Below are 72,089 nucleotides of genomic sequence, written 5' to 3'. Positions count from 1 at the left end.
CAGGATAAGATGGCTCTTCTTGAGTCATGCTGGGTTCTTTAATCCAACTCTATAATTAGACTCTAAAATAGCAAATGTGACAGATAGAAAAAAGAATTAGACAAAATCCTTTGTCTTTATAGAATAATACAAATGTTGCGATCCATCTTCATCTGGTTGCAATAACACCATGTTGTGCTGGATTGTGTATGATGTAGGGAGCAAATACACACTGTGTTTGCTTCTTTCGGTGAAGAAAAGTTTTGCACAAAGCCTCAGCAGGCGCTGCCAAATGCTGTCAGCTGGCCTGTTCCCAATAAGGGCTAGATACGCTCATACACACACAGCAGGAAACCTGCACTTCCCTCATATAACATATCACCTGGATACTTGGCTGTTGCCAGCAAAATCCCCAAACTCACACAAGGGATTAAGGTCTTGAAAGCAACCCCCTCTGGTCTAAAGTCGTCAACGTGGCCATAATTACTGTCTAGAACAATGGACAGTCAAGTCTGTGCATATGTAGCGGTGCTCACATGTTAACATAAATAAGTGAACGTGTTTGTTTATGAGTACATGTAAATATGTGCTGTGAACCAGACCAGAACTGACTTCAGCAATTCCCTCATGCAGGCATTAGTAGTCTTCACGAGAAAAGGTCAAACAATAAAAATAGAAGCAGACAAATAAAAGTGAGTCCCATGAACACAAAGCCAAAGCAAACTTTATCAGCACCACAAAGTAATGACAGAAGAGCTGTCAGGGGAGTTACGGGCAAAGTACAAAAAACTGCATTTTGATCCCAGTGGGGTGTACAGAGTTTGGTGAGCTGATGACATTTTTTAACATTCATCATTCTGTCTTCGATAATTATGATACAATTTTGAAAGAGGATACTACACAGTGTTGGAAAACATGATCCTTTCAGTAAAATTACTGTAAAAACTTATAATAAAAAAACAGTTACGCTAAGAGTTTGTTAGTTTGAAGGTAATGAATTGATGGCTGCTGTCTTGACGGAACATTGGCACAGAAAACAAACATGTTCAATGTGGCCCTACTGCTTTCAATGAGGGAAAACTTAAAAGATCTCTTCCGGAATTTAATTCAAGAGGTAGATTGGACCTCAGCTCAATCTCACTGGAGTTTGAAAACACAAACACCCTTGTTTCTTTTGATTTGTGTGTTCTGACCTTTGCCTGTATATATATGTGAGAACTGCATTGAGCGACAACTCACCCGTGGCGTTCCAAACAGGAAGAAGCCGCTGGCTCCAAGAAGCCAAAATCCCATAAACATAATAGGGAAATAAACAGCTATTACCCAGTCATTGTATATGTCATAATTACCATTCAATTTATTTTCATAATATGTTTTTCTTTATTGCAAGTTATTCAAGTTATAAACTGACCAATCAGATGCCTCAATAAAAGTGGTCTAATGTTGAATGTTGGAAACAATTGATTGACAGATTCTCCCAAGCCTGGTTTCGAGTGTTAGGAGTGTGGCCTTCCAACAACCTCACTCCTGATTGGTGAGACTGGTTTTAACCCTCGTGCTATCCTAGCCACTTTAACATTAGTTGGGTCATCTAGACCCACAAGACAGTGCACTGAACCTTTTTTCTTCAATGATTTGTGATCTTCACTGGTGTCCATTGATTACATGAAATCCTCTTCACCTTTATCCACCTTTGTCATGGTAGGGAGAACACGTCAATGTAAGGGTGGGGTCATCTATGATAGCACAAGGGTTAATAGAAACGTTGACTCAGATGGACTTGGACCAATCACTGCTCTCTGACGTAATCTGATTTCAACATGGCGGCATTTGCATTGCAAAAAAAATCACGACTGAATAGACCTATTTCACTGGAGGTGACATAAGCTTTTTTTCATGGGTACCATCAAGCTTATTTGGTCCAGTTCTCACATACGGTCAGTGTTCCAGACACAAAATGTATGAAAATTATAGTTTTGAGCACATGTAAAGCTGTCAAAAAAAGAATGCATAGAAACTTCACTGACAAAAAAAAATCTGTTCTAGACTATTACCCTTTATTAACAGAAATATGCACAAAATAAGGTGTTGTAAAAAGGGGTGGGATTAGATTTTTCTTCTACCCACTCCTTTTCAAGCACATTGTTTTGTTTTATCTGTCTATTTTTAACTTTTGTGTTTATTTTTGATTTTGTGTTTAAGTTAAAAAAAAATTTAAAACAAAAAATCACATGACTGCTCATGTCAAAAACATCATTTTTTTCCACAGATTTGCTCACTGTCACTAATTTATAAACAAATCCACTGATTCAGCAAGTTTGTCACTGAACCATATATAGACAAATACAACAAAAAGCCATGTATGCTCACTCCTAAAAGCTCTATGGGCTTTAATCATCTGAACTGCGAGAGGAGCGCCACAGACAGACACAACATCAGGGTAAACATATTAACTCCCAACAGAAAGTTTGCAGCTGCAGGCTTAAAGCTGTACCAACGTGTTTTGAGATGACATTTTTGACCCTCATCAACACCATTGCAAGCCAAAAAAAGTTTTTTTTCATCACTTCACCACAACTTCTATATTTTTTTTAGTAAAAGCAAGGACTTGCAGAACTAATTATCAATATGTTTCACAAATCTGCTGAAATAGTAAAAGTAAAGAGTTAAGAAAATATGACATGGGCAGTGTATACATGTTGGACTTCTCTGATTTAATACAGTAGATAACAAAGTGACACAAAAATCTTTAATGTACATCATCTATTAGGCAAGAGAAAATTTCACCCTTTGGCACTTTTTTAATGCTCAGACGTGTGTGTGTGTGTGTAGGTGTGTGTGTGTTTTCAGCAAGAGGTTGGATGCTTTTGCCAGCTGTAAAGTACAGCCTGTCATTAGCCCTATTTTCATGTGACTTAGCTGCACCGCAAGCAACACACACACACACCTACTCACACAGTCAAACAAGTGCATACAAAATTGCTTGTGCACACACACGCACACCACATGACCAGATGAAGAGGAACCATTGTTCCGCATCACAAGTCCTCTTAACACAGACACACAATTCTATTGCTACAGTGCCATTTGTGAAACCACCAAAGTCACCCTTGTTTGAATATTCTGTGGGCTACATGCTTCCTCATGCTTCCACAGAGTGAAAACACACAACCCCTCTGTGCTCATGGCTGCAAGCTATGGCTTCTGTGAATGTGTGTGTAGTATAACAGAAGTCAGAGCTGTTTGACACAAAAGCATACCGAGACCTGATGCACAAAAACAACCCCCTCTGCCTTCTATCTGGCTTGTGTGCTCCCGTTTGCGCAGTGTGATAAGACCTCATAGAGCTGTCAGACTGTGGCAGGCAGTGACAGTGGCAGGCCATTAGCCTGCTGAGCCAAACCGGGATAGGTCAAGCAAGTGACCTCCAGGTTCTGGGGGCCTAATGGGGACTTGGGTTTAAGAGGTCAGGAGGTCAGTGGGTGGGGGTCTGAGTAGCACCAAACCACTATCTTTTTTTCTGGACAGTCTAAGAAAAACAACTTCAACTTTTTAAAGCTAATAATGTGACATTTGTTTTGGGGATTTGGCTCAACATTTATAAGTTGAAGTATTGTATTTTCCTTCAACTGAAGAGTAATTATTTTTTGGAAATGAAGGAAAAAACAAAACCTAAGATTGAAACCTTTTAGGAATATATCTGCCTTTTTATTAAAGGGAATACTAGTTAGATTTTCAGCTGTTTTCCAGAGCTGTGTCTATGTATCCGCAAGTGTCTTTGATGAACGCCCCCCTCAGTGCAAAGAGTATCAAAATGACATTAAATTGAAATCAGAACAATCAAACATTACCAGTTGCACATATTTTTTTTAGAAAGAAATAGGTGAGATTTAAAGGGATTTCCCAAAGATTACCAACATTTGTAGCCCACCAGGAAAAAACATTTTCAATTATTAAGAGAAAAACATACAATTTTAATTAACAACAAAACCCATCATCAACTTGCATTTGCATAGTCCCTTTTTACTAGAGTGAGTTGAACTCCACCAAACCTAAAGACTGATTACGTTTTGCCAAATAGCTATGAAAGGTGAGCTGCCTTGCAAACTTCTATGGAATGGACCTACATCACTTTTTCATCACATACAGTTTATTGCAGCTGCTATTGTAAAAGTGTGGCATACTGACATTGACAAATATCCATTCAGTTGTCTGAATGGTGCCTCTCACCCTGTTGTTTTTATGGTCTTTGTTAAAATCATCTGCTATGATATGTTCAAAAATACTTTTTAAACTGTTTCTGTTTTGTGTCTGCCTTTAATAAATTTCTCTTCCACCGTCTCAGCAATCAAGTGAGCAAACCTTTGCAACTCAAAGGAATTTTAGCCAATTTTTTAAATAGATTCAGGGTAATGCATTCACTTTTAGCTAAAAAAAAAAGAAACAGTATTTTCTGTTCCTCAAAGGATGAAAAATATATATATAACCGTGAGAAGTTCAGTGTTACACTTAAACAACAGTAAAAATGCATTTTCTGTTATAAATGGTGAAATTTTTGTTCAATTTTCTCAAATATTTGGTACAAAAACTCATATAAATGGGTCAGTGAAGAAACTTTCATCCATCCAATCGTCCCTCCGTCCGTCCATCCATCTATCACTCCTGCAGAATTGCTTTTGGGGTAATGAGGTTGTTGGAGCCAACCAAGCTACTGGGCAAAGGTGGGGTACTCCCTGAACAGGTCACAGGGCTGTTGCAGGGCCACACAACCACACCAACCACACACACATTCACATGCACACCTAGGGTTAGTTAAGAATCTTTGATTAACCTGAAGCATGTTTCTGGACTATAGGAGGAAGCTGGAATTATTAAGAAACAAAAGAAAAATTAAACTTTTTTATTGTTTCAGTTCAATAAAGGTTCTGACTGTTCTGATGGGCCCTTTTATTCTGAGATGATATGTAATTTAATTTTTGATGTTCAAGACTTAAATTTACTACAGTTACGTAAAAGGGATTTTTTTTTTTTTTTTTTACCAAGTATGAGGAATTCTTTCTCACACAATAAATCAACTGTTTTCTCAGAGTTACACAACACTCTTGAACGTAGATGAATCACAGTCAACGTCCAATCCTACACACGGCTTCAGGGCTGAAACTGCTCCGTGCAAAGAAGACTTACACTTTTCCCCACAAGCTTTCAAAACCAATTTGGTCACTTGAACCGCTCTGCTGCTGCTTAGTGAAACTCCAGCAGCTGTTGTCTTTGTGTTACGGGGTGAATGCAAACACACACAGCTGTGTGAGTTGTCTGTAAAACCACACACACTCGAGGGAAATGCACCTGTGACAGAGTGAGATTATCACCCGCGTGCGCAAGTGTCTCTGCCTGACCTGAGAACCACATTTATTCAGCAGACACCTATAGAAAACAAAACATATCTAAACATTTGGGAAGTCATGTTATGGAGACTTTGTGAAGGGAAACCTACGGAAAAACAAGAAGAATCTTGCCTTTATGCATCACATACTATTGTCACATATTAAAAAAGAAACCGTTTTGGGATACTTTTGCTTTTCCTCTTGAAATCACAGCCATGTTTGAGGCAATGGGGCTAAAATCCTTCATCAAAACAAGCGTCCGTGTCCTTTTTTGCATTCTAAATGCTGACATCCTGTGCTATAGGGATAAGAAATCCCTTAAAATCCCCTCTCAGGTCATTTTTTGATCTAATGTGAAAGTGTGCCCAGTGGTCTTTAATTTATGATTATGCCATTTTTAACCAAAATCGAAAAACCTGTCGTTTTCTAGGACACAGTTTCTGCAAAGCCGTAGGAGTTCATCAGAAAATTCACCTCTGAGTTGTTGGTGGGACTGTCAGTGCAGAGTAAGCCTGCCCCCATTTGTTTGCACTCTCTACTCCAGCCCCTCATAACCACAATAACAATATCGGTGTAACAAAAATGGTGAGCAATATTGTAGCTATCAAGCCGTACTGATTTGAGCCAGACGCCAGCTCAGATGAGGAAAACAAAGATATTCATGGATCTCTTTGCATGCAAGTGGATGCGTCAGAATGGAGCAGAGCAGAAAGCTTGTGGCTTGCCGTAGCAACTTGTACGTCATACCAACAAGCTTTTTCCAACTGCATTTTTGTGTCTGCTCCTGATTTACAACGATTTGAATAAAGAAATACCCAGAACTTAAATTTCAGTCTAAATTTTCTTTATATATGTCCTTCATCATGAAAAAAATGCCACAACATGTTAAAAACACTAAAATACGATTTTTATCAGAGTGGGTCTTTAAGAATTTGGCCAAAAAATGTCATTGTTTTACATGTTTTAAGTTAGCAAACCTTTGGACTGTAAAGTTATAATCAAGAGCAGCCTACCTGATGTGTTAGAGAGCTGCTTTTCAGTGTTTTCAGGCAATAATGACATACTTAAACTCTGTCAAATATTGTCACCACTCATCAGTGATCTCCCCTGACCTGCTAATTGCACTGTTTGTTGTGATTTGTACACACCAGCTTTGTCCCTGCACTTTGTGACTTTTAGCACCCTCAAATAAGAAGTCATTCTTAAGTACAATTAGTCTGACATATTCAGGTTTATTCCCGTGGAGCCACAAAAGAGACTATCAAGGCCCCTTAGAGGGATGTCTCATGCTCACCAGGGTCAACCAAACTGTTGCAAACAAGCTCATGAGATCCAGCTGCACAAGACAAGTTCAGGTCCCTCAGCAAAAACATTGTCAACATTTGCGGTTTCATTGCACTGATGTCAGAAAAGGTCTCCTTCTTTTCCAAACAATTAGAGCATGCTTTAGTCATGGTTGTTTTTCTTTTTTTTCGCCCAGTCACATCAGAAAAAAAACACACAAAAACAAACAAGGAATAAAGTTGAAACTGTGAGAGTTGGAATAATCACCAGGTGCCCCTTTGCAGCATCACAGCTGAGGCAAAGACCAGTCACTGACAAGTGGGCAGAGAAAAGCTGTGGTGCTGCTGCATGGCTCACTAAAGGGCAATATTCCTCACCACAACAGCCTGTTGAACATTAATCTAAGTGTGTGAAAAGACTACCACCACCCCCCATCCCCTTCCTGCCCCAGCCGGGTCTGCAGTTGACATCTATTACCTCCCTGTTCAAGCCTTACTATTTTATAAATAATCAGGATGAACTGAGAGCTGATTAACAAAGCTAAGAGCAACTGAGGGGCAACGCAAAACAGCTGTTTGTACCTGCATTAACAATGGCTGATGAATCTAAAGAGGCCAATTTCTGGCTGTTAAATTCCAAATAAAATCTTCGGCCAAATGTGTTTTTTTTTGGGGGGGGGGGGAGAAAGGCAGATGTTAGGTGTGCAATTCTGTCACATCAGCCAGGAAAGAATAGATTGACTTTTAATGAACATAAACACTACCAGGTTTAGTCAATAATACTATTTAGCAATAAACTTTCAGGACGGAGTGTTTTTTTTACTGGGGAGACAGTCCAAAGGAAGTAAAAAGAGAAAAAAAAGTCTAATAAAAGTGTTTTTTTGTATTAACAAATCTGAATGGTTAAAACAACAGCTGATGCAAATAGATTACAATATATCTTAAAATGGTTAAAAAATAATCCAGAAACCAACTCATGGTTAGACTTGGAACAGGTGTTATGTGGAAAGATCAACCTGTCACAGCTACCATTTATTAGCCATACAGTTAAAAAACAGGATTGTTTCAAAAGCATTAATATAAATGCCACCTTAACAGCCTGGTGGGAATTTCTCAAAATATCAAAATCATCAATTCAACCGTGCAAAATGACACCCATCTGGAACAACCCGGACATCCTTATTAACAAAAAAATGATTCACTTCCCAGCTTGGCAAGCAGGGGGCATAAAACAACTAGAGCACGTAATTATTGATAGAAGATTCATAACCCCCCAGGAACTTCAAGACAAACATGGAATAAATAACTTCTTGGAATATCAGCAACTTAAATCAAGTATTACTAAAAAGTATAAAATTAAAGACGACGATTTAAAGCTACCAGATATAGTTACCACTCTGATTAATTTTTCAATGAATAGAACTCTCTCCAAAATATACAAACTTTTATGTAATTTAGATAACAATATTGCCCTTCCAACAAAAAAATGGGATGCAGATTTGAGCATCAGCACAGATGAAAGCTTCTGGTCAGAACTTTGTCTAAACACCTTTAAACTGACAAAAAGTCCAAATCTGCAGCTAATCCATCTCAAAACTCTTCACAGAATTTACTACACTGGACAGAGGATGTTCAAGATGGGTCTCAGTAACTCAGACATTTGCGAGCACTGTGATAATAATCTACCCGACAGCTACATGCACGCACTGTGGTTCTGCACTCCTGTCAGGGCTCTCTGGCAGCAGGTATGTGCCGATTTATCAGTCTGGCTTAAGGTTTCAATCACTGCCTCACCGTCACTTTGTGTGCTTGGTGACATGAGTGCCATCGATATAGAAGAAGGATTAGCATCTATCATTTTCATAACTCTTTGTATTGCCAAAAAAACTATTTTAATAAATTGGAAAAACAAGAAAAATATAAACATAAGTCAACACAGAAATCTGCTGTTTGATCATATCAGCTTGGAAAAAATGTCAGCCCAAAGCTCAAGTAACTTTGAAAGAATTCAGTCTCTCTGGTCTCCTGTGGTTGACTCCATGACTTAGGGGGTGGAGGGCTTGGTCGTCGCTGCTCCTTGCCCTTCTGCCGTGGTTTGGGGTGGGGGTCGGGGCTTCCGGTGCCTGGCGGGGGCGGTGGGGGGCTCCGTTGGTCGGGGGGTCGGGTCCGGTGCCTGGGTGGGGCGGGCTGGGGCGCTGCGTGGTCCTCTGGGCTTGGGTGTGGGGGTGCGTGGTGGGGGGGTGGGGTGGTGGTCTGGCTTGGCTTGGGGGGGTGGTCCCTTTGCCTGTGCTGGGGGGGGTTGGCGGGGGGCCCTGCTCGGGTGGGGGGGGCCCAGCGGCGCCGGATGGGCTGCCCATCTGCACCTGGGGCTGGGATCGGCCCTTCCCTGGCTCTGGGACGGGACGGGACAACCCTCTCGGGGCCCCCGGTCGCTCTGGGTGTCACCCGCTTCGGCTGCGGGGTCTGGGGTGGGGTGGGGTGGGGGGCTTGTCGGCCCTGTCCTGTGGGGGGGCGTTCTGGGGGGGAGGGGGGGCCCATTATTAGTACGGGTCGGGGGGGCTAGCGGGTCGGGGTCTCCGCTGAGGCAATCAGTGGTTGCCTCGGCCGGTTGGCCTCCTCGGTCCCGTCGAGGCCTGACCAGAGCTCTTCTAGGGCCGGCGTCTGGGGGTGGGGGCCTGGGCTTGCTCCGGGGGGGGGCGACGCTTTCTGGCTCCTCTCTCTCTGTGTGGGGTGGGTGGTGCCGGGCCTGGGGTGTCGGCGCCTCCGGGGGTGGGCCCCTGGGCTGGGTGGCCCTGGCCCCTTTGCTGGGGGTGGGCTGGGGGACGGCTGTTTGACCACCGGGGGACAGTCTACCAGCTGTCCCCAATTTACCCCCTTCCTTATATAACCTCATATTAGGGTGAGGGGGTGGGGGGTTTAGCCTGCGATGCGCCTTGGGGGGGGGCTACTTGGGAGTGGCCCCCCTCCTATGGTTGCCGTATGGAGTGGGCCCCCCCTCTTTCGGTTTTATTTGCACCTTAGACACGTAGGGTCCTTGGTAGGGGGGGTGCTTGGACATCACTGCCAGCAAGCATCAGATGTCCTCCTGGCACCCTACCCGCCAATTTTAACCGCACCTTAGACATTTAGGGCCCCTTGGTGTGGAGGGTGAGGGGACATCACTGTGAGTAATCAGGAGATGTCCCCTTAGTGCCCTACTCGCCAATTTTAACTGCACCCCCCTTAGTACACACACCCCTCCCCCTTCAATATATACATTCAAACATAAACACACACACATGCACACAAACACCCTCTCAAACACCCATACACGCACACACATTTTACAAGGAAGGTGGGACCTGGGTCCATCTGTCCCCTACCCCGTCCCTGGTGGGGGGTGTGGGCCCCTTGGCGATGGCGGCCGTGTCCCTTGGGTGCCGGCTCCCTGGGCCCGGCGGTGCTCTCTCCGCACGGTGGGGGGGTTCATATTACACCTGAGCCGGGGGTGTTCGTGTCCCTGGGGGGTGGGTCCTGGTCCTTGCCCCTGGGCGCTGGGCCCCGCCAAACTTCCAACATGGCCGAGCCTGGTCGGGCCATATTTATAACATCCCTTATGGGCCGCCCTTTTTTCCCCGGGGTTCCCCCCTCCTGGGCGGGGGCGGCGGGCCCCTGCCTTGCTCCTACCTGGACCAACCGTGGGCCGGGTGGGTGGCTGCCTGGAGTGCGGAGCGGGTCTCCCTTGGGGGGTCCTGGCTCGTACCTGGGGTCGGGGCGGGGGGATGCCCGGAACTCCTGGGTGGTGGTGGGGTGCTCGTCTGGGGCTGTGGGCGTCCCTCTCCGGTGGGGCCCTGCGTTGGGCTCTTCCGGCGCGGCGGGGGGCTGCTTTCCTGGCTGGGCTGGGGCGGCGCTCTCTTTCCCTCTGCGCCTCCCTGCTCTCTGGCTCTGGGGGCCTCGCGGCGGTCCTGCTGGCCCTGGCCTGGGTGGCGGTCTTGGTCGCCCGGGGGGCGGTTGTTCCCTGCCTGTTCCCGTGTGGCGCTGGGGGAATTCCGGCTGCCGCTGCTGCTGCGGCGGGGGTATGGGTGTGGGGGTGGCTGGGCGCTCCTCCTCCTTCTTTTCACATTCCACCATCCATTTTAGAAGAACATAAACACTCACCTGAGCACAGGTGTTAGCTCACCTTTGCACTAATAGTTTGCATGATTGAATGAATGAAAGATTTCACACTAGTTGGTTTAAAGGCATAAGTATGCGTTCGTGAACACTATCTGTTTTGTGTGCATGTTGACATGTGGACATTTCTGCGGCTAGCAGGTGTGTTGATAATATTTGAGTGGGTGTGAACAGGCCCCGCCCTTTTTGTACTACATGTGAACCGTACCGTAACGATAAACAACCAGTAAACCTGCCTGCTCTATGCTGCTTCATGGTCTTACCCCCCTTCCCCTCCTATTATCACCCTCCTACCCCCCCCTCTCTCTAACGTCCCTCTCTCTTGTTCCCCTCTTTCCTTTTCCGTCCGGTCCAACACCAAAGATTTTCAAACATGATTGAAATTAATAAAGTTTGGCCTCAATTACAAAAGGGGTTTATTCAGACATACCTTTGGTTTGTCTGAAGATGAATAACCCCTCTTGTTAGAATAAAATATGTCCAACACAAGAGGCCCTCAGCTCTCATCTGTTTGCCTAGCTGTTGGACAGGACAAGTTAAAAAAAAAAAAAAATAAAAAAAAAAAAAAAATAAAACAACAGCTGATCCGTTTTCTCTGTGTTGATTTTAGAAGCTGATTAATCATTTTTAGGCCAGATTCTTTTTACCCTTAAATTGATAATTTTCCCCTTTTTGTTGCACCACGTCTTTCATAAAAATATAAAGATCCACTCCAATGAAAATTGTATTCTTCGTGTTTTTAACATGTTCTTGTTGCATTTTTTTCTGAAGATTGGAGGGATACAGTGTTTATAAAGTAAATTAAGCTTAAATTTGCATTTCTGAACATTTCTTTATTCTAATCGCTGTAAATGAGATACAAACGAAAAACAACATTTTAAAAAGAGCTTATTAGTGAAATAGAATCTACAATGGGCGAGCCACAAGCTCCCTGCTGCACTCCATTCTGATGCATCCGCTTGCGGACAAATAGATCAATGTACATGTTGGTTTTCCTCATCTGAGCTGGCATCTGGCTCAAAAGTGTACGGCTGGATGGCTCCAATATTGCTCGCCATTTTTTGTTAGAAGAACCTGTCTGCAGACAAGATGGTGCCTGACATCACCAGCCAGGAGCGGATATTGTACAACTTACCCGTAGCCCTAACCCTAACCCAAAAGTGTTCAGAATTGTTATAAAAAACTTCGATTATAGCTTCATACGTGAAAAACTGTTACTTTTTGGGTCGCCAGTTCAAATAAAGTATTTTTTAAAAGATATGGGGGTACTTTAGGTTTTGGTTGAGGAATTCTGGTTCTGGAAGTTGATGTCTGCAGCCAGGTTCTCTTGATTTTTGTTGCACAAGTAATGTTAGGTTACGGATGTGAAGGGCTCTAAGGCAGAGGGACAGAGTGTGGAGAGTGCAGAAACTATGTCCTAGAAAATTACACAGGTTTTTTAAGGTTTGGCTAAAAACTGCATAATCATAATAAAAAGACCACTGGGAACACTTTTACTATAGATCAAAACATGATCAGAGTGGGACTATAAGCAGATGTATTTCACCAACTTTGTTTATGATGAATAGGTTTCTCAGAACTGAATTAGAAGCCACAAAAAGCCACATCAAAGTACTTTTTTTTTTTTTTTTAAGTTTTTCTTACCAAATTCAGGGAAAAAGACAATTGTGGTTAAAACGTGTCAAACAGAAGCCACTTGACAGACATTATTCCGAGTTTTATAATGTAAACAAGAGAAGACAGAAATCTTAGGCCGATGCTGATTAATCAACTCGGGAATAAAAAAAAAGGTATATGACCCTTAAAACACAAATATGAAGTAAAATATTTTTAAAAAGCTCAAAATTAAAAGAACGAAAAGCCAACAAATAAACCTCAAAAAGCAGTGGAGGTGAGTGCATGACACTAATTGCCATCGCTCGTTGTGGGATGATAACATGGAAGTATGGTTCACACACTCCCTGCCTCTTATGTTTCTATCTATTATAAGTTGTTTAGTTCAGAGCAGAGTACAGTATAGTTTTATTTTTGATTTATGAAAATGTTGGTGGCTTTCTTGGAGTCTGGAGGAACCACAGACAACAGTGAAGAGAAGAGATGAAAGGCTAAAATTGCATTGGAGATCTTTCTTTTAGAACATCAAACAAAGGGTTTCTCCTTGCAGTCAGCAGGGCTCCGGGGGGACGGAGTTGTAATTTCCTGGCAGTGAAGGGCAGGACATGTGGGCACTGCTTGGCCAACATCAAAGAAGCCAGACCCCGAGCACACTGACACACGTACTCTTTCTGTCTCTGTCTGTAACATCTCCCTGCTTTTATCTATTTCATTTTGTTCCCATTTCTCATGCACAAAGTCTTCCCATGCTTCTCTTGTTGACGCGTCCAAATAAGTCAAATGATTTAGGACCTCTTCTGAAAAGAGAACAGAAAGAGTACTTGCTTCTTACCAAGTTTTGCTAAAATAAGAAAACTGAATGTGGACTGAGAAAAAGTGCAGATATTGATTCAGTTTTTAGGACTAAAACTTAGAAGTCCAAGAGGTAGAGTCATGGGTAATTCACATCTTTCTGCTAAACTATACCCTTCAGATGTTAAAATGAACTTTAATTTCAGCAACTGTAACATTATTATATATTAGGTGCTCCTGATGTAAGACAAAGAATAGAGCGGTAATTAAACCCAACAACAAACAAGGCTAATTTCATTCATGGCATTTTACATGTCTCACAATTATTTAACCCTTCAGTGTTGACATTCTTTCGACTACCATAAAGTAGTATTAGTAAAGTGTTGTGTGACAGAGCACAAGTCTGTTGCTGTGTAGGTGTTGAATAAAGTGGGTTTTCTTTTTGACAACATCAGTGGTTGCACACACTATGAAGCTAAAGTTCTGACATCTATTGCAATTTACCGGATTCACCTGGTTGTTCTCTGTGTTTTTTTATTTACTTCCTGGTTCGTCAGGAGCACTTCCTGAATCAACTGATTGATTTGGTCTTTTTTAAAGCAAACTATTTTCTTTTTGTTTTGTAGATAGATAGATAGATAGATGACTTCATTAATCCCACAATGGGGAAATTTCATTTATCTGTGGCAGCAACACGACATTCAGAAATACTTGTACTTTTCTAATACTAATCTTTGTACTCTTGTTTGTAAATTGTTGATAATTGGGGATATTTTTTTTGTTTGTGGTACAGTTCTTACAGCTAAAATAGATTTTAACTTGTCTGTTTCTTAGGATACGTTGTCTGGTTTTGAATATTATTGATAATTGGGTTAGTTTGGTGAAGGGGTGAAGCCCACCACCTAGAAAAGAAGATCTCTTTTCAAGATGGAGGATGTTTGCTGTATGACTTCCACTATGGTGCAATGTAGACTGCTTACCTGCTGTTCCCAATTGATTCATTTTCTGTTGTGGTGCCAGCAGAAAAGAGATAAAAGAAGAGAAACTTGACTTTTTTGGTGAACAGGGGTTTATTTTTCTGTCAAGCTGATTCTGTTGTGTAGAAAAGCAGCCGTTCTGCAAAACACTTTGTCACTAAAGCGTTCTATAGTTTATTCGTGTTGATTGCATAAAGGTCAAAGAGTGAAGTGAAAGTAGGTGGATGAGGATTTGGTATTTAGGTGTCACTGGCGACATCTCCGGTGTTAGAGGGTTAAGCAATAACAAATAAAGTGCATTTGTTATTGCTTCAAATTTCAATGTGCTAACAGATTGGTAAATTACAATTAATAAACACCAGTATTAGCAAACTTTAGTGTTTTGACATTAAGCATTTAATACATTCCCTTGTACATCCAGTCAACATAACATTAAATTTGGCTGTTCTAACTTCTGAATCATTCTTTAAAAGAAAACGACTGTTAGGCTTTCCTATGTAGCCTATTGTGCTCTGTTAAACCCTTCCCCATATGTAACCCTTTATTTAAAAAAAATCAAACAGTATCCTTGTTGTTTTGTTGTTTTTAGAAATTTCCCTAACTTGCATAGGTAATAAAAGTATAGTAAAAAGTTGTGATGCAATGAAAATCTACTGTACGTTATTGTAGAAGTGTTGTAGATACAAAAAAGTCTTACATTTCTTAGTCAAAGTCCACCCTGTGTGAGAAAAACAGACATAATATGATACTTGGTTGAAATGGTAATTATTTTAGATGGAAAGTAAATACACTGCCCCCCCACCCCCCAAATATTTTAGCATAAAAGAATAGATAATGTATGATACTTGCAAAAAAATCAATACAAATCATTCTCATCTCTGACTAATGGTTAATAATGAATGGCAGGAACGTCAATTGTGGCTTTCCAACTTCTTCATGGCCCATAATGCTTTACAAATCTCACTTTCATTTAGTCATTCACACTGATGGCAGCTTTGCCATCACTCACACTAGCCAGGCCACCAGAAACAATGTGAGGTTCAGTGACTTGCCTGAGGGTGCTTTGACTCATGGACAGGGACCAAACATACCTGCCCTATACGCCATGGCTGTAGTGTAGAATACATAAAATGTAGTTGAATGCCTCTTCTTGTGTCTTTGAATCTAAGCCAATTGGCATAAAGATATTTAAACAAATTAAATACACAATAGAATATTATTCACTTTGTAACTAGTTGTAGAATAATCAAAACAAACTGGTTTAAGCCATAAAAACAGTGATTTTCTTAAAAACTTTTTTACTGTTATTTAGATGTTTCTATATTCCAATTGGTAGCAAATGAATACCTTATCCTCCCAAGTCCATTTATTGTTTTATGGTATTTCAAAACCACATAGTTTGCAGTACAAAGACCTGTATAGCAAGTTATAAGGTTTTAAATCTTCCCTCCGCCTCGATATGTAACCTCCAACCTAATCACAGTTCAGACTTTAATGGGTTTCAAGTAATTTGCAGTGTGAAATCATCACTGTAAAACATGCAGCTGCTGGCTCTCACTTCACTGTGGAAGAAAGAAAAAAAACAAGCAGAAGCTGTTTCACCTCAAGTCATTTTAAAATAACTGATTAGAACACCAAACGCTTTTGTAACTGGAGGAGCAATTTTAGTGGAGCGAGACTGTACAGCATATATTTTGGTGCACTGACGTTTATATTTACAGTAATAATGTACAAAGCCTGCACAAATCAAAAACAGCTGGAGGTGGAGTTGAACTTCTGAAACTCTTTTTTATTTTTTTGTTTGACAGATGCTGAAAAAACTTAATGCTTGGTTGTTCTTGTCACTAATAACTTACAAGCAAGCCGTGTAAAAGGAAAAGAAAAAGACTAACTCCTTTTTACAGAAAAGAAGATCGACACCTAGATACTTAAAGTCCCACTCCGATCATCGTTTGAGAAATTTTTTATTTTTAGATTTTTTATTTTTGCTTGTTGGTGGTCTTTTAATAATTATTATGCTGTTTTTAGCCAAAGTCAGGGCAACCCCGCCCCACTTCTCTTTCCCCATTTCAGAGCGTTTTTTTTCTAAGTCACAAATAAGCTCTTTTTCAAACTGACTTTTTTATCTGCTCTTAATTAACAATGATTTGATTTTGAGTTATTTAGAAAGGCAAATAAAAGTTTATACGTTTATATATGTCCTCCATCAGTAGAAAAATGCCACAAGAACATAATAAAAAACACCAAAACATGTTTTTTCTTCAGAAGGGAATTTAATGGAAATGGCTTTAATTAAAATGGGAATGTTTTAAAGGTATGATGGTAGTGAAGTACAGGCAACTGTTGTCCTCTTAGAATATGCAACAGTAGAGCTCCAGACATTTACTGCTTGCAGCCTATTATAGGATAATTACAGCTCAGAGGTTTTTTTTTCTTATGGGGGGTGTTTCTCAAGGCCACAAAAAGTGCTAATCTGGAACAGTCCGTTCAAAGATAAGTGGAGGGGTAGGGACGGCAATAGTGGTGTTGGGGGGTTGTCTTTTTGTGTTTTTCTGTATCTGTTGCTGCATGTATTTGTGTTTACATGCAGAAGCAAAAAATAAGCCATCGCATGCGCACACACACTTGGCCTCGGGCACATGAAATGGGGCAAAGCTATAATTTAGAGGAGCAGGCTTGAAGGGAGGCTGTTTCTTGGTTAAACTTGCCTCAGGTAACAGTGTAGTCCACAGATCTGAGAGTCAAGCTGCTCTGACTGAGGGGATGGCCAATTTGCTCTGAGCGCCGGTTTGAGCTGTTTAAGCAGCTGGGCTTGTCGGCGAAGTAATGTGTCAACCGGATTGACAGGCCTTGATCCACCTTGTCAGCTCAGTCTAAAGCTATCAACTCCGATTTTGCCTTTTATGTTTCTCCCCTCTTCGACTCTGTGCGAGTCCCCTCAAAGGTCTATTTCACTGCTGCGCAAGGCCGAGCCAGGTGGCAGCACCGCAGTGATCTGGATATGAGGTTTTCTGTTTTCAGCTGCGAGGAAAATTTTCCATTGGCACACACAACATGTCTCCACACTGCTGAACACCCATCAGAGTCACGAGTGTCAGCAGCCCCGCTAATGCTGCCCAGATGAGCCGAAGAGAGAAGGATGATGAGAAAAGGAGGAGGGAGGCAGTGAATAGGGGGTTGCATGTCTGAGAAAGACAGAAGGGCAGAAATATGATCACCACAAAGGAAATTGCACCACTACAGGTGTGAGAGGAGGGGATATATAAACTTGTAACCCTAACTCCTCTTTGTCATCCTCCTCTCCTCCCTTAGGGCTGCGGTCAGGCAGGTGACCTGCAGACTCGCAGCTCGGAGGGCTGTTTGTTTAAAGAGGCTGCTCTTCAGTCACTGTGGTCAGGCCAGGTCACTGTGGCCAACAGAAATCTTTGAATTGCCCACCTGCAATGAAATGCAAAAATGGTGACTTGGCAAGAGCCGTGCATGTGTGTGTATGTGGGAGGGAGGGGGAGCTTAGGTGAAGGGATGGAAAATTGGGGTCAAAAGCTCTCTTTGAAGATGTTTTTGCATCCAAGCCAAGGATAACATAAAAGCAAAAAAGACAAATTAGACAGAATAAACCCAAACTTTCTGTGTGTGAAGTGTGTTTGTAGCCAGCTCAGTCACTTTTTGCTTTTATGTTTCGCCATAGTTATTTTAACCTTTTCATGAAAAACATGTGATTCTGTTAATGAAAAATGAATTCAATTATGTTCACACAAACAAGCAGGCCTTACTAATTTAGGGAATTATTAACCAGTAATCATTACAAATATTTGCTTCTAAGACAGAAAAAAAGACAAGTTTAATTATGAGGATTTCATTGGAACAGTATCAAGCACAAACACACAATGTAAGTGTCATATTGGTGCCTGACACCAAGTATCGTGCAGTTTTGACAAAATCCTGCAAACCGACGCATTTGGGTTCAGATAAACCCTCTGGCTTCTGCACATAGGTGTTTGGTTGTCTCTGAAATGCTTTTGATTTATGTTTTTAAAAACCCAATGTCAAATTCACTGTGCAATTAAGTTAAAGCCTTAAATATTTCAAGCAAAAGGCAATCAACTTTCATTCCTAAATTTAACGGAAACCAGAAAGTTCAAAATTTCCAATTGCTCCAAAGACCAATGGAGGTAGGTTTCGGAAGGGAGCAATTGTCTATTGTTTAAAAGTTCAACTTCACACCTAAAATAAACCTGTGTTTGTTATGCGTTCTAGCTTCTTACATTATAATTTAAGATTATTCCAAGGGCGGTAATTTCTTAAAAAAAGAAACAGCCGTTTTGATTAAGAGCTGAAGTTTGACTCAAGTTTGCTCATTTTCAGGGTTGCAATATTGATTGGTAGGTGGATTGGGAAATAAGTGAACCCAACAGAGTTTTTGATTTAACCCAATCCTGCCTCTTTTTGAAAGTTTGTTGAGTTGGGCGGAGTAAACTCCTGTCACCATGCTCCTCCCCTTCAAGGTTTATTCTTGCCTCCCCTTGCAGAATCTAAAGGTTGATGATAGAGAATATCCATCATTTGTATTAAATATCCATGTCTGCAGCAAAACCAACATGACACTGAAATAAAGCAAGGTGAATGGCTGCAGTCTGGTAACTCTTCACTGTAGACTCAACAGTGAACCTTTTTAAAATTCAGCTTTTTCTAAAATGAGACATGCATTATTCTGTGACAATAATGCCATATTGGTACTGAAACAGTGACATCTCTGTGAATTTATCAAGTCTGCCGTACTCTCACATACAGACACCACTCACAAGAGCACGTACACACACTCCATCTTCATGTTTCCAGCGGCTGGTGACTGGATGGTGTGCTTTGTTCTCAGCGCTCTGTCAGTGAGTGGAGGTCTCAGAAGGCACATACTGCAGTTAAAAGCTCAACCAGCTCTCTGAAGTGGCTGGCTTTTATGTCATACTAGAACGAAGAGAGGGGGGCAAACCAAAGTCCGAAAGACACACCAATTTAAAGCAGCGAATGTCAGTCACACAAGTCTCTTTAAGAGTTCTGTTTGTAAGCTCATTACAAGTGGGTACCTTTGAAAATAAAACCTTTCATGGTGTTTTCTTCTTTTATTAGATCCACTCAAATGATTGCTGGCAGCAATAAGGTTGTAGCTGATGCAGCATGTCAGAGTTTCAGCTTATTAAAATGTGGTTCCGTGCCGTGAGCTGTTTCTCACTACTGAGGTCAGGGAACAAGTCAAGACACGACTCTAACTTTGAGACTGCTAACTGTACTTACAGATTTAATCGTTTTGGCTTGTGCATGCATGTGTGTGTGTGTTTTCACCCATTTGTTTCTGCAATGTCACATTGCGGTTACCACTTCTTCCATTTAATTGCCACCTGGTAACAACTCCCTCTATAGGATGCTCATTATGGTAATTGTGTTCACATGGATTTTGGAGACAATAAAGTACCACAAAAACAGAATTATGACCATAGAAAGCAGGAGGTTGAGTCATGCATTATACAGGTAAGTATAATCATCAACTACTGATCGCAGTTGCTAGTTTGGTTCTTGCCTTGTCCAATCATGTGTGTCACATGGAGTGCCCAAAGGCACTGAACTCCACAATGCTCCAAGTGGCTTAATTAGAACCTTACACGTTAGTTCAATTGCCAGTGGTGTGTGAATGGGTGAATGTAACTGCAATAATTATAGCACTGGGCCTTAAAAAAATTAGGATAATACTACTTAAAAAAACTCCATTTACCATCTTACCAAAATCTTCTGGAAAACTTGATATAGAATTCTAAGGTTGTATTCAGAATGTTTGTACTGGACCCAGTCCTCTTACTTTGATTCAGACAGAGCTCTGACTGTTGCGTTTGGTCTGTATTCAGACTGCTGTCAAGCAGCCTTTCCTGATTCAAACCAAATGATAGTAAACAAAACCAAGTGAATAAACTACTCTTCACTCATTGGTCAGGAATTACTAGGGTGGGGCAAAGGAGCTACAGACGGAAATTACGGAAGTCCTTCACTTTGCGGATGTTTTGCTGACCGATTTTAAACATCTGTATCAACGTCAGGGTCAAAACTTTTTATTAGCTTCTTTTGTCCGGTGAAGGCATCATGCAGCAAGGTGGTTACTGGCAAGAAGACGTCTAAAAAGGTACACTGATAAGTGTTTTTGACAAAAAGATTGTGGGGAAAACAGTGAGAACCAATGTGTCATGTCTCGTCAGTCTTATGTTTTGTCCTGGTTGTGCACTTTTGGTCAATGTCTGTCACTTTGGTTTGTCTCGTGTTGCACTTCCTGTTTTATTTTGAAACACTATCTCTCCTCTCGTTTCAGGCCTTGTTACTTCCTGCCCTGGTGTGTTTCCCTACAGGTGTGATTGTAATCAATAGCCTGAGTCTCCGCTTGTCCAGTGCCAGTGTGTTTGGTCTTCTCCCTAGCCACAGCAAAAGTCTTTACCTGAGAATAAAAGCTCTAAACTCTGCATCTGAGCCCTGAGTTTTGTTCTGACAAATGTGTATCAATTTAAAGTTGTTTTAATGAGCCTTCGTTCATCCAACCACATTTAAATGAGTTGCTGTGTCTCGTTGTTGTGGTGTGATGGTATTGTTTTAACAGAATGTACCACACCAATGGTTAATTTTTTAACTCATTGAAAGGGATTGCATTGAAGATTGGAATGAGACAGGCACTTTGTGCAATATGGGGTGCCATTTGTAAAGCTACACAGTCAGATATTAATAGCAATACTTTTCTTTGTTTAGCATTTTTTTAAGAGAAAAAAAATTAAATATATATATAGATCTGACCTAAATGTTTATTTTCCAAATTAAATATTTGAACTTCATGACTAAATATTTATTTTTTGTTTTTTAATTTACAGTCCAAATTAGATATTCAGATTAGAGCTAAGTATTAAACTATTTTAACAAATATTTGTTTAGGAGTTGGATGTTAAGCTTTTTACCAAAATATTTTGACTAAGTGACTAATATGTAAATGACCTTACCGGTAAGCGGAAACAAACCACTAAAATAAAAGCTGGATTTGGCTCTATTTCTTAACTGATTCTCGCCATAGTTGTCGCCCATGCATGTACTTGTTCTATCCTGATTCAAGACATGTCCAGCCTGCTCCCCGAAAATATTCGTCTTTTTTTGTAAATAGGGTTCCTCTCACCCTACTGCTTTTGAGACCTGTAGGTACAGCCACATCTGCTAGAACATCGAGATGTGGTAGCTGGTATTCAGAATCCTATTGTTTCTGATTAGAAAAAAAATCTTTTCAGGAAATGTAAAACTACTTCCATTTTGTATTTCACAGTAAAATTCAATTGAACTTCCTGCTGGAACATCAGAAATTTAAAATGAAAACACCGCAGAAACTTGCAGAGGAAATGACTGCTAACTTTTTCAAACTTTCTTTTCTTTGAATGCTCTCCAAGCATGATCTATTCCATTTTACTTTACATCCAGCATAGTAAACATGTGAGAAAGAGAGACAGGAACTGGAGTGTTTACAAGCAGCTCATTAGAATCCAAAATGGCCTCCTCTGAGATTAGTTTGTATGACAGACTTCTTTTCTGTGACTGTTCAGACAGCTTTTGGTCCTGGATAGATGCCAGGGGAAGAAATAAAGACTAAACAGTAAGGCTTATGTATTGTACATGAGCCATAGCCTGCAGGCTAGAAAAACAAGTCTGGGTCCAAAAGGCCAAATGTCAGTCTTCTTGAATAACTATGGCCATGAATGAGGCATTAGTCCTATATTATCAGTATACTGTTGAACTGGACACAGGACAATCTGAGGACATTTTGTAGCTCCTTTTTGCTGGAAGAAGTTATATTAACATAAAAAAACACATATTTAATAGCAAACAAAGCATAGCTTGCTGGAAAGTTAATTAAGCAAGTTACAGTACATATAATGGTGATACGGTTGTTTTTAATGGCTACTGCTTAGTTCTTTTAAAGCCTTTGACCATCTTTACCAACTTTGGGATTAAGCTGTAGTCATGGTTAACTGGTTAGCTGAAACCAGAATCAGCTAAGAGGTTTGTACAGTTAAGATGAGCAAATGTTCACTTAAAGGTTCTTAACGTGAAACCTTTCAATAATAATTGATAGTAGCAAGCTGCAGGGTTGCACAGTGGTTAGCCTCTCAGCAAGAGGGCTCTGGTTCAACCTTTCTGTGTGGAGTTTGCATGTTCACCTCATGCATGCGTTTTCTTGGGGCACTCCTGCTTCCTCCCACATTCCGAAAACATGATTATTAGGTTAATTGGTGGGTGTGGATGTGAGTGTGCGGCCCTGCAACAGGCTAGCAACTTCTTCAGGGTGTACCAAGCCTTCACCCAACAGCTGGGTTGGCTCCAGCAGCCCCATGACCCCTTGAAAGGAATTCAGCAGGTTGTAACAATGGATGGATGGATTGACAGTAGCCCACATTCGGGGCACTACCCATCATGTTGTTGTAGGCCAATTTAAATAAGAAGGGCAAATGAGCTGACAATGGGTGGAACATACCCAGTGAAATTGAGCAAAATTTATTTGAACATACCTTATTATGATCAATCTAAACTCAAAATTTTGGGGGGTCTGCAAAATCTGAGTCAGAACCTGAAAGCAAAATGTGACATGAAACCATAAAAACTAAAAACTAAACAAACTGAGAACACAATCCTCACTCTATAAAGAACTGAGGATGAAATGTGGCACTTAAAGAAACCACACAAATAAGTCTCTCAATCAAAGTATTAAAGGTCCAGTATAAAAGTCTTAGAAGTGCTGCTATGTGCTGTTATGTAATAGCCTTTAATTTATTCCAAAGTGGTGAAAATCAGAAACTCCTTCTACTGAAGTATAAATTGCTGAATGCAAACATTTTAAAGTATAAAGTCAACCAGTGATGCAAAACTTTCTGATTCCATTTGTAGCATTTTTTGTGCTCAGTCTGTCCAAAGGGTGGAAAATGCTAAGGCAATGAGGTTGAGTTCCCTGCAAAAACAATGAAATTGGCAAAATGTGGTTTACGGTTGCGTTTTCACCGGTCATTAGATGCACATTCAAGAACACGCGCATTAGGCCAATGTCTTTTCACTGGACTGTTGCCACCTGATTTTAGCCCATGTTCGCCAGTTGGAAGAGGCTTGGTGTGAAATGTCGAAGTCGTTCAAATCTCGCAAATCTTGCTTCAAACCTCTTCTATTAATTCTATTAATAATTAAAAGGATGGCATGCAGACTACTAAATGATCTAAAAAATGTGCATAGTGATGCGTAGTTTTGAACGTGGAGGCCTAAAAGGCGCATATGCACACAATAACATAGATTTTTCGTTGAAAGTGGTTGCATGAATGCTCATTGCCGAGGGTGGTGTAAACGAATCTTTACATAAAGATTTTAAGCAGCCAATTCTATTTTAAAATGCTGATGTTGCTTCCCCTGCTTAAATACCCATACTCAAAATAATTTTTTCTTATCAAAACCTAATGTGAATCTCATGATGAGATGATCAGCAGTGCAGTGTCGCTTAACAGATAATGGCGCCAGTGTTAGATAAAGAGTGCTTATGTGTTTTGCAGACATCTGTGTAATACTAGCACTGCACTTCAGTAGCAGGTCCTTAAATCATCCTGTGTGACTGATTAAATTTGAAAGAGCAAAAATGTGAGTGGAGTGAATTTGACTGATGTGTTTCATTTTGCATTGGAAGGCCTTGAACAGCACTAAAGTTGTTAGTGCTATCTGAGACCTCTTAGTCTATTTTGTTTCCTGGGTAATGAAAGAAGAAGGCTTTCTGTGAGAAAAATGATTCTGGGTTTAATTGAATTTGCAAGAGTTAGCCTTAACTTGAACCAAACAAATAATAAATAGTCTGTGATAGCAAAGCCCTTGAGGATTCACTACTGTTGTCTTAAAAATACCCGGATTAGTCCATTTTTGTGATGCTTTTTAAGTAGCACAGCACAGATTAGAGTTTATAGATAGTGTTCCCTTAAAAACCTTAAGGCTTGCCAAGAGATATTGGATGATTCGGGATGGGAGCCACAAATGGTTAACCCAGCTGTACACACAAAACCTCCACACAAAACACACTCAACCAGGGGCAGCATACAGAGGCAGTAAAGTTAGGTCAGGTGCAGACGACACGCAGCTCTATGACTTCAGTCCACATGAGATTTGTATGGAATGTTTACCCTGACCAAACCAAGCTGACCTTCTCTGGGCATGGTCTCTCGCTTGTTTCCGTGTCTTTCAAACTTCTTATTTCTGAATGTTATGTATCAGTATTTGTCCCGGCACCAGGGAGAGTCGACTTAATGCTTTCCATCTGCTGACTGACCACAAGCACAAATCACAAGCATGCAAAGACACACAAACGCTAAGGCGCATTAAAGCAGCAGTAAACTTTGCATGATGGCAAAGTGAAGATTCAGTCACATCATTGTGTAGCAAAGTGATCTGTTCCAGCTCAAGTAACTGGTGGGAAAGGGAATTTCTTAAGGTTGACAGCAAGAAAATATATATATGAATAAATAATTCTTGGCACAGTCCAGTTTTAAAGTTTTAAATGTAACAAAATGGGTAGATGAGTGTGACTCATGGGAATTAAGACAAGGAGTGGTACTTAGAGTGTTTCTCACTCCAGAGAGTGAGTTACAATAAGTTACAATAAAGAGGGCACAGAAAAGATATTGTGACCCTATAAACATCCAGCAATACACTGACACCAACCTTGGTTTTTTGGTGAAAATGTTTCTGCCAGTGCAGGATGTCTGAGTTGTGCAGGATCAGAAGTCTAAAACCCTGGAATAATGAGTCAGAAATCCAAGTAAATAAACCCAGCTTCTATTTACAACCGGTGCACGGTCCCTTTAAGAAATGAAGTGGATGAGTCCCCCCCACCCTCACCCCACCCCTTGGGGCGTCCAGACTGGGTCTTTGTTTAAAAACTGCACGCTCCAATCTGCAGCAAGATGCTGACATCAGCAGAAGCTGAGCTGGGGGTCAGGTGGGGTCGAGGCTGCCACTCAGCTGCTGCAAAATCAAAACACCCTGCAAGCTCCAGATGAGCAGGAAGACGGAGAGGAGAGCAGAAAAGAACACAAACTGCTCTGAAGCAGTTTGCTGTACTCGGTTTACAGTTTTTTCAGTCATATTTATTCCATCCTAAAACAAAAGAGACATATTTAAAAATGACTGGAACCTTTCTTGACAGTTTAAGTTGCTTTGCTTCGCTTTTCCTCCGTACTTTGTGTTATTGGGTCGTTTAACATTTTGCCGTCAGATAGTATTAGCATTGTACGCTTTTCTCCCAGAACCTGGGTCAGTCCGTCCGCAGGATGTGTCCCTGCTGCGGTGACAAATCCTGTCAGCAGTCACAGTCCCAGTGGGAACGCTGTGACCTGACACATGCAATAAACAGAAACAGACTGCAGGTGTTGAGCTCTGTATCAAGCTATGAGCAGGATCCACAAAAGCATTAAAGACCATTGCACACCGAGCCTCCTTTCTGCATCTGAATGTCTGCAGTTTGCTGAATTCTCTCTGGCTCATCCCTTGTGCTTAACTCAGATTCTCTTTTTTACGATCGCTTTTATCTGGTTGGTGTATATGTATGGAAAAATACTCCAGATCTTGCTTGAAATATACTGAAAACATGACACACGAGACTAAGACACTATTCTGACAAGCCTGCAGGTCAATTCAAGGTTGGAGGATCAGCTGTGCAATAGGTTGTGGTGTGACATAAGTCAGAAATAACCACAAACTTTTCCCCCTCCCCTTTTTAGGAGCCCTTCAGATCCAGAGGAGAGATAAGACCCAAGTGGTGCAGCAGGATGCAACTTAACTGGGTCGTACTTGCATCTGCAAATGACATGCACGCGCTGGCACGTACTCAGGAACACTGTTAAGCTCCTGTGGCCACTGAGGTTTTGCACAGCACCACCCGTTTCTACCAAGCCTTCAGACCGGTGAACTTTTAATAACCTTTGTTTTTTGCTGCAAAAAAGCTGTCTGAATTTCTGCAGAACCCCTCCTTTACAATCCAAAGACAAACATTAATATTTTGTAGTATTAAAGCCTTTAATGACAAAGTGGAAACCACATCGATATTTCACAACCACTACAACTCACAGGGGAGAAGGTTAATAAAAGCTGACTTGAGGCTGAGTGTTAATTGTAGCTACATGTTTATTTAACATTTTAAATCCACCGTAAAAAAGTCTGACCTAATTACTTTCTGAATATTGGCAATGGTGGTGAGTTCACGACAATAAATCATGATAAAAATGCACATAGTGAGAACCAAAAAGCTGCTCCAAGACTGAGCAAGCTTAAAAATGATTACTTTTTATAAAACAAATAATTTGGACTTTACTGGTTTCATTTTCTTGGTTTATATTTAGTTCTTTTTGAACAGTAGTTGTGCTAAATGATGCATAAGTGTTTCTGTGGGTGGCCGTTATGTGGTCACAGGTGGGCATTACCCTCTTCCTTTACTGCAACTTTCAGTGTAACTGAGCCAATCAGAGATGAGGACAAGGAGGAGACTTTTCACGACAAACCTAAATTGCAGCTTGAAGCTTGCATGTGAGGTTTTTTGGGAAACAGAATGCTTGTTAGTGTGTAAAAAAATGAAGTGAAAGAGGTGGAAAATCTGTGGAAAAGGGATAAATCGATGGCGAGGGAAAAACAAGCACAAGCAAAGTCGGATGTATGTATGTAAACACACAGGATCACACACATACACACACCCACGCTGTGATTCATGCAAACCAAATCAGTCTCCAGCAGGGATCTGTCCTCACCAGAGAGCCTCAAGGGAAACGAGACTGAATATCTCACCAAGCCCTTTTCTAATCCAGTTAAGTGGACTATAAACCCACACAAACACATAGCTACACTCCTGACAAATAAATATGTTTGGAGGGGGAGTAAGATAAAATAAAAAAAACAGGATATTACAAAATTTGTTTACTTTCTTGTTTTGTTTTGTCCTCTCTCCGTTGTGTTTCCACTTCAGAATTTCCTAAACAAAATTTGGAATTTGGCAAAACTAGGAACAGGTTTCAGTTCAGGAAATTCAAATTGATCTATTTATGATTAGCATGTTGCACTTACCTTTTTTCTATTTACACTGAGATTAGGATGCTGGAAAGTGGGTGCTTGGTGTTCTACTCAAGTTTTTTCAAATGCATTTCTGCACGTTGCAGAACAAAAGGTCACAAGGTTGATTTTGTGGTTGTGTCCTTTCCCCTGCCTCTCAAATCAGGCATTGATGAGGCAACAGAGACAACCCAAATGAGATAAACATTTCTACTCCCAACTCACTGTCCTTCATTGCTCCGCCTCCCTCCTGGTTGATCAAGGAGTTGTTATCATTGGCCGACAGCCTGCCTTCAACTCCCAGTAGAAGCCAAATGATTGTTTTTGCTGCCTGGGGTTTAAACCATGCCTCTCCAGATCCCATTACTGGAACTTCAGACCTTTCCACTGGGCTCCTGCGGAGAGTTAGACACAGAAAAAGAAAGTAAATCATATCTCAAGTCATTGTATTTGTTTAACTTTCCCGATAATAGACTGTGTTTTTGAATGCTCACTTAACAGAACAGTTATTTAGATAATATTTAATGTTTCTGTGAATTTATGCACCAAATGCAATAGTGTAAACATTTAACATATAGAGTCAATGCTGTATCTCAGCTTTACAGTCTTTTGAAAGTTCCACACTCAAATTTAAGTTATGATTGTAAGCTTCTGATTTAGATTTTCTTAAGTAAAAATGTTCAGCAAACAATGACATAACAAACATATGCAAAGGTCAATCCTTGTCACGCATCTGAGTAAAGAGGAAATGAACATCAGCAGACATGAGTGGTGAAAAAATGACAGAAACCTGTAGTACGTCTGACAATTCAAAAATACAAAAAAAACAGGTATCACTTTGTCTTTTTCATACGCTCTGTCCTGTGACCTTACTGAAAAATGTCACAAAATTCCAGAAAGGTGAGATGATACATAAGGAAAATAATATCTCAGTGTTTGTGGAATACTAATACAAGATCTAATGTGCAGAATTATGAGAGATCACATGGCCAAGTGGAAATGCAACTTTTGAAACGAATGGTTAGGAAAAATTGTATGTTGGATGCTTGAGCTGGTTTGGACTCAGAGTCAGTGCCTCTCACAGTGAAAGGCTCTAAAGTGATTGTCAGAGAAACTGCAAGAGACTGCACTGTAAATATAGAGATGCTTTCAATGCAACTGTAAGCGTCACTCACGAGAGTTTATCTTAATATAGAATAATTGAAATTGAAGCTTTTTATTATTAATAGTTTTTTGGAGAAAGGTCCAACAAACACTTCAAATTCCCACTCTGATCATCTTTTGATCTAATTTAAAAGCATTCCCAGTGGTCTTTTCATCATGATTATGTTGTTTTTAGCCAAAATAAAAACACTTTTGACTTTTTCTAGGACACAGTTTCTGCAGAGCGGCAGCAGTCCATTAGAAATTCACCTTTGACCTGTGGTCGGGACTGTTGGTGTGAAATAAACTCGCCCCCATTTCCCATAATCCACCTGTTTATGCCAGGGCTGGCCAACCCTGGTTTTCAGGGGCCTTATCCTCATCCCTGACTGCTTGATGTTGACAACCTAAATCACACGTGTTCAGTCAATCAGGATGTGGAATTCCTTAAGTCAGCTAATCAGCAGCAAACTGGTCGGGGAGGACTGGAAGAGAGGTAGGGCTGTGGCTCATGAGGACCAGGGTTGGCCAGCCTCTCCCACAAGCTTGTATACAGCCCCTCACAACCCCAAGCTCACATTACCGGTGCAACAAAATGGCAAGCAATATTTGAGCTGTCCAGACGTACAGTTTTGAGCCTGATGCCTGATGAAGAAAGCAAAGATGTTCATGGATCTAGTCGTCTACAAGCGAATGCATCAAAATGGAGTGGAGCAGGGATTTTGTGACCTACTGCTTTTATGTCACAGCTACAAGTTTTTATTAACCTAATTTTCTTGTCTGCTCCTGATTCACAACAATTTGAGTAAAAAATACTCAAAAATACCATTTTAATCTTAATTTTCTGTATATATGTCCTCCATCATGAGAACAATGACATCAGAACATGTTAAAAACACCCAAAAAGACTGGGTCTTTAATAATAAGGTAGGTGGTGTACATACTGTTAAATCTGATGTACTTATAGATAGCGCTTTACCACCTTCCTTGAAGGCCCAAAGTGCTTAACAGTCCCCGCCCCATTCGCCCATGCACAAGCACATTCACACACTGATTGGCTGCCTAACACCGTTGCCAACCCTTTAACCACCAGGAGCAATGTGGGCTTCAGTGTCTTGCTAAAGGACATATCAACAGATTGGTGGTCAGGGTGGGAACCAAACCAACAAATTTATCCGATCAGAGGTCGACCACTCAACCTCTGCACCACGACCGCAGAGTTGTAAACATTCACTCTGTGTACTATTACTGCGAGAGAAAAAAACTATATTTGTTTTGAAATGGAGTTGCATCCTCAACAGTGTTATGTAAATCCCTCTCAAGATTTGAAATATGTTAATAAAATAAATATACATAACATGCAATTGTATGTGCTCTAAGTATATGATAAGAAAACTATTTCTCAACCCACTAGCAGTGTTTAAATAATGTCTTGTGGTGTCCATTCTTCTATGATTAGTTATTAGCATGTCCAAGCTTTCAGTAATTCCTTCTGACTCTTTAAACAGAGAGAACTAATCACTGTTTATAACAACATTTCATAAATATTCCCAGAAGGCCAGTAAAACAATACCTTTTATGAGAAAGCTCATACTGTCAACATTGTTCAATTTCTGGGAGATCCACGCATGCTTTGTCTCATGCACAAATAGTAACTCGTGCACGTTCGCAGCAAAACACTTGCGGAATATTTTTACTCCCTGAAATTGTTGGTTTCACCCCTAAAGTCGTTTCACATGTGGGAGAAGAAAAAAAAAAAAGATCCACACACTCGATGCATGGCAGGGACTGCAGGGCTAATTCAGTAATTTTAATCTGTAATTTCATCTGTGAAATTAAGCTAAATAAAGCAAATTGTAACTCAGCACACACAAACACACCTGCCTCACTCACATGTGTGTGTGTGTGTGTATCTTTAGCAGCTGGCCAGGGCAGCTGTTTGCCATTACTCCTATTAGTGTACACTCTTTCACTCCCCCTCTGACGTGGTGCTATTCTTTCTCAGCTGCCACAGCTTCAGTTGCTGTTTAGCTGGGCGGACCCAACTTTAGCAGGTTATTTTTTTCAATCTAAATTATGAAAAAAAAAATAATTACATCTTTTTTTGTTGTCTTTCAGAGATTTTGTTAACATCTGGTTAATAAATTATTCCTCTTTTGCCACTTTTGCTACACATGTGCTTGTTTGTATGCAGACTTCACTAGTGTTTTGTGAGTTGTGGGGTGGGCGGAGCCTGTGGTTTGGCAGACAACATGATTTACCAGAATACAAAAGCACACAGAGGCGCAGAGAGAGCGCAGGCAAAATGCAGTCGAACGAGCGCGTCGACCCAGTCAAGTTATTCCAGTCATAACAGCATCAGAACTCAGCAGTGAAGGTAAAAACTAAATGCTATGTGAAGGTGTGACCCAAATGTCGCTTGTGAGATCAAATCAAGGTCATTCTGTTCCAAAAGGCAGAAATACAGACTTTTATTACATTTAATTAGGATGACATTAATGACTTCCCCTGGGACTTGGACATAAACATCCAGTTTGGGTTTTACAGAGTGCAATTATCTCAGTGGTGTGATTACCTCAGACTGGAGCCTCTGCTGCCTTCCTCTGGCTTTAATAGCTGGCCGGGAAGACATCAGCTTGTTTAGTTTAACTGCACAGATCAGGGTCGGATGCAGCAAACAAGAACAATGAAAGGGGAAACAAAGAGGCATTTTACAGTAATCCTACAAAGCAGATGTTTATTGGAGTAGAATAAAAAAAGGCTGCAGGCAAGAGGTCACCTCTCATGGTTTAGCCATCAATCGCTACACTAACCTGTCAATCAGAGATGTCATTTGGAGTAAATCAATTGGCTTTTTTGTTTTGGTGCGGTCAGTTGAACAAGACTCCAGCATGGACAACCAGTTTACTTCGGCAGTTCAAATCCAAATGGGCGTCATCACTTGATCCATTTCTGGCTAAAGTTAGTCAGCGATCACTTCAAAGTGAAATCAAGCCCTGAGGCAGAATCCTTCCCTCTTTTTTAGATTACAATTGATTGTAGATTCATCCCCCTGCAGGCACAACTCTGTCTACCATAAAGGTTTTAAAGTGTTATCTGACAAAGCTGAAATTGCAGGTGCACGTTCAAGACTGGTGGAGTTTGATTGAACTAAAAAAATTAATACAGTTTCATATCATCATGTAAACAGAAGTTGTTATCTTGTCTGAGAGCCCAAATTAGGTGACATACCAGCTGCAGCTTCTAATCGAAATGATCAAAAAACGGCACATGAGACTGCAGGACTAATTTGCATTTTTGGATGTGATGGTTTTGCTGATGTTTCCTGCTTGAAAAAAAAATCATGCACATGAGAAGAGGATAAATTAGAACTGATCATAATATGTACTTTTGGATAAGATTAGGACTTCAGCATGAAATTAAACTCTAGATGACACGTTCTTACATGCCCTAGGGCAAAGAGAGATTGAAGCCAATTTGTTGGGCCAGCTAGATACAGGTGTTTGTCGAGCTGCTGCCGATAAAGGGCCTGATGGCAGCGTGTCGAATTCAGAGTTAATGACTGAAAGTTAAATTGGGAAAAGGGGAAGAATGTAAGCCGTGCAGATTAAAAAGGACACATTGCAGAGGATTTTCAAAGATATTTTTCAGAGGGAGTACCCAAAGGTCAAGTCATTAACCCTTCATTGATAACATACATAGAGATTCAGCCTTTGGGCACCAACTGTTTCCCAAATAGCTCAGGACTTCAACTGTTAAGCTTAATGCTGATCTAAAAAGCTGTCACAGATTGGAAAATTCTACTAAAAGATTATTAAATGCACAAACAGTACAAAAACCATGCTCTGTTTTAATTTATTTATTTACTCGTCTGAGAAATGTGATCAACAGTTTGGCATTCCATCAAGGGATCTTTATAAATACCTTTAAATATGACACTTTCCAAAGTAAGATAGAGAGAGACTCTACTAGAATAGAATTGTATGTCATTGAATTTGCTGAAAAATAGCTTTCAACAAAAAAATACCGGTAAATGTCTTCCACCTTTACAAGCTATTTCTGGGCAACATTCTCCACAAAACTCGTGACACTGAAGAAAAATGTAGGGTTGAGATTAAATCTTATATTTGGAGATCATTTATGTAATGATAGTCATAACTGAAGTAGTCAGCAACATAAAAAAAGACAACTTTTTTGGTCATATAGCTAAACGCTTGTCTGGCATTACTGTATGTTGGTGACATTGAGGAAAAATAGAGGACCATACTTAGTTTTTATGGGAATGGCTGGTGATTGGAACATGCTGAGAAAAGGCCAAAAAGGAAATGAGGAAAACTGTAAAAAATAAAGAGGTTTCCTTTTACTTGTTTGATATTATACCATAGGAAGAGTTTGCAGCGAGTCAAAGATGAATGCCGTTATATTAATTGTTGGTGGCTACAAAGAATATATATAGCGACACCTAAATAACACATACTCTTTGACACACTGCAAGTATTTTATTTGGAGGGCAGAAAAATTTGGAAGAGTGGAAAAAGAAAACAGCAGAGTAGAAGGCCATTACAAATGAAATAATCAAAAACACATACCTGTATTTAACATTTAAAAACTAGTTCTTTTAGTTGAGGTAGTTGAGGATTTTTTATCATTGGCAACATTACTTTATGGCTTCAATACCAAACATTGTGTTGGGATTATTTACTTGAAATATTGATAAAAACTTTAGCAAAAAATGTGTACACAAGATTTGGAGAGCAGAAGCGTGACCTAGCTCGGCTGTTAGCCATTGTAAGATCGTCAGCCCTCATGGTCATGATGGAAAGCATGAGGTTGTCAGGGTGTGAGGGGCACGTGAAAGACGTTTTTGAGAGCACAAACACAGAGAGGCCAATCAGATAAAAAAGCAGACAAGGCCACTTGTTCTGTAGTTTCAGAGGCCCAGCTGCTGAACTTTTACATTGTTCAAAGTGCTGCAGCATAGCACTGAATTACTGGTAAAAGCTGCCATAGTAACTTGTGCTGCCAACACTAATAAGTGAGTAACTGAAGCCATTCTGCTGTGGAGGAGTGAAGGAGTAAATGCGATGTGACATTTGATAAGAGAAATAGCCCTAATTAGACTCAGGGTTATTATCTTTGTTTACTTATGCTAGTTTCCAAGGTCAATTAGAAAATTTGTTGTATCTAATTATTTAATGTATGTTAAATGTGCACTTTCTAACTTGGATGATAAAAGCCAAATCTGATTATGATTTATTCGAGGAAGTTGTGCTATTCATGAAAGCTAGGGTACACTTTTCCTTTTTTCTATTTATTTTATTTTTTTACAAACTCATCTATGTTCAATGCCAAAGTAAAGTTGCACAAAGCTTGTAGTGTTACCTCTTAATCTAATATTCCTTCTGATTAATAATTGCATTTGCCTCATTCATAATTCTCCACACAGAGAGCAGTTGTAAGTGCCAACAGCTCCACCCGCCCAGTCAAACTGAGAGTGAGCAGAGGTCAAACTCGAGTAGCTGGCCTCGGGGTTGATGTGATGTGAAGCAGGGCTTGCAGGCACTGAGGGTAGAACTCGTTCCCTGCTTGTGACTTCTCCTGCTCTAATCCAGGGGATGCGTGAGAGCAGGGGGATTGCCAGCTCCCCTTCCCCCCTCCACTCTTTGTGCCCCTCCTGAGGAAAACTTGTTTTAGGTTGGAGGGAACATTGTCCAGACTCTCACACACTTGAACATATAAAGAGTCATCATGTGAGGCTGTTGTCTGCTAAGAAATATCACTTTGACAGCAGAAACATGCAGGTTCCTAGTTTTTTTGTTGTCTGGTATTAAACCACTTGCTACCACTGTAATTGTCAAAAGACAAAGATTTAAGATTTTAATGAGCAGTTTGAAAAAGACAGAGTGATACTGATTGCCTTTTCAGTCGCTGTATATTTGTGATAAGTTCAAGAGTTCAAGATCCTATCTAGGCAATTCGTCTTGTGTTGTTAACCGCTCGACGCCACACTGCCAACCAGCTTTGGTTTGGGGTGACTGACCATGATTCGTGCATCGTAAAACTTCTGCAGTAAGAAGTGGTTCAGCCTGAGTTCACGAAGACGAGGACAGAGGCAACATCAGACAATTGCAGTAAAGCAAACTCCACATTTCTTATCTGATCCACCTTATAAGAATGAAAAATAAATAAAAAAAAGGAGAAAATGTCTCTAAACCACATTATGGCTGGTGGCTGCATATACTAAACTCCTCAAAATATATGTTGTTTTTTTTATCTGCACCCCATTATTAAATATCCTAAAGCTAAGAACATTCATATTGGCCAATAATGAATACAAGTCCCAAGTGACCAAGCCCAAGTCCCATTCTGCTCCATCCTGTTTGTTTTCCCCACCATTGTAATTACCCTTCCCCCCTTGAAAAGCCCCCTCTAACTTCTTACAAACTACCCAACAGTAAATAAATCCAGCAAACTCTGTGACCCCTCCCCAACTTAGACCCATAAAAAGCATAAGGAAATACAGGGGGTGGAGAGTGACGGGTTTGTGGGTTAGTAGCTTATAGGAGTAAACATGGCTCGGCAGAATGGGAGGGGGTGAGTGGCAGAGGTGTGTGTGTGTGTGTGGGGGGGGGGGGGTTGTGCATTCAGTGCATGTTTACCCCATGTCCAGCCTTAGCCCTGCCAGCAACTGTCACAGTCTAATTACTGAAATGTGTGCAGCTAAAGGTATTGTTGGAGTCGGTATTGTCCGGGGGCCCGTCCAAGGAGTCCCCATTCATCCCTGGGTGCCCTCTATTTACCGAGTCTCACAAGAAATCAGTTTTGGACGACCAATGTGCTGAGACGGTTCATTAAAGCATGCAGTGAGACAGTGTGTTCTGATTGGACATCCATTTGTTAAAGAAAAAATTAATAACTGATGGAAGTGTATCAAATGAGTCCAGGTGAAAATTTAGTATACATTTACACATCTGTTTTCTAACTTTATCAGAGATAGCGCTGGGGTTCATATAATTCTTCTTCGGGTGAAATCCTCCCGCTCCCAACCAGATTAGAGCAATGCTCCCATCCTCAAGCCCCAACAGGGAGGCACTAGATTCAGCTTAGACTCCCCAGGCCCATCTTTATTACGACCATGACTGGATTTATTAAGCTCTAATGCTTCTAATCTGCATGATTTGCAGTGTAAACCCATTAGGGGACATGCCTAAGGTAAGATACCAGCAGCAGCAATGATAATGTTTTCGAGTGTGAGCCCAACTTCTGTGTGTGATCTTGTCAAACAACCGAGACAGATCAAAGTCTGCTCAAAACAATGGTTTTGGTTAAAGCTGGTGATGGGGGAGGGGGGGTCATTTTCTGCACGTTTATGTTATCTGCTTTGACTTGCTGTTTTCCTCAGGAAACATTCCCCAGAAAAAAAATGTTTTTCTGACTTTTGCCAGAAGATGTGTGGTTTGTAGCCATCCCTGACCTGCAATTGTCTGGCAACTGCAGACATGCTACACTCAAACAAATGGCCATAATGCTCATGAAGTTGTAATAACATAGTATGCTGGTGGCTTTCAGAGTGGTCAGGATTCAGTTGAGGGCCCCTGCCTGCACACATCGATGTGGTGAGCGCTTCATCTGCTGCCACCACAGGGCTTACCACGTCTCTCCCTGGTGAGGCAGCCGTTCGGCATTCAGGGCCCAGGCTTCACCGAGCTCCACCACACCACAACCCAGCACGCAGCCAGAGTCGCGTGAAACCTTTGCAGGCCTAAGAGCCGCTCGCTCTGTCTGTCTGTCTGTCTGTTGCTGCGTAGAAAGAGGCACACCGCAGAAACGCGCCACAGCGATGCTTTCGCTAGGTTTTAAGAGTTTCACATCAAGTTGCGCTTGCTGCAGTGTTGATACATGTGTGGCGACAAACTCAGGAACCATGCAGCTCCAAAGCAGAGTGATTCGTAATTGTAGTAGACATAAATACCACATGGTCAACTCAGCTTGACTGGATTGAGTTGCATGGAAAGGGCTTTGCACCCCAATGTGAAGCACAAAGTGAAAGAGCAAAGAAATAAGGTCAAACCTTGTGGCCATAATGGCATTTGTAGCGTGAATCACCTACTGTACAGTAAACAGCTTTGGAATAGCAGCAGGGAGCTGTTTTTTTATCAGCCCTGCGGCAATTGAAATTAGTTTCACTGTTAGCCAAAGACAAAGACAAATGCTGCATGACGACATGTTATGTTGTTAGCCTGTTTCCCAGCCCACCTTGGGTTCTGCCTGCATTGGAAATTCATTCAGTCATCTTGGAAGAGAATTATTTATGAGCAAATCTGTTCAGTGAAATGACTTATCTTGTTTTTGTTTTACTGTGCTGCCCTGATGTGGTGCTGCTGGGACTGCCTGTCAGAGAAACCAGTTTTAATTGAACCATTGCATCCAAGCAGCTCATACAAAGGTCTGCTTATTATTTTTTTGTACAGTAATATAATTATGGCATCCATGCAGATTTTATAATCTCCCACTAAAAGGACCCAGTGTCACATTTTTCCAGAGTTATTCATGGGTTTCTGCATAACTGTTGTTTTGTTTGTCTTCAATGGGATTTTCATGTCCTCCCATGGTAGAACAGAGGTGAGCGCGGGTTAATAATGAGCGGCTAGAAAAGAGACGATTGGAGCATTTGGTTCTCTGAGCTTTATTCCCAGGTGACTCTCCATTCCAGATGTCTAAAGCTTTCTCTTTGAGAAGTACGAGTTCAGGAGTTTATCCAGTCCTCTGGGCAATCACATTAGGCAATCCCACTGCAGAAATGGTGACAGTTAGCTGGCAGCAATCACAGCTGAGAGAGCTCTTTGTGAAGAGATACACTGAACATTGTCTGGACTGAGGTACGATAAAGAAAAAAAAAAGAGAATTAGGTACAATGATAGCAACACTACACAAAGACCTGGATTTCAGAAATCCAGTGTTGAATAATTCCTTCCTTTAAGTCTTTTAAAGATTTAAAACAGTTTGTCATGAAACATCAATTAAAGAAAAAGAAACTAAAGAAAGGATAACTAATTTTGCTTATTGCCATCTAAACTTGGTTCCCTCGTACAACTGTTTTGCTGCGTTCACAACAGTCTCTGCAATTCGCGTTCAAGCGACCATTTCCACTGAAAAGGCTACGTAAACGCCCGTATGTTTACATTACGAACTTCTGTGTTCAAAGCGCTCATGTTCACATGTCACCACGCAAGTTTTTAAGACTGTTTTCGAGCTCTACGTACAAAACTTGCGGCCATTGAACGCACATTGAAAGTTAAATCAATTTAACTTTGACCAATCAAGGACTTGGATTTTGGTAGTGATGTATGGAATGCGTCGTCTTAATTCACGGAAGTGCCAACAGTTTGAGAATTGTCATAAAAAAATTTTTTATTTGCGATCTGCTCCTGGCCGGAATTTTATGACACCAATTCTTTGATGTATTTTGAAATAGGGGGTGGAGCAAGATTCGTGAGATTTGCGCCGCTTCAACATTTGTCTTCCAACGGTACATGCGCTAGTATCAGGTAGCGACAGTCCAGTGTGAACACCATATGTGAACGTGCGACTCATGCCGCTGTGAACGTAGCATTAGAGGAGTTGGCTTCTTGCCTAACTCTAATATATCAGCACTGTCAGTCAGCAATAACATACAGCAAGACAGGGAGGAGCATGTACACACAGACAAAGGAGGGGGTGTGGAGTTGCAAAGTTTTGTGTGTCTGTGTGTGTTTGTGTGATAGGAGCACAGATAGTGAGGGAGAGCGGGAGAGCAGTCCAAATAATCTTAAGAAAAAGAGGGAAGATTACCAGCGGAGTGGGGGCAGGGAAGCTGAGTAAGAAGAAGGGAGCAAAAGAAAGGAGGGAGAACCTGGTGCTGTGTTGTGAAACATAAGCTTGGAGGAGAAAAAAAAGTGCTCTGAGTTTAACACTCAGCCCAATGTTTTTGCAGTTGTTACTGTTTGGATGAGATCCATCGCGTGAGTCGTCACACGCACTGAAACTAACAAACCCCCCCAACACACACACACACACACACAATTGTCCCAGAGCTCCACCCCGGGTTGTTTTTCTTCTTTAGCCTCATCCTTCAATCCACACTCCTGTTATCAAGGTGAGGTGTGCTAACAAGGCTGGCTGCCAGCCTGGCTGGCCCGCTGCCACAGACCCAGCAGGCTGACAGGGCGCCAGAAAAAAAAAGTCAACTGCCTGGTTCTTTAGCCTTGAGGCTTCAGCCAGCCCTGTATGGGTGCTGCCTCCTTGTAAAGGGACTGCATGTGGAAAGCGGGCTCAAGGAAAACTTTTGTCTCATTACTGCACACCACAGGTCTAGCCGACACAGAGGGTTCCTCATGTGACCTCAGGAAACCGCTGCGGTTTCTCATTTTTATCTTGGTACAGCTATCTTTCTCCCGCCAATTAGTTCCCAGCAATTACCCATCTAGTTTGTGTTCTGTTTATTGAGTGACATCCCCCCCATCACAATTAGGGTCTGTGTCTTTCTAAGCTACACGCTAAGCGCATGGATTTTCACACGTAGGAAGACAGCCGCCTGCTGCTGCAGGTTTCATGGGGTGGATCATTTAATTGGGTCCAAATGTTGGTGGATCAGTATGAAGATTTTAGAAAAAGGTGAAAAATGTTGAAAGGGAACAATGGCCAGCAGGAGACGAAGAAGACAAGTTCAGCAGGTTCACGAGCCAAGGATTTAAATCCCTCCCCTTGACCACAGGAGACTTTGAGTGTTTGTGAGTCAGAGATTTCTGTTCTGTGTGTGCATGTGTGTGTGTCACAGCTGTGAGGCAGAGAGTGACTGCAGCTCAACAAAGCGCTGCACTCCGCTGGGTTACTCTTGGTAAACAAAAGGGAACTCGCAGTGTTGTGAAGTGATTGCCCAACCTCTCCTGCAGAAAAAGAAAGAAAAGACCCACTCGAGTGAAGCAGATTAAAGGAGAAGTTGGAAATCATGCAGAAAATGTGGAAGTTTTATTAAAAAACTCAAATAAAAATTAGCTGTCATGAATTTATGTGAGGCATTTTTACTTGATCCTTTTTTCCCCATTTTAAACTGGCAGTGTTGAGGAATAGACTGTAAGAAGCTTAGCTTTACTTTCTTTTCTTTTCTCTGGTCAGCTGTGTTTAGTCACAGCTGAGAGAAGGGGGTAGGGGCAGATTGCCAAGTTGTTGCACCAACTGCATGCCCAGCTGAAGACTTGTTCAAACTTTATTGCCCCCTCCTATTATAGAAAAGACATGTGCAGCACTGTTGATGTAGCTACTTTCTCCCATGACAACAAACTGCCTGATCGCCAGATGTGTGCAGAAAGCCGTAAAGAATGGAAAGTGTTCAAATGTATTCAACACCAAGACAGTGGAACACTTTTATTTTTGATTAAGTGCAGGTTTCAACTCTTGAATTGCTTTTTAGCCGCACGCAAAGACATTGGGGAGATCTTGGATGAAGAAATTTAGAACAATAACTTTTTTTTTCCATCGTGGCAAATGTCTACATTACAAAACTCATGGCAAATTATCACCTTAGTGACAATGACAAGTTAGCGCCAAGATACAAGTGTTTCTTGAAATGCTTAGTCTTGTTCTTTTACATTCTCTATGCTGAAAATGAGAATAATATAAAATTTAAATGTGTTTTTCATCTTATTTCCCAAATTGAAACATAATGTCTTGTACCTCCATTTGTTATTTTAACATTCATAACTACCATACTGGCAATTTCAAGTGGTCTTTCATGATTTAGGATGTAAGGCCTGAGTGTTAACTCCCCTTACGGGTGGATTGTGGGCGGGAACCTGTATGGGGCATGCAGGTGGCCAACATGAATTAGCAAGGTTGTAGACCGCTTAGTGAGCCCCTGGAGTGAAAACGTTCATGCACATTGTATCTGGGAGAGGCCTGCTGCGAGCAACAGATCGTAGCGAACACTCAAAGATCTCGCAATGATAGGTAAAGATGATGGACTCTTCATCTTTTCACCCCAAACTCTGCACACTAAATAAGGATCCCGTTAGTGCTGTTGACGGGATAAGTGTCCTTTACTGTTAATGTTTAGTAAATGAGACAATCAGAACGTAGGATGTGCACGTCTTACAGAGTCCTACAGGCATTTATGTATCACCTGCACACCCCATGCGTGCAGCATTGGTGCTCGGTCAGTAAAGAACCAGTGCATGCATTTTACTAACAACTAAAGATCGGCACAAGGGTATCGTACAATAACATCAACTTTATGTCATATGTGTGTGTGTAACTTACATTAGTCTTACTGATACTTCACGATACACTTATCAAACACTTGACAATGGTCATTCTGTTTTTTTAATGAAGTCCCTTGAGGTGCACAAGACACACTTGCGGCCCCTTTACGATAAAGTTGGTCCTCTCTACAACCCTCCACATGTCCGAACAACCCAAAAACCTGAAGCAGCCACACAGGTCAACCATCTTTTTGGGTGCATGTGACTAAGACTTAAGATGTGGATAAAGATTTCATGTATGTTGCTGGATATGCATAAGCTTTAACACATGGAGCGTTGCAAATAAAGTTAATTATTTTTAAATTGATAAAGGATTACTTTCAGCCATGTTTCTTTTTTTGTTGCTGTAAACTGAGATAGAACTTGCAGGTTTGGTCAATAATCAACCAATAAAAGTGCACTTTTTCTCACCAGGCAAATATTTTCACTTACTGCTTTTGCACTTGTGGTTAAACTGACATTTTGCTACCTCTGCTTGTACATGTGTCATGACAATTGGATTTGAATATGATGAAATATTTACATCTGCAAAAAATTCACCCAATTTAAACCTAACAGTGGTAGCAGTAAGTTTTACAGGTCAAGCAAAATGAACCAAAGCCTGACAAAGTAAGTCTGTGATGTAGAAAATCTTCTTATGGGATCTTGTTTTTATGATGACAGGCTTCAAAACAAGGAATAATCAGAGAAAAGAAGGCATCAGAGAGCGTACTAGCCTCCAGAGTCTAAAAAGGATGACTCGTGAGCATGTGTTGAGCAGCTGCAAGCAGAGTAGAGGGAGTGCTTTAGAGAGGCCCTTTTTTGTTGGGGCTCATTTTGTGCACACGGTGCAGGAGTGCAGTACCACAGTCATACTTTTCTGTTTAAGATTATCACCAGTTATGAATTTGCATGCTTCTAAAATAAAATAATAAATTGGCATAATGAAAGAAAAACCTGCCAGTGCAAAAAGTCTTCAGAAAATTGGAAACAAGAAATGCTGCACCCATCAGTATCTACTCAGTTAGCAGTCTCATGCAGTCTCTTTTTGGTAATTGTGGAAAGCAAAAAACCTTTCTGCTTTTTATAACAAAAACATCTTCCTTCTTAGGATCCGTTTCGTGTTATGTAACATAAAACTTGCTAAAAATCCGTTTTAGCTGATCTCCTCAAAGCATGCCTACTGTAAATACAGCTCAATTAACAGGGTGAATGCACACGTCACCACTCAGTAATTGCCTTTGTGTTCTCGAGTGAGTTGCTACTTGAAGCTGTCTCAAGGCTGCGGGGGGAAATCTGTGGCTTGTGGTGCTCTGCAGGTGCAGTCAGTCGGTCCTTGTTTGTATGCAGCTACAGACGAACCACCACTTTTTTTTTAAATTAAAAGAAGCGCACTAAAGATTAGGGAAACTATTGTTAGCCTAAAACTGAGCACAAAGTACTCTGCTGAACCAAAGAGGTAGAAGCACAAGAGACTGCCGTGTTTTGATTGGCTTTGCAGACGTAAACAAGAGCCGTGCTTATGCGTGACCTCTGAGTCTGACCTTAGAGATAGACACTTCTCTAATGGGAGTCTCTTTCAGCAGGCAGCCAAACTAGGGGGACAGAGGAGCCTTTGTTATAAGCAAGGAAAGCCAGTGTTCTACCCATTTAAGTGCTGATCTTGAAGGAGAGCTTTCGGAGCCACAAATGTGTGCATATGTGTGTGTGTGTGGAGGAGGTGTTCTGCCCTTTCATATTGGAAATAACAAGTTAAAAAACAAACTTTATACAAGGGTTTTTTTCCTGTCAAAGTTATCGCAAAATTCTATCAAATCAATAAATATTTCAAGAATTTTGTAAATACTGATAACAAGCCCCCTCTTTAAACTTTAAGCCCAAAACATCTCAGACATGGAATTAGGAGGGAGAGATTCAGCAGTTGTGTATGGTAAACCAGCCGTGACCGGGAAAGAAGCTGCTGTTCTGTTACAACCACATCCTCTGCCGTACTCATTGTGAGCCGGCACTGGTGCTCTCAGGGGCCGCCAACAAGGGAGCTCTTTCGCTCGCTGTAAGCAGCCAAACAGGTGAGTCAGGTGTCAGCGAGGCACGAAACTCAACCTGGCATGCACAATACGAGACACACGTCAGCCCTGAGGGAGGAGACTGTAGGTCTGTTGCTGTTTGAAGAAAGAGAAAACAGTTAATGGCAGTGACTGACTGCTCATGCACACAAACCTTTGGTGTGATCTCAGGTCAAAACACGGATAAAGTCATAAACATTGAGGTCTAAAAACACCTCAACTTTTTTATTTTCATGTTTCAAGACTATGTAATCACCAATATGTCCTGAGAGAACTTCTCATTCACTGTAGAGTGACAAATCTGTAGGTCTAGCCAGGTTTGCTTGAGTGTTTTAGGATGTGTCATCGACTTCTTTTGGAGAATGTATGTTTTTTTTAACATGTCATGGAACACAATTGTGGCTGGGAGATCCCTTTAAGTTTCAGACCTACTACTGAAGTATGACCTGAATGTTTTTAGAAATATTACTGCTTTGATCTGATCTGTTTACTTCTAACCCATGAATTCTGCAGAAGCACCTTATTTTCAAACTACACAATCCTTTTGATTGAAGTTATGACTATCATAGCAAAGATGTAAATCCCTTTCAATTAAAATTAAAATTATTTAATGGCTAACTGAAAAAAATTGCAAATTGCCATATTTGAAGATTTTTGCATTTCTGAGTATTTCCCCTTTTAAATCGCGGTCAAATACGCACGATTTGAAAGTTAAAACTCCAAATGTGTTCCAAAACCCGTAGAAAAAGGCGATTGAGGGCGTAGCTACTCAGCTCAGACCAATGACCACGTCCATATAGAGGCGATTTTGGCGAGGTGCTTTCACACCAGGATAGTTCAGATGGGCAGGAAATGATGGAAAATGTTACCACTACATTTTGTTTGGTCTGCTGTTGCCATGTACTTCTAGAAGTGGACCACATTGGCTGAAAATGTAATACCGTTCACTGCCATGCTAGACTATAATTGCCAACAACTTTGTACAGCTTTAGATAGTTTCGATTTTAAATGTGTTTTTTTTCCCACTTTTGTTGCACATTCTTATTTGGTTTGCCTCTGCTCTTTGATTGACTAAAATGTCCTTCTACGTGAACCTGATAGTCATGTTGTTTGTTTTCCATCAAAAGGTTGGTGGAAAAACCAATGAAACAAACTCTGTTGTGACTGAAACCGGCCTGATGTGAAAGTGTTTTGCTAATGTTGCCTGTGACCTATTAAGCCAGCAGTCATGCTGCTGATTTTCTTCATTAATCCAACATAACTAAACCAGACTCCACTTGACATGTTCAATAAAGTTTTATTGAAAAAAGTACCAATAAACAACAAGAAAATCCAGAAAAAAAAGATTTGTAGAGCAAAGCTCTGTATGTACAGCATATTGCACTACATAACAAATGTTCTTTACTTCCATATCATATCAACAACCAAAATATATATATTTATATATATAAACACGCAAAAATGAGTGCACAGTAAAGTCTTGAGAACACACAGCCAATGTTTACAAAAATGCTACATTTTCGCTGGGTCTCATTTCTTGGTATAACAGAGAGTGTGTGATAATCAAGACTTCATTGAAACTGAGCAGTTAAAGGCATATTCAAGGGTTTTAAGCAAAAAATGTACAGGAAAATGTAAAAAAACAAAACAAAAAAACATTGCAGGACTTAAAAGGCTACATATTAACCAAATCATGTTTTATTTGGGTTTGCCTGACCTTGTGAATACATTAGGAATGTTCCAAGTTAAACAAATTGCTGTCTATCTCATGGTTTTAAAAATGATCCTGCAAGATCATAGAACAAGATTTTACAACTGTGAAGTGTCCATAAAAGTAGACAGTTTCTCTTCACAAAATACAATCTAAAAAAAGTAAGAAAGTCAATAAAAATTAGAAATTGACAACAAAAAAAAGTCAAATTCTATTTTTTGTAAGAAAAGCAACTTCCATTTAGGGAAAAACAGTTTTTAAATGCAACACTCTGATAATTTCCATAAAATACACATCCATTTGTGCATATTGAGAACACCACTAAGAACATTTTTGTAAAAAGGGCACTATGGTGGCTTGTTTCCCTTTTCAATAAATCAACAGGCCTGAACCTACATGCTAAATGCACAGATATACGACTGACATGCGGCCAGATGAGCCCAAAAGAACGATCCAGAGTATATACTATACATTAACGCACAACAGGAAAGAGACCTAAAAGTTTTAAAGAAACAAAGTACTTTCCAGTGCATTTGATTACAACACAACCATTTAACAAAAGGACCGACAACCATACTGACATCCTGTGACTTGTGGCAAGTGATGGCAACCTTAGCGGGCGCACTTTATACTTTTTCCCATCCCGACTCTCATTATGGGATGGGAAATGACTCATTGAGTGTAAGGGATTAGTCATGATGTGTTGACAGACTGAGCCCTGTTGAAACTACTGCTCGTCTGAAACCACATACAGTGTGGTGGGGGATAATAAAACGGCTCTAAATTTGTTGGAATGGTTTATATGGAAAATTGCAACCTTTTATTGTGAAAATATGCCTCCTAAAGTTTTCTTTCTTTATGTTTTAGGTTTTATTACTAATAGTTAGCAGTCACTGACACTTGCAGGTTTTTTCCCCCACTGTTTTTTTTCTGTGCCCAATGGAAGAGGAGTGATGCCAAAATAAGAGTATCACAGGAAGTGACACGAGGCGCAGTGATGACAAACATGCTGCACAGGGTCAAAGTTTGAGTCCAAAACAGGAAGAAGAGAATAAGCAGTGATTGCACACACACACACGTATACAGTAGAGATGGGTAAATATTTCTAAAAAGTAAAAATAAATAAAAGAAAAAAAAATAAATTACAAAGAAAATACACGTGATGAAGGAGCAGCACAAAGAGGTCAGGCGCCATTCAGGAGGTTGGGGGTGGAGGGACGAGGCACTACAGAGACTGGCTCAGCGTTCAGGATCCGCAGGAAACTATAACCACAACCGCTTTCAGTGCACCTCATACGCCTCATACTCAGAAGGCCCCCGTCACCGCCACAGCCAGCAAATCAGAATCCTCAGTCACTCACGACAGATTGCCTGAGGGGCGGAATTTGTAAATGATAATGACTTTATATCACTTTTGGTTGCTATTAGGTAGCATGACATTACTATTCCTGTAACTGTGTAACTAATTCTCAAGGTTTCCAGTAGCCAACAAAATCTGTCCCTGAGACGTCTTGAGAAAAACAAAAAAGAATGGTGCAGTCATAAACTTGACACATGTAAGAAGGGACTAGTTACAGCACAGACCCCTGACATGTGCTGCTCCTTAGATTCAAACCATGGCCGAGGTTAGGCAAGAAAAAAACAAAAAAGAACAGCATTTTTAACAGTGTTTTGAAACATATTCATAGAAAAATGACAGTCTTTTTTCTTTCACTTTTTCATTTCAGAAACTGTCTACTGACCCATTGTTGGTTGTGCTCGCATTATAGATCCTAATCTGAAAATCAGCACCAACAACATCATATGATGAAGTAAACCCGGCAAAGATGTCCTGAGTGGGATGAGGTTTTTTTCCTCAGTCATTCTTTCATTTAGTTTGGATTTTTTTTCAGAAAAGAGGAAAAGCAAAGATTGCTTTGCAGGAAGCTCCAACTCAACTTGAGCCTGAAACGGGAGAGATAAATGGAGAAAACCGACATCCACTTTAGACTCCGGACTGTGCTCAGTCAGGCCTCAACACTGATCGGTTGCCGCCTTAAACGTGCATGCAAGTACATCTGAAATGTTGCGCTAATGAAAACCTTCATGCAAGACAGAAGCTGACTTGGTAACAATCGGAACTCTTCAAAGGTGGAAGTCTAGTGCAAAAACAGTGGATCCACAGCTCCACTTCAAAGGGCATGGAGGTCTGAAAGCAATCACATACGATGACGCAGCTAAAACTAAACTATTTGTTAGACACTGAGGGGCAAAAAATTATCAAACTAGAAATAAGAATTCAAAGTAAAAAAACAGAATCTAAATAAAAACAATAGAGTTGGCAAAACCGGATCATTTTGGGGAGGATTGCTCCTTTTAACAGTGTGCTTTAATCTTTTGTTCGAATTTAGTGCAAAAGCACCCATTTGTTTTTATCATTATGCCTTTAGTGTGCTACAACTACGACACTATGAATCGTCTGTCAGTAAAATTATCTAGACAAATGCATATCTGCTTATATTTGTGAGCATTAAGACATAACGGGGTCCTAATGTTACTTTAAAGGAAAACAGTAACATAGGATTAAAATCAAAGTGACAGAAATTGAGGTTTTAATCAAGTAGTTAAGCATTTTTTTTTACCAAATATACAATTTGAATCCACTGAAATTGTTGCCGCTGAGTGGTTTTAAAGGTTTTTCTTTCTTTGTGTGTTTTTATAAAGTTTGCCGATGGTTACTGATGGGTTTGCCTGCAAAGAAAGGTTCTGACAAGGTCTTTTTTGATTTTTGCATGCAGCTTATAGTAGATGCCTAAAATTATTTTACAGTGGGACAACTCTTTCATGTGCATAAACTGCAGGTCATTTCAGTTGTTTTGTCTAAAATTAATCAGGAAAGTCAATTTATTATAAAAAAAAATCATGAAGGCGTAATAAAAGGTAAGTTAATGATCAAAAAGATGAGGGGAAAAAAAGAACACCGCTGAGGTGGGGTGCAAAATGCAATGTTCTGAGACGCTGCGTCTTTGGGAGCTAGTAAATCCATTAAACTGATCCAACTGAGAGACTTCTGGACAAAAATATTAAAAAAAAAAAGCACAAACTCTTTCATTTTCTTTTCATGAAACCTTTGCTTGTTTTAAAAAATACTCAATTTTTCCTTCTTATAGAAAACACTGAATAAGGCATCCCCAGGGTCTGCAGAGGTCATTTATCGTGGGTCTATGTTAAGAGTGCAAAATTGAACATTAAACTGTACAAAACCAGCACACCACATGTATGACAAAATATTAACATTGTCCTTTAGAGGAATCTTGGGAGGATTATGGCATCTTCTTGCAAGAAACGCACGTGACCTTGTAAAAAAAAAAAAAAAAGAAAGTTGGATGTCTCCGTCCCGCGGCGACCTTTATTGTCTCCTCTTTTTTTCTCCCTCAAACAGACCCGTGTTACATTTGACAGTGCCTACAGGAGGCCAGTTCCTAACAGAGATGAAGGCATTGGACATAAGGGGGCGGATCCCCCTTACCTTTGTCCTGCACCCCCTGCTCCAGCAATAAAGCCTCTATCGAATAGAAGGCTGACGAGAGCCGTGGCGAGGCGCCACCACACCGGCCCCTGGTTCCTTTGGTTTCGATGATACTGAAAGGACAACAGAGAGAAAAAATTAAAGACACGCTCGATTTACGTTACTTTTATTTCAACCCAAATGTATTTTTCGGTTATTATATTGCAAATAATTTTTACTGTATTTTATTTATCTCTAACTTGATTTTATTTGAACTGGCATTCATGTATTTACCTGACTGAAAGAACTGTATATGTATATATTTATGGTTCTGATGCGCTCACTATTGACGACTAGATGTATATCTTCATTTTCCTTGCTCAAACTGTACAGCTTTTTGTCCTGACTTTGCTTATTAGAGAAGCTTCAGGATCCCTCCACACACTGCTGATCTTCCCAACAGAAACTCCAAGTCATAAAAAACAGTCATCAAGCAGTTGCAGCTTTTTTTTTTTTTTTCTGGCAGAAGCCAGCAGCTGAGGAGGAGACTCCCAAAGCTTTGCGAGCCAATTGGATTGTGTGCGATTAGAGGGATAATGCTATCTCGGCCATTGAGACCTGAGATAAGATAATTGCACCAAATGGGATTAAGGAGGGGGGGGGGGGTGATGAGAGGCAGGCAGTCTGTGGAAAACCTGTATCTGCATGAGAGAGCTACAGTAGTCTAACAGCTCATCTGACGACAAAAGGCAGACTCCAACCACGTCTGATAAAGAGTGCAGCTATTTTCAACCCATCAGAGCAGTCAAGTGAAGACGAGGAGTTTTTATGACCTTCTTGAAAGCTATTTATTCTTATTTGTGAGACAAAATAACTGTAGGCAAGGTTAGATGTTCACTTGTCTCAGCGTGGTAACCTAACCTTGTTCTAGTTAGTAGCCAGGAACAGTGGTACGCTGGCGGGTTTATATTGCTGACTCTTATCAGTTTAATGGCTAACATTGCGTGGTGTTGCATAAGCACTGACAGTTTCCCGACAGCATGACTTTATCGCACTTGCCACTTGTGAAGAAAAGAATTATGGAAACGGCTTCCATGAGGTTCTCTGTGGCACGCGATGTTTGGGGCAAACTTTGGCTATATTGAAAGAAAAGTGCAAAGAAAGTGATGCAGCGCCATAAACTCCAAGACACAACAAAGACTGAACAATGTTGTTGTCAAAAGAGGAAGTCACAGGTAAACTAATATCTCCATCAGTTTGAGACGTTTGATGACGACAAGTTTCAATGTTTTTTCTAAGAGACTGCAGAACGGAAAGTGGAGTTTCTTTACCATCTATTTGAGAGGTCATTTGTCTTTACAGACAGAAACAAATTGTACCTTTGAGCTTTTACACTCAGCTCTGTCAGCTTAAGTGATACTCAGATAAATAGTCAAAGACAGAAAAGGGGAGGGAAAACAAAAGGTGGGTGCGAGCCCGTCACATATTACTCGTGGCTCATGCTGCCAGCTGTCAAAAATGAGTCCTGGCTTCCAAATTTAGCTCCGGACGGGAAAGCCAGATTCTCTGTGTCGTCACTCTGACACAAGCCTGATGGGTTTTTATCAGGGTCCACTGCAGACTGTCTGTTAAGACAGCTGCTCAGAGGCCCGGCTTTATCGTTTGAGTAAACAGCACACCCTTTATAGAAAGAGGCTCTAGATCAGTTGGATCAGCAAAAAGAGAAAGGTCAATGATAAATGCAAAATAGACAAAAACACATAGGCCACTGATGATATCATTAAGCACTAATGAAAAAGTACGTCTTTGGGTAAAAATTCTTTTTTTTTAACAAGTTATGATAAGAAAGAGTGCCACACTGACAGGAGCAGAGATAAACGGACACACAGCCACAGGCGATATTCAGCCTTGCTTTCAACACCTCCCTTCCAAAGGACCAGGAGTTGTCTCCTTTAAAAAAACATGGGGATGAAACCCAACTCTGCTCCTTGGCCTGCACAGGCTGGAGCAGTCTTCCTGCCATTGTGCCTGTCATTACAGCTGTGTCTCAAATGGCTGGCTGGCTAATGTCAGCCGTACTCTGGGGACCTCGGAGTCCCCTCCAGCCCTCTCTGACTGAGGAGTAATTTATCTGTCAGCATCCACCAGCACTCCTTCGCTACTTAATACCCCCCCCCTTCACCAGGGGGCCACAGGCCCTGATGGAGGACATTTACAGCCGTGCTGCTTCAAAATCCATCATTGAGAAGGCAGTTGGATTGCCCGGGAACAAGTGTAAGAAAAATATGCCGTATAAGTTTCCAGTTATCAGGAATAGTCTAAATCCAAAACTCGTGCGGTTTAAAGTTCAACTCCGATCATCTTTTGACCGATTGGAAAAGTGTTACTGGTGGTCTTTTAATTGTGATTATGCTGTTTTTAGCCAAAATCAAGGAAACCTGTGTCGTTTTCTATGACATAATTTCTCCAAAGCGGCAGGTCTTCATTTAAAATTCATCACTGAGTTGTGGGTGGGACTTTGGAACGGAGTAAGCCCACCCTGTTTCCCATCATCCCTTGTTTACACCCTCTCCCGCTAGCTTACAGCCCCTTTCAACCTCAAACTAACATTCTGGTGTAGAAGAAGACCATTAAAGCTTCTGGTAGGCTTGCTTGTGTAGTGGATATATACATGTGTTTAATGTCAAAGTTTGTCTATAAAATAGATGTTTGAATGCCAAAAAAACAACAACATTGAACTAGCAACAAAAATGAAGACAAATACTGGCCCTTTCCAGACGGGCGTTAAAGTCAGATGCCTGCCACCTCGGGTAAACAGATATGTACCGGTACATGGACCTAGTCGTCAACAGGTGGATGCATGAAAACAGAGCAGAGCTGGGAGCTTGTGGCCCACCAATTGTGGCTTCTACGTCACAGCTACGAGCTTTTTCCAACTACATTTTTTCATCTGCTCCTGATTCACAACAATATGAATCAAGAAATACCCAGAAATGCCATTTTAAGCTAAATTTTCTTTATACATGTCCTCCATCATGAGAAAAAGGCCACAAAACATTTTAAAAACACCAAAAAGCTAATTTTCCTCTGAGTGGGTCTTTCAGGAGTCAAAACTTCACATTGGCATGTTGGAGCCGAACAAACGAGTCTGGGGGCATTTGTGTGCAATTGTTTACACACAGTGCAATCAGCTACGTAAGAAGAGCTAAAAATAGACAGCAAAAACGACAGCGTAACTATGCAGTCACAAACTGCACATTGCTGGAGGTGAAGTTCAGTTTCCTCTAAGCAGACGCAGAGGCACTGAAGCCACAAAGGCAAAGCTTGGCCAGGGAGGCAAAATACTGCTTTCTTAATTAGTCATCCGTGTCCCGATAAGTATCTAAAGAGCATAAAACACCACAGCGCCATATTCACTCCAACTCTCCTCTTTGTTGTTTACTCTAGCAGCAAAACGGCGCACACAAACTACTTCCTCATCCCCTGACCAAGTCCAGCTTTTGCTGTGCGTCACAGCGTCCCAGCCCAACACACAGAAACCATCCTGTCTGACTGTGTGCGCCCGCCAGTGTCACAATCCATGAGTCACGCTCCGCTCGAAGGGGTATAAATAACATCTGCTTGATAAGCGGAGGAGAAAATAAGAAACTGTCTTGCACTCCGTAGCTGCGGTTAGAAAAAAAGTTACAAAGCAGAAAAAGGGTGTGAGGGAGCAAAGTACGTTCTCAGGCAACCGAAAGGTGCTTCTGACTTGATTATCTTCAGGATTCATCTCCAGACCTTGACATCCTTCGTGTGCACTCTTATCTGGCTGTCTCCTGCGACGGCCGACTGGAGGCTCCCTGGAACCCACAGCAGTTTTCCCCTGAACTCACGTGCTGAGCTTCGAGTTACAACATGTTTGCCTCCTCCTGCCACTTCTGCTTTTCCCTCTCTATCAGTATGTGTCAAATATGTGACTAAATATGTGTCTTGGGGGCCGCTTGGCCGCCTTGTCACAGAGACCGGACTTTGCAGAAACTCTTCCAGTCTTCTAAGTAATATTTAAGAGCTGAAATCATTTACATCCTGACAAAAAATAAAATTAAAGGTGCGTGCAAACTCTGCAGGCAGTCACCCTGACCATAGTGACATGTCTGACACCAGGCATCCTCAGTGCCACTTCATAACACAGTGAGGAAGCAGGGGGGGGGCAGAGAGAGGAATAAACAGGAAGAGGAGGCAGGGAAAGGGCCCGGGGTTGGTGGGTAGGTGGGTGGGGGAAGGGCTGCCCTGCATCAAGCAGTGTCTTTGGTTTGAAGGGGGGGGGGGGGGGGGGGGCAGCGTTGAGGCACTGGGATGAAGTTCTGAAAAGAATGGCCAAAACAAACAGGGTCCAAACAATATGAGAGCAAACTTTTAACCTGCTATTAATCACTGTGAGGAACAGGTATTGAAAAAAAAAAAAATATGCAAAGTGAGCGGACTCTTGTTTTGCTGGGCAACCTGACATAACACAACAAACACCAAGCCGCCCAGATGGACTTGAGTGGTAAAATTAGCGGAAAGATGTAAAAAATATATATCTCCATGTTTTTTATTTATTTATCTCATGTTAAATGTCATTTAAGTTACCTAAAGTCTGATATTATTTATTACATTTAATGCCCAAATTTAACGTGATGAGTGATTTAATGAAATTGAATCCTAATCTAGTGGAATCCAGAGTGAAGAATCTGAGTCAAAGGTGAAATCTGTCAGGGAATCAGGTTACCCAGTGCACAGCACAATGCTGACATGTCAAACGTAGAAAGTACTTGTTTGCTGACATTATCTACCAGGAAATCAGTCCTGAGTTTTTACAGTCAGCAGGCTCCTTTTGTTTTTGTTTTTTTCCCTTCTCCTCACCAGTTGTAGGCGTTCCCGGTGAAACTGGTCCCCTATCAGCTGGAGTTTCTGTGCAATGCAGGCCTCCGTGCTGCGTGCCACAGGCTGCTGCCGGGGAAGCCGCTCCATCCCGCGCCGCTCTGCTTCCCTGTCGTGCCGCCTCACCTCAAGATCCCCAGCAAGCTCAAAGCGTGCTGGGAAGTGCAATCGAAAACCTGCGTTACCTGTTGAGTGTCAAAGCTGATACTTAATATCTCGTAAACAACGTGTTCGGTGAAAAAACTAAACTAAACACAGAACTGAAACCTGACAGACCTCTCTTTATGTCAGGTACCAAGATTTTTTTTACTCCAAGTGATGACTAATGTCTCTTTGGATAAACAAGCTGCCCGGCTGACAAACAATTTCCCCAGCTGTGGTTTTATTGCACATAATAGTTTTATAGGTCACTGACACCCAAAAGGGCTTCAGCAGTTAGTTGTTATGGAACTACTCCGGCATGACTGCTCATATATGGCACCAACATAGCTTTGCTGCTACTGATAATGATTTATCTGAGGAGTTGTTGCACTGCTGTCACAGTGCTCACCTGTCCCAAAGCCGGCCTGGCGCCTTCTGAATAGCAAAGCAGCTGGTAACACGCCACAATGGCCATAAAAAACTGAGTTTGATGACGACTCCCAGGCGCCAGGGGAGAGCTCAGGGCTGCAACACTGTTGCGCTTTTATCACATCAAGTGTCACATTATGCCTCTGCGCCGGAGTTTTATAACTGGTTATCACACACCAGGCGATGTTCCCCTTTTTTTGCTTTTGAAAGACGGTGTGTCATCAGCCTCACCGTAGAAAAGTGGTCTGGGCTCCTCTGCAAGTCCACAGAGAAGCATGCCGTTGTTTGGTACCAGGGCAGGACCGGGTGTCTGCGTGCCCCGGTCTTCACACTTTATCTTCCTGGCTGTCGTGCGCCACTTGTTGGGGTCCGGCTCGAACACATCGTCTTCCTCATCGTCCATACGGGGGGGCACTGCAAGACGAGTGACCTTGAAAGCGATATGGCGAATAGAGAATGAGCGCATTTGTGGGCAACACCACAAACCAAGGGCATTCTCTCTAACAAACCTTGAATAAATCTACGTCAGATCTGGAGAGATGACCTCAGACGCATTCATTATCTGCTTCTTTTTTTCTCCTCCGAGGCACTCATTATCATTATAGACAACCTGTCTGGCCTGTATGGAGCGAGCTCCGATCAATGAAACCACGGTGGACGGGGAAATGAAACGACTGCTCTGCTTTCTCTGGAAGTAAAGAGCTCAGCGTTTATTTAAACAAATGAGTCTGTTCAGCTCAGTGAATAAACCACACAATTCACTGCGGTTAGAAGTCAATCAAGCCACAGTAACATAGAAGCTAGCTTGGTTAACTTGGTAAAAGAAAACGTAAAATTATCTTTTTTTCCCTGAATGACTGAGTTCTTATATTATTTCTCTATTTCAATGAAAAACATTAATCCAAAAACTGGGTATACAAAGTACAAAACTAAAGCAATTTCTTAAAGTCACTGATGCCCTGGAGTTCACCCTGAATCCTGGAGTTCACTCCCTGAATCTGTGTCAAGAAGTTATCAAAACATGGGTGAAACTCATGTTTGCCTCAGCAGCAAAACCCAAGTTACCACTGAGTTGTAAATACAGGGTCACACTGGTATCACGCTTCCAAATGAGGGATCACAGCTAAGAGGGAATGACAGTTTCTGAGGAAAGTCCTACCACTCTCCCTGACAGCTTTTGAACTTTTCTTTTAAACTCCACTCAGCTCCTGTCTGCTAAGACTCAAACACGTGGAAGTCTAACTTTATCTTTTTTTTTAAATATAAAAAAATAATAATAATAATAACAGCAAAATACTTTAAATGTATATTTTCTGCTATTTTGACTACAAACATTTTTATGTCATGCAGTGGCTCCCCCTGCTGGTGGGGGCGCATTTTAATACAAAAGTCAATTATAGTGGGCTTGTTTTGGAGCAACAGCTCCACGGTAGATGCATCTTCTATGCCCATAAACATCATGACACCCTCTTCATTCTAACATTAAGCTATCAGTGGCACAAACTTGATAAATATTGCTCTCGTTATCAAAATTTCAATTAAAAAAAACAACAACTAAAAGTTGCCTTATGACAAAAGGTGCAGTTGAGGGCATTTAATTCCGAATCGAAACCTAATAGGGTCACTCACACACACAAACAGAAAAAAAGTAAACCAACCTATTACGTTTGCTGCTACAAACAAAAGTTTAGGGCGGAAATGTCGTCATAAACGGTTATTTGCGTGCTTATATGCCTTTACGGAGTGTTTTCTGTTGAAAAAGGTGACTGTCACACAACAAAGTGCAGACACATGACAGAGACCGGCCGCGCTGACTTCATTGGTGCTGTGTCAGCCGGGAAAGCCGGTGTTTTTCAAATCTTACTGTACGACAGAAGAGCACAGCGAAAGCGCGCGCCGCTTCCAAGCGCCACAAAAAGCTGTGTTGCGTCTTTTTCAAGTAACAACAACAAGTTTCCCTTCAGTTCGTTAAAGCTAATAAAGCGGCTGAACGTTTGGAGGCTGTTCTTACCGAGAAGACTGGCGGCGTTTAAAACACTTGTCCTGCACTCTGGGGTTAAATGTGGCGAAAATTAAACAATAAAATAAAAGAAACTTCTAAAAAAAATAGGACTCCAAGTCTTAAAATCCTGCTAAGTCAAACGACTTTATTCCTCAACGACTACTTCCATTCTGCGAGGAGCGCTGCCACGGTCGGACTGATTTCGCCGACGTCAGCCTGAGATGACTCCGCCAAGTGGGCGGGAGCTGAATTTTAGTAAATAGAGGATGATTTACGTGCGCGCGCGCCAGCCAATGGCTGCCTTTGTTTATATGCCGCCGCTGCCGCGGTGTTTTCAGACACGTGGACGGGAAATTCCCCGGAGCACGAGACCGCTTTCACGCTACTACGCAGCTCATGTGCTAGAAGGCCTGTCTGTCCTCCGCTGCCTTGGTCTCTAACCATAGCAGTGGAGGCATAATGCTTTATTTGCTTGACAAATCTGCCATATATGGTTTAGCTTGATCTTTTTTTTAGCTTCTATTTTATTTTCAACCGAACTGACTATTTAAAACCCGGTGTTTTATTTTTTGAACTACGTTAAACAAATTTAACTCTTTTTTTAAGTCAAACATATTTACATCTTTTAAAGTTTTTTCCACTTTATTTTAGAACAACTTTTTAATTTTTATTTCAAAAACAAGTCTATTTTATAAGAAGACAAGCGTTTCTAGAAAAAAAGTCCCTCCCAACTTATGGGAGAATTGATGTCAAAATACAGATACCCATATATTAGCAATTTGGGTGTTGAGTACTCTATTAATTTATCAATTACTAATTAATACATGAGAAAATAAAAGTGTATCTATCATTTCTAGATTTTGCTTGGTTATTAGGTGAGCGACACCCCCAGCAGACAGCATATTAAGCTGCTCTATCAGTCACGTGACCAGAGGAACCATGAGTTGTGTATCTTCTGCTTTGTTCACACCATCATACAAAAGCAACCTCTTCAACTGAAAGGTCTACATAAACGTGCGTATATGCGCGTTTCGGGCTTCCATGTTCAAAACTAACATTTACACTCAACAATGCAAGATTTTAAGTCTGTTTTTGGGCTGTATCTACAAAATGCCTGGCATTTGAACACATGATGAAAGTTAAACCAGTTGAACTTTGACCAATCAGGGTCAAAGGTATGGCGTCTTTTTTAATTAACAGAGGTCCCACTTGTTTAAAAATTGAACATGGAGGAGAAATTAATCATTGCACTGCTTTAAGTGCATTATTTAAAAAAAGAACAGTTATGTATTTATTTAACCTTGCATATTAAAGTTGTTATCTGGACAGTTTTCAGTGGTATTTGTTTTTAAGATAAAAAATAATATGCTTGGGGGGAAAAAAATCACAAATAAGAAATTACCAGTAATCAATATCAGTAATTGGTATCCAGGCCTGCACAATAAATCCCAAATTTATCGTATTCGCGATATCAAGCTTGATATCGCGAAAACGATAAATTTGATCGCCATCTTTTCCGATATGTATATTGCACGATATGCATATCGGAAAAGACGGCGATAATCGCAACAAATTGTTACTTTAAATGTGCTAAAACAATCTTATGGCAGCTTGAAGTATTTAGCAAATCAAATATATCCATTTATGCGTTGGACCAATCGGATGAAACCCTTTTATGTTAGATGCTCACTTCCTATGTAGACTAGTTTCATTTGGAATGTAATTTAAGGTATGTTGACACTCATTTAAATTAAGCTGCAGTGAAATGGAAATTATGTTTTTGGGTGTTTTGCTATTTGTTCATATATTGCAAGTTATATTTTCAAAGCAATATTGATCACTAATATCACATATTGCGAGTTTTCCTCATATCGTGCAGCCCTATTAGTGTCGAATATTTTATGCAAAAAATAATTGGTATCACATTGGGTCTTAAAAGTGTGGTGTCTCCCCCTCACTAACTATCACAAATAATTTGTATGACCAGAAATAAAGTACCCGCATCAACAGTTGAAGTAGTTTGAACCTTCACAAAGTCCATGTTGGGTTCATTGCAGGCATGTTTATATGGACTCCAGGTGTTCCCCTCCTCCTGTCAGAGCGATAAATAAAGCTTAGGACAGCTGGAGCTGAGGCCGGCCCTCTGCATACCCACACAGACTTCCACCTCCAACTCCTTCTTCTGTCTCCCTGCCCCTAACGTGCAACCTCCTGTTCCACCACCCAACAGTGCAACAAGTTACGGTCCCATGCACTGCTCTCTCTCCAACCTTTGTTTAAAAAAATTGGGTTAAGCCCTCGCCCTTGAAAGCCTCTCTGAACTGGTGGGGATGCACAGTCAAAGAGATGCACTGGCCGACGTGTGTTGTAAACTTGATCACTTCTTGCATGAGTGGCTGCTGTGTGCCACAATGGTCGCAATCTGGCCAAACAAAGGCGCCCCCACCATACAATCCTCCCCCCTCAGTCTGACAAGAATACACATGTAATTACAGCACAGTTCTGCCGATGGTAGATTATTGTGTGGACAACATGACAAGAATAGAACAGTTATACTTGCTGCAGCAATTTAAATCAGTATGTCATTTAATTGACATTTTCATCATCAGTTACACAATACATTCCCAGTAGCCATGAGAATCATTTGTATCAAATTCAGCAGATGTGACAAATAGTGTGTCAACTATGTCTCTGTGTTGAGGAACTCAGTTCACATTTGTAGACCCTAGCAACTTAATACAACAACAATGGATTTAAAAAAACAAATTGGAAGAAAAATACATTCTAAGCCCAAAAAAGCAATTTAACAACATGCATCTGCTTTGTGAAGATCATAAAAAAGCTTTTGTGTGAGGGCAGACTTAGGTTTATGTTACATCAGAAAGGGTTTCTGAAGGGCAGCCCACCCGCACAAAGGAGTCCACATACCTGCAAACCCATTGATGCACATACACACTTGGTTGCACAATCTCATGCCCTACATCCTCCGTAACCTCAAAAGCCCATTCTCCCCTCATCACTCATTCTCTATTCTCAGTTCTGCGCACGCTTGTTGTTAAAAATGCTCCCCTTACGTCAAAACGCATGCAAGTCTTGCCTGACAACTAGAAAGGAATGATTTCATTTGTTCCAGCATGAAATGTCAACCATACCTTGACTGAGGCCAGCTTGGTGAGACGTGTGCCAACTCAGAGCTCACACAGGACCCCTGGCTCCATCATTCAAAGGGCCACGTCTGCTATTGATCACAATAAATCTCAAACTTTATTCAACAAAATAATTTTACTTCAGATATTTGATGGGATTCCCCCTGCAGATTTATTAGGATGACTCAATCAGAATGAGTAACTTGATAGAGACTAATAACTGTGACCTCGACGAATATACCATTAGTTACAATTTGTCACACAATTGGTCTGTAAAAGCCTGAGGTTTTCTTGGCTGTATCAATACTATCATTTAGCTTTACAAATAGAAACAACCACAAGTGAAAACAGGAGATAATAAAAACACTTATTTAACAGCCTCTCTCAGTGATTGTAAACACAATGATAACATCAATTTTTAACAGGCAAGAAGTCACAGTTTTGCACATGAGTGGTGCTGTGGTTTGGATGCCGCTTATGAAGAAGCAACACTTGATCTGACCGCTGTAACTGAGAGACCTGACAAATAGTAACCTTTGTAAGGATTCTTAGTCTGGCTACAGATTGCAGGCCAAATCTCTCACAGCTGAAAATCGTTTTGATACAGACGATTCTAAAATCAGAACTGAACCAAATGTGGAAGTGTCTGAAAATCTAGGTAGGCTCTATGATTCAACAGGGAAGCCACTTTCGTCAGCAGGAGCAGTAGTTCCCTGCACATAAGTGTTCCATCTTTTGCATCATTGTGGATGAACTTTGGCACACTTTTCTTTTTGTAACGTTGTGTCACTTCTCTGTGGTTTAACTACTTTACTCGGGCTGTGGCATAAACTGACTTCTTCACAACAAGGCTTTTATTTGTCAACCTCAATGCCCGAAACCATTGTTCTCTTACATAACTTGATTGGATACATATCTTGAGTCAAATTATTGCAGTTAAGGTTGACTCAGAGTTAATTCTACTGGGTAGTAGATGTGATTTAAAGTAACTTATCAAAGACTTAGCCAGATGCATGAGACAGCACTGTCACACTGAAGTTTTTGAAGAAGGATGAGATGACAAGCAACCAACCTCCTTTTTTTAATTTTTTGTATTTTGTTTGTGGACATAGTTTATAGTCTATTATATATTTCCCTTTTTTTTTGGGGGGGGGGGGGGGGTGTTTTTTGTTATACGCCATGATTTTATATGGTTTGTCTCACTCCTTTTTTATATTAATTGTATTTTTTTATCTTGACCTGTCTTTTCTTTTGCAATATTTTTCCAAAATAAAATATTGTCATCATATTAAAAATACTTAATTTTAATTTTGATTCAACTTTTTTTCCCCAGTTTTATAATGATTTTACTTTTGGCTGCTGTTAATTGCTGAAATCCAAAATTAAAAAACAAACAAAAAGAAAAATTGTCTGATTAAGTTTAAAAAAGCAGAAGAAAATTATTTTCCAGAGACAAATAGTATTTTTTTTTCATAAGCCAAGTCTAAAAATGATTTGTTCACATTTTTTTCTGCAATCAGCAAACACACTTGACAACTAAATAACAGAACCATGGTTGCCCTAAGGTTGCTCAGTCCATAATTACTGAATGTGCTCATTTTATTCTTTCAATTCAATTCAATTCAATTTTATTTGTAAGCCCAAATTCACAACAACGTCGTCTCAATGGGCTTCTTACCAGTAATTGTAAGGTAAACATACAATCAAAAAGGATCATAAATAATAATTCTTCTTTATTCCCTGTGGTAAGATCATAGGTTTTCACCTCATTTTAAACATTTCCTAAACCAAGATTAATTTGATCTTCAGACTATCCTCATAGAAGGGTAGAAGGGCAGAATAAGCTGCACTTTACAGGGAAAGTCCTTCAGTTCAAAGAGTCCAAGTGGTGGTTTGATGCTGAGCATGTGTTAAAATGCAAAAACCTGCCTTCAGATTTTTCATTCATTCATTCATCTTCTGCCATATGTTCCCTTTCGGGGTCACGGGGCTGCCGGAGCCTATCCCGGCCACTTATGGGCCAAGGCTGGGGACACCCAGGACAGGTCGCCAGTCTGTTGCTGGGTGCCTTCAGATTTTATTATGTAAATAACTCTTGGTTATAACTAATAGTGAACATCGTGTCGTTATAAATGAAGGGTATGTGGGGAACCGGCACCTATGAAACCCACACACAAGCATACTCACATCAGATTGGATGAGTGTGTGAAATTGCTGACCAGTTTTCCAGGCTTTGAGAAAAAAAACATGCAGATTAATCTGCTCCACATTTAATCACTGCAGCTCAAGGCAGACATGTCCTTCCAGCTCTGCCTTTCCCTGTGAAGTCCGGCTGCTCTGCAGCGGCCGCACTTCACAGAGACAGGATGAAGACTTGAGAGTGAGTCAGTCTCACACCAGGGATCCGATAATCCAAAGGCTCCTCAAAACTAAACACAGCCCTTCAGGCGTGCACAAAGGGCTTTTCTCCTCCATAAAAGGCATAACACTGGTCTTTCAACACTTTGAAATGCTGATATTGTTTTCCAAAGGATTTTCGTCATCCTTTCAACATGAAACCCCTCGGTGTAATAATAATAGAAAGACATCAAATAAAAGCAGCAGATTTACTTAATATTTAATCACTGTTAATCATTTATCAATTAAAATTAGGATGATTACAATCACCGCAGTGCTTGTACAACACTGAAGACTCCGTAAAGACCACATCTTTAGCGAGTATTTATTTGCAACTTAATTAACTCTGAATAGCTCAGAGGCTGCCTGCTGCTGTGTGTGGGTCCCAGGTTAGAGGCTTGCAGGCGACGTTTGCAAAAGCAACATTAATGGCATCTATCATCAGCTACTAATTATGCTGCCTGTGGGCCCAACTGGATCTGGTTTCAGCTTTGGGCTGCAGCCACCAAACACTTAGCATTCATATTTAATCACACCTTATTATCCAGCAACAATGTAGGAAAGAGACAGAGACTTTACCTGATATGCCCGATAGACACATACAAACAGAAAAATAGATCTCCCCCACAAAGATACTGACACCTCTATAAACAAATGGCAGCAACATTTTCGGCACCGCCCTTCAATGTGGAGGGATGTAAGTGACTCAAGCTTTTCACAAGAAATATAGTGCCTTCTCAGCAAGCTTGTTCTTTCATGTGAGACCCTTTTTTTTCCAGTCCATTCCGGTTCAGAGAGCAAGAAAAGAAAAGAAAGGCTAATCCCTTATCCTCACAACATTTGGCAGTTTGTTGCCGGGTTATCAGCTTAGAGTCATCATGAGGCGATGCTCCTCAGGTGTGAGTTAATTCTTGTTGGACATCAAACATAACTTTAGTCCGCTTAGCTCACCTGTTTTTGTAATCATCAGATAGGTGAAACAGGATGTCCCCTTTCATAAAAGCTTGACTTTGGATGGTTACAGATGTAAAAACGGTCTATTTTCACTATACTTTTGACCTTCCCATATTTAGTGTGAGCAGTACGGGACTTACAGTATCTGATGTGCTTCAACAAGTCTTTTCAAGGGGGGGTTTGAGCAATTTGTACTTAACACTGCTGTGAATAATTAGCACTAGATCCAGCACTAGATCGTAGGCTCTAGGACTCCCGCCAGCTGAAACAGGAGATGCTCCTGAAAGATGCAGTAGCTATTAAACAAAATATCTTCTTTCTTTGAGCTGTGAATCAACAAATCTTTGCTATATTCATGTTTTGCAAATTTTACCAATTGGAAGGGGTACATTTTTAAGAAATGTGTGAGTTTACATATTTTAAAACCTAGCTTTCGTGTGTAGTTACACCAAGAAACTGGAAAGAAAATTGTTTTTCTGTGCTTGGTTGTAGTTATATGCTAGCTGGTATTATTAAATTGTGACAAAAATAGCTAATATTTGTTACTAATTCTAAAGCTAAAATTAAAAAAAAGATTTGGACCTTTACATCTCAGTATTGACCTTTTTTGGCAATCTCCTATTTCACGTTGTTTTCACAGTCAATCAAGGATGAATTCAGAAAAAAAAAAACAGTTTTATGCTAACTTAAGCTGGTCATACTTTGTTCAAAGCATAGCCATTATAACAGAAGTGTAAACAAAACATTTAAGAGTCATCTGACCCCATGTGGGGACCAGTAATCAGTAAGTGACCTCAGACACATGCCGGCTCTCATTTCTTATCAGAAGGTAGTCGGCAATGAGAGAAAGTCCACAACCGGCACGTACGCTCTCCTCTCAACTCCTGGAACTATACATCAAATTTATAGTAGTATGCATCCTGTATATATGCATGTTCAGGTATAATAAGGCATCATTTCAGAGTTATTTTAAACTGATCCAAGACTGAGCAATCTCTCAAAGGACTAAAGTCTTAATTTGACGATTTTTTTTAACGAGAATTAAAGTTGTTCTCAAAAATCAAACCAAACCTCACTTCTCAGCATGCGTAACACAATACATTAAAGGTTTCACAGGCTATGACCTTGAATTATTCATTCAACAAACAAAAGCAGACTGATAGAAAATCAATCATTCAATCCGGCTCTGAGTCTGTTGAAATATTAGCTGATGAGTAATGTATCACCCCGTGAATGCTCCTTCATGTATATTTCATAAAAGATGTACGAGCTGATCCAAGAGTGTCACTTATGAGCTTGTATGGGCTTCTGAGAGTTTGTTATGGACAGAATTGAGAGTTTTTCTTTATGCTCAAGTTCCCTGCATGATCCTAAGTATTCAGAGCTTGTCTTTGACCATTTACAGGAAGGCCTGTTCGTTAGTGACCTCTTGACAAGCATTACATGAACCCCCTTTTGGAGGGTGATGATGTCAGATTTCCTAATCCACGGAAAAATCCTGTCAGTCAAGCTGGACGAGTCATCAACAATCGCAGCCACATCACCAACCTGGGATATTTCCACCAATGGGCTGAGGTCTCTTTCAGAGGTTTGTTTATGGGATAATGATAATAGAAGGAAGATTGATTGCTGCAACTCTGACACTAATGGTTTGTAAGTGATCACCTTTAAAATACGAGTATGTATTTTTAGTTCGATCAACTAGTAAACACTCATCATGATTGCATTCTGTGTTGCGCCAGAAGTGCAGCTGATACTGCTCTCTGAGTGTCGGTAAAACAATCAATGGTCAACCCTTAAGAGCAGCTGCACATGCACAGGACCTCATCGTTTGAGTTAAGAGTAGGCTGTAGCCAAAGGAGTCGGTTTTTGATGATACCAATGGATGATGCAAAATCTCACGGTCCTCCATCAAGGAGGAGAATTTATTAAACAAACTTAGTTCAGACTGCCCTTGGCAACACAGGTTCAATGAAAAGTCTATGTAAACACGCATAGACACACGTTTCGGGCTTCCATGTTCAAAATTCTTGTGTTCATGAATAGCTACGCAATTTTCGACAGTTTTTCGTCTCTACATATAAAACACACGGCCATTGAAATGGTATTAAAAATTAAACAAGTTGAACTTTGAGCAATCAGGGACTTTGGATTTGAAAGTACAACTGGTTACTATTTCTACTCTTCTATTTCTACTTTCCATATCTATCTATTTTCTATCTGTCATACTGTCTGTCTATCTATCTATCTATCTATCTATCTATCTATCTATCTATCTATCTATCTATCTATCTATCTATCTATCTATCTATCTATCTATCTATCTATCTATCTATCTATCTATCTATCTATCTATCTATCTATCTATCTATCTATCTATCTATCTATCTATCTATCTATCTATCTATCTATCTATCTATCTATCTATCTATCTATAAGCGTTCTCAGTCAACAGCGATGAATTTTATGAATGAGATCATCGTCCTCTGTAGTGTTCAGCCAGAACAGAGGACGTTGCAGATAATGGAGACAAGACTTGAAACTAGTTTCTCCTTGTCAGATTATTATTTAACACAGACATCCTGCATAGATGCTGCAGAAAACAAAAGAGAATTAAAGGGATGCAGAGACATGTTTTAAGCAGCTTGACCAAATTCCAGGAGTATGAGGTGACCTGATGCTGACTGCCCCACCAGGAATCCCTTTGATAGTGCTCCTATCTGCCCAGAAATCAATACACGGCTCTGTGCTGATAAAAGAGCGTGGCTAACATCAAAGCCAACAGTTGCCACAAGCAGGAGGAGAAGTAATAAAATGTCAATTATTAATGGAGGGGAAGGGTCCCCTTTCAAGTGGGAGAGAATTTAGATAATGAAATTCAAACAAAATACAGCATCCACAAAATAACAACCTCAAGGCTTTCAAATCCTTTTAAAAACTAATTTTGAAGTCACCTCTCGAGCAAGACAAAGGGTCGGATTGTGCGCAGGCGCCACTGCATAACCAAGAGTTGCATTTTTGAGAGGTTGCAATCACACATCAACAAAAAATTTAGCCTTTCTGTAACCTGCTGATATCATTCAACAGCTGCCAAGAGTTTGAACCCCTGACCTTCACCTCCATATAACCCCAACATCTGTCCCGGCAAGCCACGGATGCACAAATCCATATTCACGTGCACCTGAACTCTCCACACCTCACTGTGTCTCTCAATCAATACTTTACCCCAAGAGTGGCTTTGTTCTTTGATAATTTTTTAAGCAAGCTGACAATGAATTCCATATCTTTTGATGCAGCGTGTCAGATGTTGTGATATATTGATCAAAATAGTTTTGACAATCAAGGAAAGGGGAAAGGGGCTGCATCTAAACTTATGACCCCTCTCCTGTTGTTGGAGGACTCACAGCTTCACATATTCCACAACATCACTACAATGTTAACTATTTATTGGCAAAAAGTCAACTTATAGATGAGCATGCATATTTAATATTGGTATACCCATATGTGAGATACACCTACAGTGGAAAATAAAAAGAATTTTCTGACTTTTGGATCTCCATCGTTGCCCCTGGGCTTCTAAACAGTTTTTTTTTTCTGTAGTAAAAACAGAGTTAATCAGCAATAAGTCTGTGTTTTTGCTCTCTTTCTTCAAGCTGACATAAAAGTGTGTTATTGATTTCTCAGACCAGACAAATGAGCAGTGAAGTTTTTCCTCTGCTCCCACCTCAGGTCTCGAGTCTCTGCTGGAACAATCTAAGCACAGAGGAGGTCATGTTTGTGTGCTTCCCATCTGCCTGATGAAAAAGAACAACAACAAGAAAAAAAGATGTGCAGCTTTTTAAACTTTTGTTTTTGAATTTTCCCGTCATTGTAAATTGAAATTCCAAGAGATTAACTATGTGGTGTGCATGATAAAGCTATACATTTGGCAAATGGATTGATAAAACAAACAAATGTTAATGGCTAAAGCAGCAAAAGGAGAGGTTAACTCAGCAGGAGGCCATGGGCGTCTCCTTCTGCCTCCTCTTTTTCCACCGTCTTTTTCCTTTATTAGGCTAACACGCTGACTCGAAGAGCCTCTGCTGCCCTGCAGGAAACTCCTGACCACCTGCAGCTGAAGAAAAGCCCCGGACCCCGAACAAAAGGATCTCTTAGAAGTCAAGCTGGGATGCCTTTACAGCCACTAAAACCTGGCAACGAACAAGAGGGTCACTTCAGAGAAATGAAACGATAGAGTGGTATTTGTGGCTCACTTAAATTAACAGCACCGTTAGAAACAATCTAAGAGGAGACACAATCAGAGAGCAGATGCACAAATAGTGCATAATTAACAAAAACCCACAAATATTTTTAAATCGTTGAAAATCTTTTTAATTAAATACTGCTCAAACCGAAACATAAATGTGTCCGCTGATGTTTCTTTTTTTTTTCAAACCACACACCAGACTTCAAACTGTTATTTACAGTATTTTGGGTTGTTAAACATTTAGCTGTGCTCAGAATTGTTGTCTTATATGTGAATGTTGTCCAAAACACAAACAATCTCACAACTTTGGACATTTTTAAGTAACTTTGCATTTGGCAGGGTACAGTTATGTTTTTTTATTTTTTTATTTAAACGTGATTTACTCTAAAATCTTGTTATTAATTAAATATACTACTTTGAACACTTTAAAACTCCACGGGAGACAAGATGTCATGTTTAGATTGTTTAAATGGTTACTTTTTGCTATTTTGTGTATTTTCTTACTGAAACGCAGTACCTCATGTTAAATTCCCTCTGCTAATCTCACAGATTTACTAACATTTTTGCCAACATTTTAAGCCTGCAGCAGCAGGCTTAAAATAATAAATGCTTTTTTATTTAGCTAAATAGAACTGCTTACATTAAAATAGAGAAAATCCTTTATCTTCTATGACTTTGTTACATTACAGTAAATTTCAGAAAAACATTTGTCGCTGCATGAGTCCACTGACTATTTGAAATTGTGTCGCATAAAAATAAAATGGATCATTTTTTTTCGTCCTGTGCAAAAGTTACCAAGTAACCCATGGTGTTACCTTCCTGTTGACACATTTTGATATTATGCCCAGTAAAATCTGCCCCCAATCAGTTGTAAACAGTTAAATTTGAATGGCGGAGTAGAGATTTATGCAGGACAGGACACTGGAAGATGGGTCACCCGTTCATCACAGAGCCGCAACACAAAGAGCTTTCTAATCTCAAGGACTTACATTTTTTTTAATGCAAAAGCAGTCAAACTCCTCATCACAAAGCTATAAACCAGTATTCTAACTGATGGCACACACCCAAAATCTTCAAGAACTTTGTTCAGATGGATTTCTTCCAAATAAATAATAAATAAATAAGGATCACCCTGAACTGTTTTAACCGGCTGTACCACAGAAGGACTTTTAGGAAAAACAGACACACAAATCAAACTGCTGCCAGCTTTTCAGACAGTAACCAGACAGTCACCAAATAGTACCTCGACACAAAGAGAATGATGTCATGCTGTCTCCTGCCTGCCAGCAGCAGCACTTCCTTTTCATTATTTCCACACATAACGGAGCAGACATTTGAAATATGTAAATAAATTGCTTCTTCGAAATGACGGGAAGTACTGTGACAAAGAAATCAAACTTGAAGGATCTGTTAGTATGAAACATTTAAAAACTTATGTCACAAAGGGATTTCATGAGTGGCCTTCAGATTTCAGTAGACAAGTATTTCTGGCAAAGCTGAGACCAAAATAATTAATAAAATGAACGAAACGCTGCATTGCTCCTCATAATTGATCATTGAGCCTTTTTCACAATGGGCTGAAACTTCATGAATTTTTCTTTGTCCAAGTTGTTGGTCTTTCTCACCTCCCCTCTAAGTGCAGTTGACCACCCAATGCCCGTCATCACCAGGTAATGACCTCAGCCTCCACATTCTTTTCCTTTTATTCTCCACTTTTCTCACTCTGGTGAGATTTTTACCCCCCCCCCCCCCCCCCCCCCCCCCCCAGTTTGGTCTTTAACTGAAGCAGGAGACTCGGGTTGGTAATCTGGGTTCCTTTGGCTTCCCTCCCAGGACTTTCACACCTCAGTGTTCCCCCATGCCACCAAACCTGAAAACAGATTAGCTAACCATCACCTCCTCCCTCTTCCCCCCTGGCCTGGTCCACACTTCTTTTCATTCTACTTTGCTGCATTGTCTGCTAACTGCCCTCCCTAACCCCCTCCTCATCTGTGTCAAGATCCAGGATAGGGTTACTGTACGGGGGTCGCTGACCCACAAGAAGGGGGTAAGTTAATGGGTCATGGGACGGAGAAAGGCAACCCCCCCCACCACCACCTGGCAGCAGACACTGATGTCATGGCAGGATGCCTTAGGGCTGAGCCACAGACCGCTGATGTCATAGCTTGCTTGAGTATCTGCTGGGTGGGTGCTGGTGGAGGTAAGAAAGCCTTCAGAATTAGACAGATGACCCCATCACCTTACTCTTTTTAGTAACTCGCCAGAAAAAAGGAGAAATCCTTCTATTTTTCAACACTTTATTCTCACAATCAACACATAACATCCCTTTTTTGCAAACTGACATGAGTTTCAATCAATGTTTTGTAACTAACATCAAGCATTTTTGTCTCCCTGCTTTGATTGCTCATCAATACATTTTGTGTTTTCAGTTGGAGGTCTAGCAAGGGACTGCACTGACCAGTGCAGGTTGCCATCTGTGACCTTGTGAAAGAGGAGTAATGAAAATTTAATGGGAGAAATCCATCCGTCTCTTTGGCTTTTTTTTAAAATGCATTATGTCTACAGTTAGCAGTTGAAGTCATGCTCGCTTTGTTCTGTCATAACGCTCCTCAATGAAAAATGGGTAGCTGCAGTCAATGTGGGTAACTATAAAATGAATTGGGACAAGGTGATTAAAACGATCTTATGTGACGTTGAGTTTGCATTAGACTTCAAACGAAAAAGACCAACATTGAGCCTTTTTCATTGTCGCTGGCTGACATCCTCGATGCTGTGCTGTGTGTCCACAGGCTCAAACGTGCAAAACCATTATAAATTGGTACTTTGTGCATGCATACATGAGTTTTGACATGCCAAATTCCTATATTAGGCTGCACCCGCTCCCCTTTCTCCTCACACCCTCCATCTGACACTTTCAGGACTCCCAAACACTTTGATTATGAGATCGTTTTACATCACCAAGCCAAGGGAGAACCATCAGCAAGAGCAACTTCCTCCTCTAACAATTTTGGATTGAGCTGTTGAGTGGATGAGGTCATCAGGCAAAAAACAACCCCGTTGTTCCTCACTGTCACCTAAATTGAAATTTTATGTGCAATAAAATATTCTCTTTAACAGATTTGAGGACAACAATGTTAAGATTCACTGATATACCCTGGTGTTTGTGGGGTGTCGACGACACAACCCCGCCTGACTTTAATAGATATCTAAAACGGTGTGCCGGAGAAACATCTTATTTACCACACAACTACCATTTGTCTGCCAGAAAAAAACCCTACCAGCTGTCAAAAATCTGCACCTGTTGAGTGGTGGCGCTGCCGGACTGGCAATCATACGCACCAGGGAGGTTTTCCAAAGTGGATTCTAACCAACATCCCCACCCAGTTCTCCGTTTCAAGGAATGACTGCAACCGAGCTGAGGCATGAAGGGAAGGCTCCATTAAGGGCCATCAAATATTCATCTGCCATACAGCGCTGAGATCTTGGCAGACAGAGTGTCAATGAAGCTACTTCACATCAAATACACAGATGAAGCTTGAATTACCATTTAACATAACAACCTATGACTGATAAGTATTTATGAAATGTGAAACACAAGCTGCAGATACTTGAAGAATAACTCTAACCAACATGTTTTTTTTCTTTGAATATTAAGGATCAACAACAAACTAAGGACCAAACAGCTGGTAATGCTGATAATTATGACATCATCAGAGTGACCACATGCCTCAATAACTTGAGTCAGTCAATAAAAACTCAATCAATGAATCCATTCCACATAGTGTGACCAGCTATGAAATGTATTCAGTGTCACTGCTGGAGCCGCAATCAGCCTCACAGCCTGGCTGTAATGGTGTTAGCAACATGTTAGCAACCACAAAGGAGGTGTTTGTCACACAACTTTAATGATTGATACCAAGTCATTACTATTTTCCTTTTACAAAATAAATAAATTCAAGAACACTGACATCAATACTAAAAGTAGAAGTGGGAAGAACTCTTCTAAAAAATTTACAAAAAAAAACAGTTCATTCAAATTCATCCAAATAAAAAAGTGCAAATTTATCTTTAAATTTAAGCAGTAGCATAAGGTGATGGCATCTGTTTTTGTGAATAAAGCTCCCATTAAACTAATAACCTTTTTAATTTCAAAATAAATACACTAGAAAAACCTTTTTCAAAATAAAACAACTTTGTTTTTTGTTTTTTTTTATTCCTAAAGTTCTCCAGTAATCAGCTTTTAATGTGTCTGCTTTTTCCTAAAACTTTACTTTGATTCAAATTTGTAGATGTTTGTAGATCTTTCTGAATCTCAAATCAACTCAAACAGATGGGAGTTTCTTTGCAGTTTTTCATTCTAAAGTTTTCAATCAAAGAAAGGAATAGAGGTCTGGATAATTTAACAGCAGTACAGACGGACGTGAAGTACAAAGAATAACATCTTTAGCTGTCAGACTAGCTTTACATGCAAACTGAATCTCAGTGATTGTTATTCAGAGTTTAGAAGATTACTTTTATTCAAGATGCAAATCCTGTCCTCACTTCCGGTTTCTTTTCTACCTCCACGATATGAAGTTTCATTGAGGTGCCCATAATTCTGGGGAAAAAGCAGAGCCTTTGTTGTTGAGATGAAGCACATCTTTTCTGAAGTTTGTGAACGTTTCAGTCCAGACTATCACAGCGCTGTTTGTCTCTTGTAATTGTTTTCAGTTTTCAACATTTGTACCACAATTTGTTTGTGCAAAGAAGTCAACTAAACACCACTTGCTTGGATCCTGGGTGTAAATGTGGGTTCTGGAAAGCAGTGGGACTGACATGAATTATGTATGTTGGCCATTGTGTGTTCTGTTGGCAGTGTTTCAACAACTTCCACAGAAACAACCCTATCTAAAAGACAGAGGAACATTTAAGTGACATTTAAGAGGAACAAGGAAAGGAGAGCCACGTCTTTTGCTGAAGATACCGTCTGAATGTGACTGGAGCAGGAGAGCGCATGTCAGGAGTGGATGCTCAGAAATTGACTTCAAAGATGAGAAAGAGGAAAGAGCAAAAGCAGAGGACAAAGTAGTTCAAGTCGAGACGAGATGAAAGGTACTTGGTGCATCATCTAAAATGAAGAAAGAAGGTAAGAAGACTTGGCGTTGGAAGGAGAAGTGCATGACAGTTTCCAGATGAAGAAGAGGATGTGCAGAATGGTAGCAACCACTGCAGATGAGTCAGACATATCTGAGACGGGCAAATCTAGAAAGGATGAAAGTGTTTGTGAGCTTGAGAATAACTGAATACCAAGAAAGAATTTAGTTTCCAGATGACTGGGAAACTACAGCAGAAATTATCAGGGAAACAGGTAGGAAGGTGCTAGGTGTGTCATCTGGAAAGAGGAAAGACGGTAAAGACACTTGGTGGTGGAATGAGGAAGTACAGGAATGCGTCCAGAGGAAGAGGTTGGCTAAAAGGAAGTGGGATGTAGAAAGGACTGAGGAAGGTATAGACAGGAGTACAAGGAAGCGCAGCGTAGAGTGAAGAGAGAGGTGGCAAAGGCCAAACAGAAAGCTTACGATGAGCTATATGACAGGTTAGACGCAAAGGAAGGAGAAAAGGACTTGTACAGGCTAGCCAGACAGAGAGACAGAGATGGGAAGGACGTGCAACAGATAAGGGTGATTAAGGACAGAGATGGAAAGGTGCTAACAACTCAGGAGAGTGTACAAAAAAGATGGAAGGAGTATTTTGAGGAGCTGATGAACGTGGAAAATGACAGGGAAAGAAGGGAGGAAGATGTGGTTGTTGTGGAGCAGGAAGTAGCAGAGATTGGAAAGGATGAGGTTAGGAAGGCTCTGAAAAGGATGAAGAGCGGAAAGGCCGTTGGTCCTGATGACGT

The 72,089-nt window shown here is 40.7% G+C and overlaps 1 protein-coding gene across 4 annotated transcripts; it reads right to left on the bottom strand.

Moving 5' to 3' along the window:
* Positions 1–44,067: 44,067 nt before the first annotated feature.
* bmf1 (BCL2 modifying factor 1) lies at positions 44,068–55,703 on the bottom strand. 4 transcript variants are annotated; one of them, XM_011490448.4, is made up of 5 exons: positions 55,475–55,658; positions 53,973–54,151; positions 53,695–53,893; positions 52,876–53,078; positions 44,068–48,122 (listed from the first exon to the last, which is right to left on the bottom strand). In XM_011490448.4, the coding sequence occupies exons 3-5, from the start codon at positions 53,864–53,866 to the stop codon at positions 48,006–48,008; spliced, it is 492 nt and encodes a 163-aa protein (XP_011488750.1). In that variant the 5' UTR covers positions 53,867–53,893; positions 53,973–54,151; positions 55,475–55,658; the 3' UTR covers positions 44,068–48,005. The 4 variants fall into 4 exon arrangements, with proteins under 4 accessions (XP_011488750.1, XP_023807617.1, XP_011488749.1 ...); XM_023951849.2 differs by lacking the exon at positions 53,973–54,151 and having other exon boundaries at positions 52,876–53,048; positions 55,475–55,703; XM_011490447.4 differs by lacking the exon at positions 53,973–54,151 and having other exon boundaries at positions 55,475–55,701.
* Between the last annotated feature and the right edge of the window lie 16,386 nt (positions 55,704–72,089).

The sequence above is a fragment of the Oryzias latipes genome, chromosome 22 (assembly GCF_053564925.1).
Source record: "Oryzias latipes strain Hd-rR chromosome 22, Olatipes_Hd-rR_3.1".
NCBI lineage: Eukaryota > Metazoa > Chordata > Actinopteri > Beloniformes > Adrianichthyidae > Oryzias > Oryzias latipes.
Note: the sequence above shows the minus strand (reverse complement) of the source record. Positions and strands in the feature narration are given on the sequence as shown.

Bases quoted from the DNA above. Each gene is read 5' to 3' on its own strand.
- bmf1 (XM_011490447.4), bottom strand. From the start codon at position 53,866: ATGGACGATGAGGAAGACGATGTGTTCGAGCCGGACCCCAACAAGTGG. The intron at 53,079-53,694 runs GTGAGGCTGATG...GACACTCAACAG, and splicing joins GCCCAGACCACTTTTCTACG to GTAACGCAGGTTTTCGATTG. The intron at 48,123-52,875 runs GTGAGGAGAAGG...TTGTCCTTTCAG, and splicing joins ACCGGGAACGCCTACAACTG to TATCATCGAAACCAAAGGAA.